This window comes from Diceros bicornis, chromosome 35 (assembly GCF_020826845.1).
Source record: "Diceros bicornis minor isolate mBicDic1 chromosome 35, mDicBic1.mat.cur, whole genome shotgun sequence".
Classification (NCBI taxonomy): domain Eukaryota; kingdom Metazoa; phylum Chordata; class Mammalia; order Perissodactyla; family Rhinocerotidae; genus Diceros; species Diceros bicornis.
The window spans coordinates 19,328,974-19,396,629 of NC_080774.1; the positions used below are offsets into that span (position 1 = coordinate 19,328,974).

A 67,656-nucleotide genomic window follows, 5' to 3' on the forward strand; every position below is an offset into this window, starting at 1 on the left:
GAAAGAGACAGCCAAACAGGTCAAAGACCCCGCAGTCACAGAGAGGCAGGACCATCAGGGAAGGGGCCCAATGGCACTGGGGATGCACAACCCACTTTCAGGCCCCTGGGGGTCCTTGGAGGCCTCTCTTCCTTCATGCCAGGCCTGGGCCTCTGTGGAGAAATGTCCACACCACAAGCTCAGAAGACGGATCCAACCAGAAATCCCAGACCTGGTTTATGAGCTCCTGCCCCAAGCTCATAGAGGTCCCCCCGAGGGTTCTCACCAATGCAGAGGAGGAGGGGTCTGGCGCATCCCTCAACCGGCTGCCCCAGAGGTTCTCCAAAAAACTGAGCGAGGAGGGCCCTGGGTCTCCTTCTGCAGCTCTGGGAGTTTCCAAAAAGAAGACTCGGCATGGAAAGGCTGCAGAGGCAAAAACAGGCCAGACACAAACCCGGAGGAACTGCTCACCCACATCTGACAGTTCCAGAGCCCGAAAACACAGCATTCCCCTGCTGCCACACAGGCGAGGGGACCCTCTGAGGCTGTCACCACTCCCTGACGTGGCTTTTTGAGCCACTGCTGAAGACCTAGACTCCGAGAAGGAAGCAGCGCTCCAGCGCATCCACAGTGCACTGCGGGGTGAGACTGTGCCCATCTGGGACAGCGGCACCACCCAGCCTTCCTGTTCTGTCCCCCTGCCTGCTGAAGGACTGCCCCTCCACCAGCTGTCCCTCCAGCCCCCAGCATGAACGCACACCTGGAGAAACGCAGGAAGATCCAGGACTCCCCAGGCCCAGGGGCCGTCCTAGACTCTGCTGGAGGGGCCACCTCTGGGCATCCTTTGTCTGGGAGGAAGCACAGTTCACCAGGCCCCTCTTCTCGCTGTCAGAGCCCCTTCCAGGCACCTCGTCACACTCACTGCCCTCAGCCCCGTCACCTTGCTGAGCCTCGCTTCCTCCCCAGGATCAGGCAGGGCTGACCTGTCTGCTAGGCCCCCAAACCCCTCCACCCCTGCTCCCTCCCCTGCACCAGGCATGGACTGTGCAGTCAGAAGCCCAACTCCTGACTCGCCCGCCCCAGCAGCTGCTGCACTGTCCCCTCCTGCCTCCACGTGGAAGCCCATCTGGGGGCCCCCTCTGAATGGGGGGAGGAGGCCATCTGCAACCCAAGGCCTCAGTCCCAGCTGCAGCAGATGCCAGCGCTGCCTTCCCTGCAGCTCCCCGCACCCCCAGAGTGGAGACCCCTCACTCACGTGCGTAGACCCTTCTGTCTCCCCCTCACAGAGCCCCCTCCCATCACTGGTCCCAGTGCCCCTCCCTCCACTGGCCTGCCAATCACAGTTCCAGCCCTTCATCCAGCACATCTGCAGGTCTGGCTCCCCAACCAGCTTCTGACACTGCGGTCACCCTCATGGACACCACTCCACCTTCCCAGCCTCTCCTCCTGGGGTTCCCCGTGGCTCCAGTGGGAGCTTCTTCCCATCTCCCCAGGCCCTTCAGATGCTCCCCAGTGACAGCATGGCCTCAGCCACAGTCATCACCAGCCTGCCTGAGCTGAGGTTCTGCAGCCCCACGCCATCTCTGAATCTTCCCATTAACCCTGGAGCCCCTGCCCAGCCCATATCTGGGGCCCCTGATGGGCAGCAGCATGGAGCCACCACCTTTCACATTGTCTCCAGGATGGAACACTGGCTTCTCCAGCTGCAGCCTGGGCCCCAACTCTGCTCCAGGCCAGCTAGCCTGGGGCAGCACCCCAGGTAGCTTTTGGGGGTTCGTTACACACACCTTCCACCCTGAGCACCCATGCCAGCACCTGGCCAGCCTTTGCTGCCACCCCAGCTGTATTCCCCTCTGGCACAGCCACTGCCTCTGGCTTTGCAGCTGCCATCTATGTGCCCAGTGCTGTGACCAATACTGGGCCCCACACGGCAGCACCGCTCAACACTTAGCAGCACAAGCCCAGCCCCCATCAGGATGGGGGTTTCGGCAGCACCTCTGGGCTTTGGGAGCAGAGAGGCTGTGTCAGATCTGAGCTGTTCCTTTGGAGCTCTCAGCATTACAGCACAGACAAATGGGGCTCAGAGCACCACACGCCACTATGGGGGAAGCTTGGGCCTGAACACCTGCGGCCCCCTTGCCAGAGCGCCCTTATGGTGACCATGGGAACCATCACTAGGAAGAACCCTGGGTTTGGAGACTCTACTGCCCCTTCCTTAAGTCACAACCCCTGTGGCCCACCCAGGCAGAGCCCCCTCATTTCCCGCTGAGGGCCCAGCACCACTGCCAGCAAGGCTGCCTTTAGGGACGTGTCTGTCCCAGCCTCTTCTCCTAGCAGCCCTGCCTCTGCGGGGGGCACAGCAAGGAGCAGCCTTGCCGTCGGGGCTGCCCCATCCCGTCCAGGGCTTGGTTGGACAGAAAACCTTTGAACCATCAACCAAGTCGTTTTCCTCCAGGTCGGGGTCCACTCCCCTGGGGTCTCAGAGGCGAATGCTGCCTGAGTGAACTGCTTCCTCGAGTAGCCAGTGTCCATCTTCCCCCCAGGCTGGACCACACCTGCCTGTTGAGATGGGAAACCAAGTCTATCCTCAACCTCGGTGATCCTGGAGCACACAGGGCACCACAGCCACGGCATCCATCCCCACCCCTGCCCTGCTGTTTCCCCCAAAGCTGGGTGGTCTGAGGATCTTGTCCATCCCAGTGGGCAGAATCCTCAGGACAGGAGACAGAGGCTGGTTTCCCTCCAGTCCTGGGGCAGCGGGAGCGCCCCCTGCTGCCTACAGTTGTCCATTCCCCTCTCCCCGTCCTCCTCCCAGAACCCTGTGCCTCTCCATAACTCACACTACAGCCTTGTTCCTGTTCCTGTGCACAGTCTCCTGTGTCTGTGCTCTGAGATCAAGTGTGGATGAGCGCTGACAGTGTGTGTGGTGACACGGGAGGCCAGACTAACTGTTTACAGGTTCCTGAGGCCCAGCTAATGGGTGTGGAGAGGAGCACAACTTGGTGGCTACAAGATCTGACCCCTGAATATTAAAGGTGTGTGCTGAGTTGAAATGATGCAGCCCAAGATCAATGGGGCCCAGGGGAGGGGTCATCCTTGCTGGTTGGAACTGCTGCTTCCCCCGCTCTCTGACCTGGAGCGGCTGGATCATCCCTGGTGGACACCAGGAGCCCACACTCTGCACGGTTAGTCTTTTCCAATGGAGCCATTTCTTTTTTGACTGTTTTGCTTTTAAAGTCCTAGGCAAATCACTTACATACACATCTCACCTGGAGAGTGTGGGCCTGGCATCAAAGCTTCTGGGCCCGGGCAAACAAGGAAAGCTTTACTCCTAGGATGGGACTTATCCCTGAGCAATTTCCCCTGTCCCCTGGTCACTGCTCTCCCCGAATCCCACCTGCCCAAACCTAGGTGCCTTCTCTCCCTCCATCAATGCTTGCCCGGATTATATATGATAAACGATTTATAATGAGAAGCCTAAACACTAATTAGAATCAAGGTTTCTCTCCCAGGAGAATTTGCTTCCCCCCCCCCCCAGGGAATTCAACAGGGAACAGTGGTGACAGAAGAAGGGTCCACGGGGGAACCTGGTCTGGCTGGTGGGATGTGAGTGGGGAACTGGAAGCCCCGAGGGCCTGAGGCTTTCCAAGTGCGCACCATGGTGGGCTGCGCCGACTATGGCCAGACTTTGGCGCTGGAGGGTGGGGGGTCACCTATCCTGCGGCAGCGCCTTACTCCAAGCCCCAACCGTGGCATTGGTATTTCTAGAGTGGCCCCAGGGGTTCTAGTTGGTTCTGGGAGAAGGTTAGAGGCACCTCCATCAATTCAGAGTGCGCAGCTTCCTCCAGGATCCTGGCGCCCACTGTGCGCAGAGCCGGCCCCAGGCCACCCCTCGCCCCCAGCACCGGAATCCCGCCCCCACGTCCGAAGGGCTTGACCCGAACCCTGGGGTCTAAGGGTGGGGACCCCACGGAGGCTGAAAGTCCGCGGCCAGCCGGAGGGCGGCGGGGACCTTGGAGGGCACGGTGGGTGGGGAGCGGGGGTCCCCGAGGCAGGCGCCCGCACCTTGGGACACCGTGGTGTCCCTGGCGTCGGCCGTTCCTCCCACCCCGGCCACCGGGCTCTTCCCTGGCTGCTCGCCCGTCGTGGACTCACCAGACGCCAGAGCTCGGGGTCTTCAGGTGTCGCCACAGCCGGGTCCGCAGAAACCGCAGAGAGCGGGGGCGAGGGGTGCGAACTTGACAGTGGGGTCGGGCCAGGGTCAGGAGCCAACGCCAGGTGGCCCCTAGAGCCCGCCTCCTGGGCGCTGCTGCTGGCCCTGGGGTTCTGCCGGGCGCGCCCTGGGAACGTGCTGCGGATCCTCTGTGAGTGCGCCCCCGCCGACCCGCCAGCACGCCGGGCACCGCCCTCCACGGCTGCCTTAAAATCTCTGAATTTCAGTGCCATGACCACAAATATGGGTCACAGTGCCTGCTCTGCACGTCCCACGGGGCTGATGTGGGGGTCACAGGAGATGACCACAGAAATTCTCCACCAGCTGGAAAGCATCACAGCCATTTCGACCCTCCCTGCCCTGTCGCCCTCTAAGTCTCTGCTCTGGAGGCAGCCACAACCACATTTCTTGCTTATTCTTCAAGACATTTCATATCTGAACACTTAGGTACCGCTTATGAAGTACCAGTCATTGGTCTTCAGGCTCTGTCTGAATTTCCTTATATTGGGCTGCCTAACGCAACGTAGTAAGAAGACGCTATTCACATGTCCCTATCACAGAACGGGGAACTGAGGACGGAGGGGTTAAGTCACTTTCCCAGGTACATGTGGCTTCTGGAATGATTTGATACCAGTCCTTAGACACCAGCTCCCATGCTCTCAGTCACTGTGCTGCCTTTCTAGATTGTCTCTTCTAAATAAAGTGACGTCCCCACGCAATCAGTCTGCTGGGTATGTTAAGTGCGCACCACATTGCAACATCCGTCTTGTGAGCCCGACTCTGATCCACTTGGCTCCCTAGGCAGCTGGTGAACAAGAACAGAAGTGTGACCTGGGAATGAATGAATGCTTTCCCACGGTCTTCTGCCAGCAACATATCAACAGTTCTCTCCATTTTTAGTGTATTTTCCAGGATCAGGGCTCAGGTTACAAAACGAAAAAGATCATAAGAGATTCAAACATAGGATTCACGTGAAAATCCACTGGCCATCCCCAGCAGTGGTTGAGCAGCGTCAAAGGGGGCATCTGGCCAAACGACAGGTAGAACCACAAACATCACCCCCACTAACCCCTCCATGGAAGGTCCTGTGGAAATAAAGTCAGTAAGTAGGTTCAAGAGTAACAACTGTAGTTCGTACAGCAGAGACTGGATTTTGGCGAGGAAGGACTTGGGCAGGAAGGGGCACACTCAGAGCCGGTGCAGCCACTGCCCACTCTCAGCCAGGGCTTAGTCCAGGCTTCTCAGGTGGTTGCTCAGATCAACAGTCCCTGAGACACCAGGGGTTTGTAGATTTCATTCATTAAACCATCTAAGTACCAGCCCAGCAGATCCCTTTCCCAGTTAATTAATACTAACTGCTCACCGAGAGTTTGTCAGTTAAGGTGAAGCTAATTTTTGTGAGTCTGTTGTATAAATGGTTGGTTTAGACTGTCCTGAGTTCTGAGCCGGTTGGGAGTCAAGCAGACTACTGATAATTTAGGGTGGTCATTTGAGTACCAGGAAGGTGCTGAGAGTATGAAGATTCTGGGGAAGGAGGGAAACAGATTGGATACCCCTGATCATTCAGAGGGACTTTGATTGGGGGAAACTGCATAGGTTTTGGGTCAGGGATTTAAGTGTAGAGGCAGGAGGCTGGGTTGGGCATGTACTCTTCTCTTGGCTCAGGCACCTCCTCCAGGATATCAGTTGTCTTCTAGCAGTAACTCTGGGGAAGAGGGCAGGAGGGTATGGGAGAAGGAGTGAGGAGAGCTCTTGGATCAGTGGTTCAGGGTGTGATCTCAGGTCCAGGTATTCAGGGATCGCTATCCCAGGGAACCACATAGATCCCCTGCCTCAGATCCATCACTCCTCAGTGTCGTGACTCTGGGCAAGTCACTGAAATCTCTACATTTCCATGCCCTGACCCATAAGATATGGGTCACAGCGCCTACTCTACCCACCCCACAGTGCTGAGGTGTCATCACAGGAAAGAACAGATTCTATCCCGCATTGAAAGTTGAGTTTTGAAGTCTCCAACTGTTGCTGTTGAGGGCCTGTTTCTCTTTTCAATTGTGTCAGTTTGCTTCATATATTTTGGAGCTCTCTTGTTAATTGAAAAATGTTTATAATTGTTATCTCCATGAAGGATGGACCCTTTTGTCAATATAAAATGTCTTTATTTGTCTCTAGAAAAAATTGTCATAATGGTTTATGTTAACAAAGCAAGTCTAGTTCTCTTTTGGTTAACATTTGTGTGGTATATATTTTCCCACCCTTTTACTTTCAACCTCTTTGTATCTTGAATTTAAAGTGCAACTCTTACAGATAGCGTGTAGATAGATCATAGTTTTTTATCCATTCTGCCAATATCTGTCTCTTAATTGGACTGTATAATCCACATACATTTAATTTAATTGCCAGACAGCATTGAAATCTGTCATTTTGCCATTTGTTTTCTATATCTTTTTGTTCTAATATTCCTCCATTACTGCTTGCTTCTGTGTTATTTTCTAGTGTACCAACTTAATTCCCATGCTATTTCTTTTCCTATATATTCTGGGTTATATTCTTAGTGTTTTCCCTGGAGATTACAATTTGCATCTTAATTTATAACATTCTAATTGGATTCATACCAGATTAATTTCAATGGCATACAGAAACTTTACTCTTATGTAAATCTGTTCCACTTCTCCTCCTTTATCCTGTTATTGTCATACAGATTACATCTTTATACATTATGTGCTCATCAACATAGACTTAGAATATTTACTTCATATAGTGTTCTCTTAAATCAGGTAAAAGAAAATAATATATTGTTCGTGTATTTATACTGTCTACATTTTATTTACTTATACACGTATGCTTTCTTTTATATTTACCCATGTAACTCTTTATTTTTTTTACATAGATTCAAGTTACTCTGTTGTCTTTTCATTTCGGCTTGAAGGACTCCATTAGCATTTCTTGTAGGGCTGGTGATAGCAATGGATTCTCTAAGATTTTGTTTATCTGGCAATGTCTTAATGTCTCCTTCATTATTGAAGGACATCTCTGCTGGATATAAAATTCTTGGTTGACAGTTTTTGTCTTTCAGCACTTTTGATATGTCATCCCACTGCCTTCTGGCCTCCATGGTTTCTGATGAAAATCAGCCATTAAACTTATTGAGGAGCCTTTGTACACGATTTCTCTCTTGTTGCTTTCATGATTCTCTTTATCTTTGGCCTTGGACCATTTCATTATGATGTGAGTTTATCCTATTTGGTGTTCATTAAACTTCTTGACTATTTTGATTAATATTTTTCATCAAATCTGGTGAGATTCTGGCTATTATTGCTTCACATATTCTCACTGTCCCTTTCTCTCTCTTGTGTCTTTCTGGGACTCTCTTGATGTATACGTTGGTATACTTGGTGGCATTACATAGATCTATGAGGCTTTGTTAATTTTTCTCCCCTGTTCTTATTGTTTTAACTTACCGTTCAGCAGACTGGATGTCAATTGACCTGTCTTCAAATTTGTTGATTCTGTCTTCCTCCTGCTCAAATCTGCTGTTCAGCCCTGTTGTGGGTTTAGTTAAATTAGAATTAAATAGAATCACGTGAGGTTAAATTATAATTAGAATTATATATTAAAGCTCTAAGCCCCAGTACCTGTGGCAGTGTCCCTATTTGAAAGTAAGGTCTTTGCAGATATAGTCAAGTTAAGATGAGGTCATCCTGGATTGAGATGGGCCCTAATCCAATGACTGTTGTCCTTATAAGAGCAGGGAAATTTGGACACATAGACACAGAGGGGAGAAGGCCGTGTGATGATGGAGGCGGAGATTGGAGTGATGAAGCTGCAAGCCAAGGAAAGCCAAGAACTTCCAGAAAACACCAAAAGCTAGAAAGAGGCAAGAGAGGATAATTCACCAGATGTTTCATAGGAAGCATAGCCCAGCCTACAGCTTAACTTCAGACTTCCAGCCTCCAGAAGTGTGAAACAATAAATTTACGTTGTATTAAGCCATATAATTTGTAGTAATTTGTTACAGCAGACCTAGGAAACTAATACAAGCACCTCTAGTGATATTTTCAGTTTTTAGTACACTTTTCACCTCCAGAAATTCTCTTTCGTTCTCTTTTATGATTTATATCTTTTTTATTGTTATTCTCTACTTGGAGAGACATAATTCTCATCCTACCATTTAGTTCTTTAAATATGATTTCCTTTAATTCTTTGAACATCCTTAAAATAGCTGATACAAATACTTGTCTAGTAAGTCCAATGTCTAGACTTTTCTCAGGGACAGTGTCTATTGGTTATTTGTTTTTCTTGTGTATCAGCCTCTGTTGGGGGGGCCAAGAGCACCGCCAGGTTCTGTGATTCTCTAGGGGGACTCACTGAACTCAGTATATAGTCATACTGGTTGCTGTGATTTATTACAGTGAAAGCACACTAAGCAAAATAAGCAAAGGAAAAAGGTGCATGGGAGGAGGTCCAGAGAAAACCAGGCACAGGCTTTCAAGAGTCCTGCTCCAATGGAGACACACAGGTACACTTGATTCCTCCAGCAATAGCTCGTGACAACATATGTGAAATGCTGTCTTCCAGGAAAGATCATTCGAGACTGTGTGCCCAGAAGTTTCACCGGGGACTGGTTATTTAGGCATCCTCTGCCTAGAACATACCTAAATTCAAGAATTCCAGAAGGAAAAAGATATTCAGCAGAACTATAGTGTTTGCAAATACAGGTTAGGCACAGCAAGCCACTCTTATCAGAGAACAGTGGGGACTCTCCTGATTCCAAGTTCCCAGACTTCAGCCCAGGGCCCATCTAGCAAGCTGGCCTTTCTAAGGCAAGCAGCCGCAGCCCTGCTATGTCAACTCTATTCTGCTCAATGCCATACTTTCTTTTTTCTTTGCAGGTCTCTCTCTCTCTCTTTGTGTGTGTGTGTGTGTGTGTGTGTGTGTGTGTGTGTGTGTGTGTTTGTAAACTATACATTTAAAATAATATAATATGGCAACTCTGGGAATCAGACTCTTGCCCCGGCCCATGATTTGTTGTTTTGCTATTTTTTGTAGTTGTTTTCTTGTTAGTGACTTCTCTGAACTAATTCTCTAAGGTCTGGATCTTTGTCATGTGTGACCACTATAGTCCCTGCTCAGTTACTTGTTGGTCACTATTGATTTGATAGAGATTTCATTAACAGCCTGGAACCAAGAAGTCAGCTGGTCTTCACCAAGGGCCTCTGTGAGCATGTTGAATCGTGTCTTCAACACTGAGCCAGGCAGCTGAAAACTCTGCCTTAGCCGTCACTTCCTGCTTGTACAGAAGGTCAGGGGCAGCCAGAGGGGAGAACTTAGGGCCTTCTTTGGTCTTTCCTGGGCATATACACAGCCCTGAGTATGCACATGGCCCTCCACTTGTGCACGTTCTTCTAGATTCCCAGGAATAAGTCAGAGCTTTTCAAAGCCCCGTATGAACGTCTTATTTCTCACCTTTCTTTTTAAGCTTCTTGTTAGTCTATTGTTTGTTCCAACAATAGTTTGACCAACAAAGTGGTCATCCACCACTTCAAGCAGCCTTGAGTTTTAAAATTGCCTGTAATTGTTTTCGGGCTTTTTCAACAATTATGCCAGGAAAAAGGCTTTTTGTTCTGGGCAAGCTCCAAGTCAGATTAAACACAGACAGTTGAACAAGGGGGTCTCAGATAGATCCACCAGATAGGTCATTTAGTGATAATTCTCTAGGAATGAGGTTTGGAGGGAGCTCCAGCCCCATTCTGCTCTAAGTGGCTGCCAATTTGCTGATTTTCACTGTGAACGTGGGGTTTCAGTTTTCTGAGCTACTGTGGAACTGCAGAGCAGGGGATGGGACTAGGACAAGTTAAACAGCACAAAACCTGCGGTTCTGAGATTCAGCTGTTTTTTTCTGCAATTGAGATTCCCTCAATTGCTGCAGGTTTTGTTTAATTTCCTGAGTTCTGAAAATGTTGATAGTGGCAGTGTTTACCAGTTTCCTCATTGCTTTTTTGGGGGAGAGAATTTTCAGGGATCTTTAAGCTGACATTTCCATTGAAGTCATTCACTAAGTCATATTCTCTTGAGTATCCTCAGGCCATACTCCATAACTGATTATCCTTGCATGTTTGTAATAGTCACAGTTCAACGTAAATTGTGTCTCAGATGGAAACTCCTTTTTGAGTGTCGTGCATGTTATTAGGTCAAATATGTAAAATTAAACTTAAAAATAGAAGAGAGTGTTATTTTAAGGGGGATTTTCTCAAAATAGTACACTGAATAATATAACTCGGCACCTCTGGCTAATATTGACAACATCTGACAGTTGAATTTAGGTTGTTAGAGTTTTGTTACCTTGTAGTCTTCCTCCAACTCTTAAAAAAAAATTAAAAAGCTTATCATACATGCAATTTTGTAGTGGTAGAGTTTATATATTTAATTTATACATGATTTCTTGCACTTATAAATTTATTTAATTCCTCTTCACAGTCATAAAGAAAGCTATTTTGGAATAAAATTAAATAATTACTTTTGGCCATGTATATTTTATCAAATATTATCTTAATAAGGCTTGTACTTTAGGGAAAAGAAGCATGAACATATCCAGGGATTCCAAGATACTACGTAAAGCTTCTAGTTATTGTAAGTCCACTTTGTATCTTTAAAATACACATAAAATTGCCCATAATGGGGGGCCGGCCCAGTGGTGTAGTGGTTAGGTTCGTGTGCTCTGCTTTGGCGGCCCGGGGTTTGCAGGTTCAGATCCTGGATGGTGGACCTATGTACCACTCATCAAGCCGTGCCATGGCAGGCGTCGCACATATAAAGTAGAGGAAGCGGGGCACAGATCTTAGCCCAGGGCCAATCTTCCTCAGCAAAAAAAAAAAAAAAAAATTGCCCATAATTGCCCAAAGGCTATCTATAGCGGTGAAGAGGGTGTAGCTGACTTTTGTATCCTGTTTTCCCAGAGACCATTGCAAACATATATATCACGCAGATGTGTGTGCAGCAAATAGGTCGAGGGGGACTTGTATTCTCATTGTACCTCATTGTACCTCCATACCTTCCACACTATAGGGATGGAAGTCTGAGCCTCATGACTGCATTATTGTGGCTTTGGGTTGACTCCACATCTTGAGTTGCGTCTAAGGAGCATGCACATCCTGCAGTTTGCTTGATTACAAGTCGTCCTTTGATTGAGAAAAAGCTTCTGTCACCTTGGCCTCCCATCACCTTCTCCTCAAACTTTCCTTGTCACCTCCTGATTCCATCCGTATGCTGCTCCCTCCGCAGGAAACATCCCCTCCCCGACTCTGTTCTCCCCTGGAACAGCCATCACGCAGGCTTCAACCCAGTTACCCTGAATGCATCCTTCAGATGGGCGCTCAGTCAGCACCTCTTCCAGAAAACCTCCCGAGATCTCCCGAACTAGGGCTGTATCCAGGTTGTCTGTTTCATGCATCTCCTATTAGTTGAACTTTTTATTGTGTGGTTATTTTTTGTGCATCTTCCTAATAATAATTAGGATCCATGGAGGCAGAGAATGTGAAGTGCTCACTCACCTGTGCACCTGTAGACACCTCCTTCACCTGGAGAACAGGGCAGAGGTTCTCAGAAGACAGAGCAATGGGGACAGTCCTCTACAGTGGGGAGCATGCAGGATCTGAATCTTCAGTCTGCTCAATGCCCAGCCCTGCCCTTCACACCACGTGACCCAGGGCAGGCTCTCCATCTCTATGAGTTGGTTCTTCATGTCTAAAACAGGAGTAATAGTAATTCCAGTACCACCCTCAAGGGGAATTTGTGTAGAGAGTATTAATCAGGTGAGGTCCTTAGAACGTACCATTCCTTAAATGTTGCTTGGTGGCCTGCTTGTGGATTGGCCCCATATTACCGGGTCACATCCTCTGTGCAAGCCATGACCACTCAGCATAGACCTCTGCACAGCTCTGAGATCCTCCTTGTGGCCACTCTCGTCGTTGCTGTATCCCAACCTCTGTCGTGGGCATTATTTTCTCAGTTCTGTATTGTGTGCCTGCAATTTTTTCTTAAAACACAGATGCCTACAGCTGGATGTGTCTACTGGAATCTGGGAGATATGGAATAAATAGCAACACTGCAGTGTCACTGCCCTCCTTTCCAGGTTAATCGTACAGTCTCTCAGGTTGCTCTATATTGTATACGATACATGTTAGAGATGGATGTCAAAGAAGAAGTTATCCCACAGAGAGGCTTTATGTTAGCCTCTGGCTGATAACAGTGGGGGATTAACAATCCAGATGGGTTTCTGTTCCTGGGAGGTCTTGTCTACTTCAAGCTCCTCCCATGTGTGTCCTTCGGGGTCCCAAACCAACAACAACCCTCCATGCAGGTACTAGGCTCCAGTTTTTCCTCAACATAGGCCCCAAAATTTGTCAGAATGCGTCCTCAACTTCTCAGTTGCCGTTTCTGGAATTTGTGGCACAAAAATCAGTCCCAAATGACCGGTCACCTCTCTAGATTTCCTACGGCCACTTGTTGGTGCTGTTTTCTTCTGTGCCCTGCCATCTCTTCTATAGAGTTGTAACCATCATAGGCCAACTCATACTGGCCCTATTGTATCCTGTTCTATCAATACCAGTGTTGTATCAAAAGTTGTTTTGCAGGGGCAATGAGCAAAAACTTCAAGTCATGTAGCTGGAGCATGCTCAGAAGATGGAAACCTTGTTCTCAGATGACCTCGAGCTGCCTAGGGACCAAAAGTTCCCTAACTTACAGAACTCAATGTGAAGAGAATGGGGAATGGGGAACCTCATGAGAAGCAAGGGGTCCTTTGATTTGTAGCACATCAGACTTATAAGAATGTTACAGTCCCACCCTCCAGTCAGATTCTGCCGGGTTAGCATTTTATATAATGACTCCACTCCCAACTCCTCAAAAGTCTGTCGCCACTTCAGCTCAGGGAGACAGATCTGAGCCTTGCCTCCTGTCTCCTTGTTGGTCGGCCATGCAATAAAGCTCTCTCTTCTCTCAAAAGCTGATGATGTAGTATTGGCTTCTATGCTCTTGGGCAATGAGCCTTCACTCGGTAACACTATTCAACATTCTCTTCTAACATCTTGTCCAGCTTTGAGCTGTACTCAGTGGGAGGTTTGATATATATTATTTATTTACCATTGCCAGAGTCAGGAAGTTCATTTTCCTCAAATTATATATTGTATCACTACTTAGGCCAAATGCATTCCTGAGAGACCTTTAATTAATCCCCCCCCCACACCTACTCAGTAATGTGAAACTTAGGCACTGTGATACATTATAGAAATTCTATCTATAAGCCTTTGGAACTGTAAGGCTTTCTCCCAGAAATATTGAATACCCAGCTTCCTTCATCTAATTTATAATGGACTAGTAGGCTAATGAAATCAGATATCTCACCTAGTCACACTATTTCCATTTCTTAGAAAAGCAACAATTTTTTCTAATCAGTAGATTAAGAAGCCTAAGACCAGCATATATTTTTTAAATAACAAGATCCAATTCAATGATTTTAACATGAATACCTTTATTGACTCACGTTTTAAATTCATAAATCTAGGCGTTATTATATAGTGTTATGAATAAATGATATTTGCATCACATTTATAGGAAACATTCAGTTTTTAACAACTACTTTGAATCTGTTCCTTCCAAATTATTTTTACAGATTTATAGAAATGTATTACCATAAATCAAATTCTAGCTTTGAAAAGAACATGTTGCCTTAACTTTCTTTAATCATGGAGCCATCTCTTGTATTACATTTATCATTATTGGCAGTACTGCTAGGCAGAGGTTACCAGATTACAATATATTTTTTAAATGACTTGTTTTAATTTTATTTCTTATAAGACTGGTTCACATTACAAACCTAAATTGATTAACTAATAATCAAAGGAACTAGATTGTTTTTGAACATACCCCTTCTGGTATATTTGAAGATAATCTATCCTCTCCCCAAAAATACCACTCTATCTAGGAGTATAAGAAAACCAAGTTTCACATATTGTTTCCCGAGTCTATTTAAAGATAGTTTTAACTGGAGAGAAAAAAATGTGTCTGCTTTCAGGAAAAACATAGTAGCTTCACTTAAACAACTTATTCAAGAGTCTTTTCTGATTATGGTACAGCTAATACAATGTTACACTTGAAACATGCACAAGAGAATGAATTAAACAGAAATACCAATAGAGTTCTTAATTTCCCTTCTTTGTGGAAAAAGTAACAAAATCTTTCAATGTTCCTAAGCTGCCAACTTTTAAATCACAAGGCCCTCCTTATTACAGCTCCACCAAAAAATACAATCAAATTGTGACCCCAGTACAAAGAATAAACAATACTTCATATAGGTCATTTTGTTCATACAAAATAGTAAATAACACAAATCACAATTTTGCTATTTTTATGTCTTTGCTGTCCTTTAAATACGAAATATTTCACAAATAAAGTATATATCATTTTCCAAGTACAATTTCTTGCTCATAGATGTACTCTCCATGTGACTAACGCCCATCCTTTATAATTAATAGAGCAGCATTGCTTGGAGTGCAAAGCACGCAGGCACGTTTAATCATTAAGTCATTGTAACACATTTGAAAGGTCAATTCCAAGACCAAACCCTCACTGTCAATTCTCCCACCTAGAAAATAGAAGTCTCATGTCAAGTCAGTGATAGTACTGAAAATAGCCTGCATCACTCTGAATCTCCTCCGCGTCCAATCAAGAATGATAAGAATCTAAAACTCTGCGTCTAGGAAAATATTTCAGATGTACAGCTTCAAAAGGAAAAAAATAAATAAATTTCCAAATTGTGGTTTTCAACATCCCAACAGGCTTCCTTCTGTAGGTCAAAGGTAAAAGAGACGGTTTGTCAGGGAATGATGTGGTTCTTGGTGAATGCTCTGGCCCACAAGGTAAGCTAGTTTGTGGGCGTAGTGGCAAGGAGCCGGAACTCGGATGACACCCTTTAGGAGAAACAATAAAAAAAATTTTTTTAACTTTCTATCTACTTTTCCTAAATTTAAATTTTCATAGATATCAATTCTAAGGTTCAGAAAGTATAGATTCGATTTTGAACAATATACAGATCTGAAGGGAAACCAGTACCAAAAAATACTTACTGGCAAATTATAATACATGTGGCAGAGTCTGTAAGTCAGACCCTGGACGGTATCCGGGCTCAAGCGAACAGTGTCATGGATGACGTTATAATGAGTGGGAGTGACAGTACCCTCCTTCACTGACTGACTCACAATAAAAAAATCGTACCTGAAATTATAGAACATGTGGGTATCAGCTTATTTTAAAAAAAGAATGTAGCAAACCTGGTATCTGAAGTGACGTTAATTTCCAGAAATCCATTCTACAGACAGAGTTTCCTTTACATGTAGAAGCCTGGCTAACTGTCAAGCAATGACTTGATAAAGCAAATCTCCCAGGACAATTATTGACACAAGTAATAACTCTCAGGGGATTTAGACTCACAAGCATATGTACTAGGATAGAGACAGAAACATAAAATTGGCACATTTGATATAGTCATAGGTAACTCGATTCAGAGATCCAGGGGTGGACACTTCCTGAGTCTCCCTGAGAATCAGAATATATTCAAACTCTCTAAATGATACAACTGGTAAAGTTAATCAATTTATTGTAAATATTGAGTTTATTTTTATGTGTATCATCTTAAACATAAGAAGCTTTATGTCTATCATACTTTTCATTTGCTTTTTTCTTTAATCCTTTTCTGCCTTCTACTAGATTGATCAAGTCTTTCTTTAATTTTACTTCATTTCTCACTAATTGGTATGAACGTCATGCTTTATTTCCTACTGTGGTTTGGCATAATTTTCTCATTTGCCTAATTGACTTGACAAGTCTCAAATTAACCAGAAGCTCTACTATTCTTCCTAACAACTGAAGAATCTTAGACTGATACGTATATTTACAGTATATTTTTAAAATTCTAGGAGAAGAAAATGATTGAAGATGGAAAAATCTATAATCCAATGTATCTAGTCATATAATTTTTAACTTCCCTTAGGTCAATTCTTCCTTTCTCCTCCAAATCACACAAACCTTAAAAAATTCTGTTACTATTTGAATAAAAGGGAATCTTCACAATAAATAAATAAAGATGGTTTACCATTCCTTCCTGGTCAATTCTACATCAATGACTGTTCCTGGACGTGGATTTTGAAGTTTTCCTTCAGACTCAATAAAAAATCTGGTGTTTATTCGTTTCTTCACCACAATGACTGTTAGTTTGACACTGAAAAAATTATAATGAGTGTCACTACGTTAGTGGTATCTCGGAAGCATTTGGAGTGTTGAAACACCACATACATAGGATCTGTTCAAAAGAATCTGCAGATTGCAGTTCTCCACACATCATGACTTTACTGTCTTAGTGCCTGATTCAAGCAGCAGAGGAGGAGGTTTCCAGCCACCTATATCCTAGGGGAAGGGTCCCTTCCTCACAAGGTCAAGATCACTTCTACTATCAATGCTGGGCACCAGGCTACATTGACAAACAGCTGAGGCCAGAGGAGGCAGCTGGGAGGGATCCCCAGCCTTGGGAACTCCAAAACTCCAGGATAAAGGAGTTGGACAAGTACAAACCATTGACAGGCTATGTTCATGGATTTTAATGAATATCTGACATTAGCAAGCCCTTCAAGGCTTGAAGAGAGATTAGAAAAAGAGCAATATTCATAGGAGTTCCATAGGGGAAATTTTTCTATTGCAGTGTTCCAATTGTACTCTGTCCTCTGACGTGGGCATGGAGCACTCTGTCCTCTGACGTGGGCATGGAGCACAAAGTGAAAGGGCGAAGGGTCTACTTTCTCCCCACCCATCAACCAAAGCCCTCTGTTCTTCTCAAGCTCTTTCTCTCTCATAATTCACACACCAAAATTGTTCCAGATTTTTTTTCAAAGACTGAAATGCAGAGCTTACAAGATCTGCACTTTACAGTTGATATACCTACGTCTTTGGATGCAAAATACTGTTTAAGTACGAAGAAATCTGTGGTATTTCATAATTAATCAATGCTTCAAGCTGACCATCTCCCACGCCATCCCGATATACAATAACAGAATGTGGCATAAATGGATTATGTTCACGCCAGAGCTTCAGAGCAGCTAAAAGGAAGCCAGAAACACGTGTAAATAAACCGTAACTTGGAACAAACTGGCCACTGCGATTTTTGACAACTTCTAGGTTCATTTTTCAATATTTTAGCTTTCAGGACAATTGCACTGCTTAAGTCCTCAGTCTAGTCCAGCATTTCTCAACAACAGTACTGAAATTTTGAGCCAGGTATTTCTTTGTGGAGGGGGGGTGGGGGGGTTGCTCTCGTATGCATGGTAAGATATTTAGCAGCACCAGGGAACTACTGGTATAGAGTCAAGTGCTCCAGCCTCTACTGGACACTAACCTTGCAAGCAGGCCCTCAGCCCACTCACAAGCTCCTGCCCCGATTCCTGGAAGATACATTGAGAGAACCACCTGTTTGGAGAAAAACAAGCCATCAGTTTGGAACACAAGATTCTCAAAATTTCATCCTTTTGATTCTGAATTAATCTATGACCAAAACATATCACAATCAGTAGCCGAGGATCCGATTAAGGATCCGTTCGTTCATTCTCCTGCAGACATCAAAGTATTCGTCTCTTCTGATATCTTAGGCATTTAAGAAAACTTTGAATGCACACAAATAGTAATATAGAGTGAAAGCATGCGTTAACATTACTACAAATTATACACACTTTCAATATGCGTGACTCCTGTCATTCCACTTACTGAGGAACACCAAAAATGAACACCCAGTGTTCCTCGAGATTCCTGCTTCTAGGCCAATGTCCTAAACGATGGCTCATCTATAATAATCTGCTTTGAGGGAACAGTGTTTTTTGGAACAGTAATAGCTATTGCGACCGCTTCTCAACATACCAAGTAAAATTACATATTTGTCTCAAATTTCTACCCTCTTACTGTGTTTTTATTTGCTTCAGAGCATTATGATGGCCTGACTTGATGTGATGTATGTATTTGCCTGGTTCTTCACCAGAATTTATCCTCCACGGGACAAGGTCAGGCAATTTGGCTCTACATCATCACTGCTGCATTCTCAGCATTTGAACACAGCAAGCGCTCAAACATATCTGTTGAATGAATGAAAGCATAGTTTTTCCCCTATTATCGCAACATTATTTTCTAATTCCCCACCCCCCCAAAAGCAGAGCAAAACCATGTTACTGTATTGAAATAGAGTATCACTAGAAAAATGATGCCATCTGTGAAAATAAAGATGGATCTTCCTTAAAGAATACTCTGGAATTATACCTAGTAGGCCACAGACATCATTCAACAGAGTGGTGATTTGTGACGGTCACGCATAAGGAACTATGAACTGAGGAGTGAGCACACCCATTTGAAGGTGCACTGTGGTTTCTGCTCTAAGCACAGAAAACAAAAAGAGAAGCATTTCTCCTGGAGAAAAGGAGAAGCATTGGATTTAGAAGCATATCATCTCTTGCAGGTGCATTATATATAAATGTATGAAGGCAAGATTATCCCTACAGGCCACTGGTTGCGTTCCCATGTCTGTCTCCACCCAAGTATGTCCTAAGTGCTTCCCACGTGTCAATGATCCTCATGCAGAGACTCACTGATCAGAGCCCGTGGTAGCAGAATTCTCCCTGTCCTGATCCCTGGAAGCTGTGACCGTAGTGAGCTATCACCTCTGTGATTATGTTATATGACAGTTGACTTTAGTAGAGCCTCATCTAATCTCATGAGGACTTTTAAAAGCAGAGAGTTTTCTAGACTTTGTGTGATGAACACGATGCAGTCTATACAGAAGCCAAAATATGATGTACACCGGAAATTTACATAAGGTTATAAACCAAGATGAACTCAAGAAAAGAAATTTTAAAAAAAAAGAATCTATCTTTCTAGAACATGGCAGTTGACTATTAGCTAAGGGGTAAGCTTTTTAAAATTAAAATTTTAACTAGAAATTGAATATGTTACAAAAACGTCAACAAATATCAGTGAGGTCCACCTCTCCTATTCAGTGTGCAGATAGCTACCCAGCAACCAATGTCTTCCAAAGTCTACTCACTGCGTTAACTCATTGTTGATGCTTGACACAAATCCTGCAATTGACTTCTGTCGATTTACAATATCATGGAAACAATCAATACCAATGAACATTGTATTCTGCAACTGAAAGTTTTAAAAAGGTAGTGAATTGAGTTAGGACAGAATACAAGCACAATTTAACAATTACATTTTTAAAATAGTTAAATAGAATCTTAAATTCCACTAAACACAAATGAAATAAAGAAAAGGCAACAAAATCCAACATACTCCTGTTTCCACCTTCCAGAGGGCTCCTCCCATCTTGCAATTCATCTGCTGGGCAATCTTTGTGGCAATGGTCATCAGCGTCTGGGGTTTGTCTAAGGTCCGTGCCACCACACATTGGCTTGGAATGGGGTAATTGACACACAGGAATTTTTTTATGCCATCATACATGTCTTTCCTGTCACTTGACAGCACACAAAGAACCTTGAAAGAAAGAAAACATGAAATTCCCCAAGATGCAATAACACAGTGTTGTGAGAAAGGGACACCACATCAAGGAAGCTATTTGGGGGGGGCACTGACAAAATAGAGTCTGTTTATTAAATAAATAGCTGAATCCATGAGGGTGAAGGGTCTAGAATCACATTCCACAATTTGAGGGTGAGTGTGGAAGAAACTGGCCGTAGGACAGGCATTTGTCATTATGCATCAATCACTCAAACTTGCAAAATCCTTTGGTCCTAGTTATTCAATTTCCAGGAGTTTATCATGAAGTTGACAAGGATGGATTAAAAACGTAGACTGAAATATACTATAATCAGGGCAATCACCATTTACAGGACGATCACAATGTGTGAGGCATTTGCCAAGCATTTTCCTTGACTCAGTTAATTCTTTCATCAACAACCTACTGAGATAAACACTATACTCGCCATTTTACCCCTGAGCAAACAAGCTTGGAAGTTATGGAAACTGTCTGATTTACAAACAGCAGAGCAAGGTTTCAAACATCCCCTAGGACCCCTGGTAGGAGCTGGGGGTTAGGAAGAGAGGTTACTGCTTGACTTATTTCTGGCTATAATGGGAAAATCAACAATATATTATTATACTTTGTGTGTGTGTGTGAGGAGATCAGCCCTGAGCTAACACCTGCCAATCCTCCTCTTTTTGCTGAGGAAGACTGGCCCTGGGCTAACATCCGTGCCCATCTCCCTCCACTTTATATGGCACGCCGCCACAGCATGGGCTGACAAGCGGTGCATCGGTGCGCGCCCAGGATCCGAACCAGCAAACCCCGGACCACCGCAGCGGAGCGCACGCATTTAACTGCTTGCGTCACCGGGCCGGCCCCAAGAATATATTATTTTTGACATGATGATGTTTGTAGGAAGTTTTTGGCAAACATCCTTGATCAGATTAGCGAAAGTCTTTTCTCACGCTAGATTGAGTTTCTCTTTTCCCCTGAAAGGGTGTGGAATTTTATTAAATGCATTACCTTCATTGTTTAAGAGAAATATTTTCCCCTATAATTCAGCAAACTAACCAGTTAGCATTTAATATATTTTTAAAAACTATATTTCAAATTTTTAAATTTACTGGCACACCCTAGTCTATGGTGTTCTCGTAATATTTCTTTAACCTCTAGCGAGTCTGTAATAATGAATGCTACTTGTTCCTAATGTTTTAAGCCTTACCTTTTCCTTCACTCTTGACAATATCAAACTTTAATATTTTCAGCTTTAGATTTGTGGGCTGTTCTCTACTTAGTTTCTGCTTTGTATTTTTTGTTTCATTCTACTTTATTTTGGTTTACTCTGTTCTTGTGCGTTAAAATTCAGACTTCATTCCCAGCGCATCCATTAAGGGCTGTGGGTGCCCTCATTATCAGTTTGCTGTTTCACACAGGTGTTTTTGTTTTGTTTTGTTTTTGTTTATTGCAGTAACATTGGTTTATAACATTGTATAAATTTCAGGTGTACATCATTATACTTCTATTTTTGCATGGATTAGATCATGTTCTCATGTTCACCACCTAAATGCTAATTACAATCCATCACCACACACGTGTGCCTAATTATCCCTTTTAATGATTTCTAATTATAATGTACCGTGATCAATGTGTGTGGTCGATAGGATACTGATTCTTCACTATTTGCCTAGGATTTCTCCAAGCCCATTGTGATCAGTTAAAGACAAAGACAAAACAAAATGACAGATATGCTTTAAAAAAGCACCTAATCTTTTAGGTACAGATTACACACACACACACACACACACACACACACCTCTCTCTCTCTCTCTCTATATATATATACACATATACATACATACATATATATACACATACATACATATATATATACACATACATATATATACGCATACATATATATACACATACATATATATATACACATACATATATATATACATACATATATACATATATATATATGTATGTATTAGTAGTTTAGCAGGTCAAGCTTTTAAATACGAGTTTAAAATCTTCTAGATTCTAATTTTTTTTATCTGCTGATCTCTGAGTTTCCTGACAGTGGTCAGCTACCATTGCCTCCTAAAATGTCAGCTTCCAGAATAGCACGGGCCTGTCTCCTCCTGAGAAGAGCTATTCGGGCTGATGAAAATATGGGGGCATGCCTGTTTAAGGCTCAGCCAGTTTAACAAGGCAATAAAGAATTATAGGGTTGAGACAGGAGAGAAGTAGGGACCCTGAGAAATGATCCCAGCAATTGAGGCTGCATTCTCCCACGGTCCGCCCATCTTGGTAGACACGGCTGAAAAGCTAGGAGGCTATGAAAAGACTGACAGCCTCAGAGAGGGAGAAAGACAGAAACTGAAGATCAGATTCTGCCAAGGAAAGGGTACTTGAGTTAAATTGAGTGTCTAGCACTCAAAACTAATGAGATTAGATTTATAACACTAAGTGTTAAGGAAGACAGGAAGCTACAGGAAAGCTCAGGCTGATGGAGGATGTGTACATTGGAACAACTATTTTGGGAAACTTATTAGTAGCATCTAATGACATGGAACATTCCACTCCCAGGTAAATCCCCAACAGAAATACATATATATGTGCACAAAAGACACGTACAAAAGTATCCATACAGTACTATAAGTAATAGCAAAACTAGAAACATCCCAAATGTTCATCAATAGAGTGAATTAAGTTAAAAACAATGGGACACTATATAGAACAAGAGAACAAATAAACTACAGCTATACTCAACAAAGATGAACCTGAAGGTTGAGCAAAAGAAAACAGATGCAAAAGACTATGTAATGTATGACTCTTTTTAGGTAAAGTTCAAAAACAGGCAACACTAAACTATGGTGATAGAAGTTAGGGTAGTAGTTGTATTTGCAGGACAATGAGTGTGAAGGAGACAAAGTGAGCATCAAATGACAGTAAAAGATAATAATCCATTAAATAAGAATCCATGAGTCCATGTTTACATAAGTACATAAATAGAGAAGAATTAAAATGTCTTCCTTACAATAGAATACCAACTAATAAACATAGAAGCAATGTTGAAAGCATAAAAATCACCACTTAGTGAGCACCATAATAATAACTATTTCAGGCTAGAATCATCAATGGATGCTAAAATTAGTGAGTGAAACTTCAATGAGTGAAACTTCAATGAGAAACAGGAAAATTGCATGTCTCAAAGTGTCTTCCCACTATAAATTTATCAATTACAAAGGGGAAAAAACAGTAACTTTAAAATGGTGAAACCTACCAGACCTCGCCTTAATCAAATGATCAAACCTAAAATCACCAGTTAAATCAACATCATGTGCTTCCGGATATGATGGACTGAGAACATGGCATTACTTTTGTGGTATTCTGCAAGAATGTGTGACCTGAATCTAACCATGAGGGAACGGGCAAACCCATAGTGAGGATTGTTCTATGAAATAATTGGCCAGAGCACTTCCAAAATGTCAAGGTCATAAAACACAAAGAAAGACTGAAGAAATTTTCCAGATTAAAAGACTTAAAAAAGTGTCTATTAGATGCCTTAGGTGACCCTAGATTGAGCAGACAAATAGTTTATTTTGTTATAAAGGAGATGATTGGTAGAATTTGAATTAGGTGTATAGATTAGATAAATGGCTCAGGAAAATACACACACTATAACTATTGTGAATAATGGCACACATATATATGTACATATGGACACACATATATAAGGAGAGGGAAAGAATAATTATGCAGATAGATATATATAGATACGTAGCTAGATAGATGGAAAGAAGAAAGAGAATGATTATATGAATGTAGTAAAATTTAATATTTGGGAAATCTTGATGATGGTTATAGATAGATTTATACTATCTTTGCAACTCTTCCTATAAGTCTGAAATTATATTAAAATATAAAGTTAAAAGAAATAAAAGTTTTAAATATTCAGGAAAACATAAATTGGAAGTTTTGGATTGGATTGATGTGTAATCATTATTTAAAAAAGAAAAACTGAGATTCTCTATTTAAAATAATGGGGACCACGTTCCCAGTTGGCATTTTTACTGCAAATGTCTGATTTTCAGGAATTAATATTATTTGTGAGATGACTGTATTTCATTTTTTATTCTTTTTAGCCTTAAACTATTAACACAATACTAGATTTGTTTTCCTTTCTGTAAAAAAAAAAAAAAGACAAAACAAAACCTATAGCTTGAATATATTTTTATTTCTTCTACTTCTGCCTTACTCCTCTAACTCATACATTTATAGGATTTTAATTCTTTATTATTCAAACACTTGTGCTATCTCATCATGACGTGTTTAAAATAGTCATCTACAAGCTGTTGTCTGCATACACCATAAGGAAAATATATTCCCAAACTATATGAGTACTTATGAATTACTGGTAGTGTTACCATCAGTTTGGATTACATATTAGTGAAGTTAACATTTTATTTTAGATATCATATAAATGTGGCTTGATGTCTTCTTATCACATTCAATGGATTATCTTATACAGCCTGGTTCTGGTCTCCCACCAATGCCACACAGCCTTTGAAATTTGTGAGCCACATTGCTTCACCCCTACTTACATACATGAATCCCCCTCTGTGAAAATCTGTGGAGATTTCCATTTGTACTTAAAGACAATTTTGCACATAATTTTCAGTCCCTATTTTATTGGTCATTCCCAGTTGTTTGGGGTGCATAAGAAGATTGTAGGCATGCTCCCTCCACCATGTGACATAACACCACCACCATCTGACAAAATATTTAAGGGTAAAAGAAGATATTGTTCCAAAAAGCAAAACTAGGATAAATGAGTAAAAGGGAGACAAGTTCCCACCCAAGAGATAAAGGTCTTCTTTTTTTCAAGAAATTCCCACAATTAAAAAGGCAATCTTTAGCTTTTCAGGCAGATGCTAAATGAGCAAAGAGATTCCTTTTATGAGAATGAGTTGGGATTCAAACAATTACCAAGGCTCCTTCAACTCGGATTCTAACATACTATAACGTGATGCTTTGCTGATTCCCAATGGATACTTCCCTGATCTAGCTGAGCATTTAAGGCCGCAACACCGGAGAAGAATGAAACATAGTACTCAATAAAGTAACAGGAAGCAAGACACAAAATTTAAGTACAATAGGCTTTCAAAAGTAAGATGTTTCATTTGAGATGGAGTATGGCTCATACAAAGTATCCTTCAGAGCAGCCTAAAAGGCTCCTTAGTGGAAACTAAAAAGCAAGAAAAGTCTAGCCTTTATGTAAAAGACAATAGGAGAAACATCCTGGTTTCATGATCAAGAAACAAAGATCCTTTTAAAGATCATCCCGGAGGAAGAAGGGAAGAATGCAAGATGAATTAGGAGAAAGAATCCAAAGAAAGAAGAAAAAGTAAGTCGCTTTAGTAATTCAGATACAACATAACGACAATTTAGTCTAAGACATTAGATGGGAGAAATGAAAGGAAAAATCCTAAGAAAAATACCGAGCGAAGGGAAGAACATGTGCTGAAAGAGACAGATCAGAGATTTTGCAGGTTACAACTCTGAGAGAAATGATGAATGCGATGATTACCATAATCCGTATTACTTTACATTTGTATGGTGTTTCAGTTTATGAGACTTTAAAAAAAAAATAATTCCAAGTCCTCAAGCCTGAAAGAATTAGCATAACAAGGTGATATTAAGTAGTACCTAAAACCCAAAAGTCTGTATTCAGCTCCATGATAGGGGTAAATTTGTATTTGTTGGCTAGTTTAGGAGACCAGTGGCAACATTCCAAATTCTAAGATACACACAAATGCAGTTTTAGAACAATCACTAAAGATTGTGCACATATCAAATAGACTTACCATCTGTGTTTTTGAGGAAGCGTGTTTTTCTAAGACATTTATATAGGATTTGACTGTATCATTTACTTCAAGCCTAGAAAATAAGCATATCATCTATATTCAAAAGGTAATGTACAGTGAAACATAACATTTTATACAGTCTATGAAACCTGATATAAAACAAGTCAAGATAAAATGCCAAGATGGGCATTTCAGTTGCAATTTTGTTTTTAAAACAAAAAAAGTTCATATTTTGGAAAAACGTCTTGGAACTAGTTCTTAATACCCCCCCATCCACTCATATCAAGTTGCCAATTCACATGTCTTCCTCAACACGTATCCTAATAGCCACAAACCATATATCACAAAAGTCGATTTTAATATCTATTGACTGGAGATTAGACTTCTTTTTTTGTTTACAAACTTTCAGAGTTTTGATAAAGTGACTGATTTCTACAATTTAATATTTTCAGTTATTCCACTTTCAGATCGCTAACAACTGATTTTAAATCGGAAGTAATTTCTGCTCTACTTACATTTTTGCATCTCTCATCGCTATGCCCATGGTGGGTGTGACTTTCCGTAGACACTGCATTAATGAAGAGGCTGCTCCGTAATTTCTCTTAGTATAAAGTATTAGCCAATGATCTAGTGACTTCACCTTAAGTAAGGGTCCCTTTCTTGTTTCTTTTGACCATTCTGCAAATAGTGGATGGGAGTTAAACTGGAAAAGAATTCCAAGACATGGTATAAAACCTCATTAAAAAAAAAATCACCTAAGATCCTTTCCAATGTAAATCTGTGCTATTTCCTGTTGAAATATTACAATTTTAAACTTTAATCATGACTGAACTAGATATTTTTCCTGAAGATATAGGTTAGTAACACTGGAATTCTATCATGGGTTACTCTGGATCATTTTGATTTTAGGTATTTGACCCTTAAGGGTACATTTGGAAGATCATTTTGCCATGAGAAAATGTCCACAATACTAATAGACAAAGATATGGGACAGAATTTACTGTATGCCAAGAACTTTCCATGCATTCTTTTTGAATATTTGCTTGTTCTCCCATATAAAGAACAAGGACACTGAGAAGAGAGAGTAGCTACAGTTATTGACATGACTAAGTTAGTTCCCCTTTGTGTTATTATGCATTTGACCCCACTAGGACCTGACAGTTTTGAAACTGTCTTACCATTCTTCTTCCTTGGAAAATTCTGACTTCTTTCAAAAGTCTTCCTGAGAAGGACAAAAAGTTGGTATCAAATGTCAAATCCCAGAGTTGAAGCTCCTTTTGTGCAGACTTATCTCTAAAAGTTAAAATATTTCCATGTGATCAAACCAAAGAAAATAAGTGAAAACAACTATTCATTTGCAAAACACAGGGCAAGTTTCCTCTCATGTAAGTTTCCTTATTGCTTGTCCTCAGTTAGGATGCTACAGACAAACTCCCTAAAACTCTGAAATAACCTTGTCTTTGCTCTCACATTTGTGTGGGCACTAGAGTCTTTCCATTTCATTCTTCTCCCTCTAGGCCTCCCCTACCACTGCAATGACAGAAAAAATAGAATTGTCCCCCCAAATCTCATTTTCTTCCCAACTGTCATTTTTTAATTGAAGAATCTGAGATGCCAAGGGATGGATCTATCTGCACAGGTCTCAAATTCAGTTCACATACACAGAGCCAGAAAAGTAGCACTTACTTTTGTACAGTATTCATGAATTTTTGCAATTCGTGCTGCCTTTTTTCTGGATCCAACCTCATGTGAACAGCCAAGTCTCTCATCACCCTGTAGTCTTGACGCATTGCATCTGTTAGACCTTGAACAGAAATCCAAAAGACATAGCTGAACAAGCAAGAATAGCCTTCTACTAGAAAAGACTTAACTGCTGTATCTGGAAGAGGAATAACGCACAGAGAGGACGCGGCTCTGGGTCATATGGAGTGTTGTGAAAATCCCGCACTTCCACATCATAACATCTGTGATGTTAAAGAGGCGTTGTCTTCTGTGAAGATGGCATAAATCCACCCTACCTGTCAGGCTGCAGAGCTCAGGAACCAGCAGCACAGGTTCATGGGGTGTGTCCTGTTGGCTCTTTTTCCATTTTCCCTTGCTGATCAAAAGTGGCTGAGTTAGGTCAGTGACCTGTGTGTCATATTGCTGCTCAACAGAAGCAAGAAGGAACATTGGCATGATTACCAGCAAAACCTTAGTAACAACGCATAAGGAGGCACAAATGTGCATTTTTGGATCATAAATGGAGGCCCAGGGGTGTGCTGGCAATATTGCTTCCCCAAGCTTAAAAGCACATTAAAATACTCTTAATATTCTCTTAATTTAGATGTCCCAGGGACCACATCCCACCCACCCCTCCCCCAGCTGAGGGAGATTTGCCCTAAGCTAACATCTGTTGCCAATCTTCCTCTATTTTGTATGTGGGTCACGGCCACAGCATGGCCACTGATGAGTGATGTAGGTCCGGGTCCAGGAACTGAACCTGGGCCACCAAAGCAGAGCACGCCAAACTTCACCACTAGGCCACTGGGGCTGCCCCCACATCTTTTTGCCTATAAACATACATGGCCAAGGAAAGAAGGACTCCCACAAATGTTAAATTGGAGTCACTGGATTCCCAGACTAATGGGGGACAATAAGACCTAGCCACTTTCTAAAGCTGCAATTTCAGATCTATTCTCATCCTCCTCCTGCTGTTTTCCCTAAGCTCTTAGCCCCTGCTTCCAGTGGAAAAAGGCATTTTTCAAAGACATCATATGCAGAAGTTCCAACCCCTATGCTGTAATTCTTGTACAACAAAGTGCCTTTACCCTCCACCACAAACTGGTTCCTTCATAGATCCTCCTATGCTGCTTATTAGCAAGGTCCTCGCCAATAGTTTAGCCACATGAATCCTGGTATCAACTGTCTTTTAAACATCTTGGGAACCTCAAAGGAGTTCCAACCTTAGACAAGAAGACTTCAAATCCAGTGTTCACAGCTCTTTTCTTCTTGGGCTGGGCTACTCCTTTCAATTCCCATGAAGTTATTGCAGATGACACATTTTTTTTCCTTCAAGTGGTCTGTAGCTATTTGAAAGGCAGCTGGGATTCACCCCCATTCCCCTGGATATACATGCATGTAGAATCGTGGCATCATATGAGGCCTCATCAACCACTCCTACCACCCAATTTATCAAAGCTTTGGAGGTGTTAATCTTTCCGTAGAGAAGTTTAGAAATCACACTTCCTATCTCTTATAGCTTTTATGAAATATCCTAGAAGGATCTTTTGTAACACCTACTTCTGCATCTAAAAATCAGTTCTGTTGTTCCTATTTGCATTATTATTAAACTTCTTTTGAAAGCCATTGTAATTCCCTTCCAATGGCTCATCTATGAATTCAGTGATTTTTTCCAGATCTCATGACAACACTAAAACTAAATTGTCATCTCTTATTAGACTGAGTTCCCACCACGGCATCCCGAGACTACCCTAGTCATTTCAAATATTTCAGCCCATCTGTTTTACTCAAGTAAATCTGCTGAGAACATTTCCTTATATTTCATTTACATCCCAAACTACCAACATATGCCAAAAAGGTAGCTTGCCTTAACGCATCAAATTCTCTCTCAAATTATTCCTAAACCCACCACTCTGATGACAGGCATGAATTAACTATTACAACCTATATGTGCCAGTTGGGATATAAGACACAAGAGATATTACAAAGAGCAAAACCAACACTGTCCTGTCCCCATGAAACTCACAGTCTATTGGGAGGGGAGAGATTAACAAAATTATCACCCAAATATATAATTACAACTTGGGATAAATGTTATGAAATACAAATGCATAACAGAATAGGGTGACCTCACAGAGGCCTGAGGTTACAGGATGGTGTGTGTTGTGGGGGGGGGGGCTGTTGTTGGGATATCCAGAATGGCTCTTCTTAATCAATGACCTTTGAGATGAAATTTGTAGGACGAACAAGCAAATATCAGCCTAGGCAGAGGAATCGGCACATGTAATTTAGGAGGAAGGAGGTCTTTATCTCCCTCATATCCTCATCACCGTCACTTCCCCATCTTACATTCCACAGCCTCACGATCACTCCCTCATAAATGCCATTGACTCCTTCACTATGTTATGCCTTCATCATACTATGTTGGCAAGCTCTAACCGTGGTAAAACCCAGCTGTCTGTTCTGTGCACATAACCAACAACTGAACCCTGCTGATTGCTTCTACAGTTAGTCTTTGCCACAATCTAAAAGGGCACTCTATTCAAATTCCCTAGCTATGTTCCTTACCCATTCAAAAACCAACATCTCATACTTTCTCATCTCTTCTCAAACACACAGCCCCAACCAACACAGCCAACGGTCTTGCTTCCTACTTCAATGAGAGATATGAAGATTCAGACAGGAATCCACTAACATTCTGCCCACCATTTGCTTTCCTCCTTGTATACATAGGCTCTGCTTGCCCTGATTTCTGTGGAGGGTATGTCCTGCTCCAGAGAAAAGTCAGTCCCTCTACCTGAGCTCTGGATTCTAACCTTTTCTCACCTTCAGGGATTTTGTTCCTATTATCAGCTCTTGTCTCTCTTACATTCTATATTATCAGCTTCTCGCTCTCTACTGGATGATTTCCATTGAGATAAAAACATATTATTGTCTAATTTTAAAAAACCATCTTCCATCTACTATACCATTTCTCCTCTCTTCTTTTGTAGCAAATATTGCTACATTTTTTTATTCAGTGCCTTCCACTTGGACTTTGATTCCCACCATTACACAATTTGTTCTTGGCGATGAACTCCATGCTATCAAACCCAACACTCTCTTCACGGTATATCTTTTTTCCTCCAGCCTCATTGGGGTACAATTGGTATGCAAAAATCTGCACATAATTAATGCATATAACTTGGTGAGCTTGGACATATGTATACAGTCTTATTTAACCTCATTATTCTATGGAGATGCATATCCTTCCTCTTTTTTGAAATACTTTATTCTCTTGTTTATCTGCATACTCCGCCCAGGTGACTGCAGATCAAAATCCAAGGACCAGAGAATTGCTAATGACTCCCAGAACTAAATCTCCAGGCTTCCTATCCCCCTGGAACTCCAGATTCATTGACATGCCAAAACAGCATGCTTTATTTGCCCCTTTGGGCAGAGAAAATGCTGTGAACTCCCCACATCGGTTCTACCTCGCTCTACACGAAAGAGGAGAGCCTTCTTCTTAGCTTTTACTTAGCCAGGGTCAGCCTGCAGGACTGAATTTTGACAAATAGAAGTGCGAGTGGAAGTGGTGCACCAGCCTATCACTTCCAATCCAAGGGCCCTAAGAGCCATTGTGTTTCTTCCACTTTTTTCCTCCAACTCAACTTAAACCTTGGAGTCCACTTGTTGAGATAGTAGAGCCACGAAATGGTAACAGACTGGATCACTGAGTCATCCCATGGAAGAGAGCTTCCTGGAGAGTTGCTTGACTCTCATTAGTCTTTATTCAAGCCAGAAATAAGTCTTTGATTTATGAACTTACTGATATTTCAGCTTGCAACTCCATCAGAGCCGATCTCATCCCCAAACATTCCCCCAACCAGCCCCTCCCATAGAGTGCACCATTGCAGTAAATGACGTCATCATCCACACACTTCCTCAGATAAAGCCAAAGGGTTATGCTGCAGGTACCTCTCTCCATCACCCACCACAACCAAGCCATCAATAAGTCCTGCCCATTTTCAACTACTTCTCCCCCTCTAATCCAGGCCACCGTCATCATTTACCTCAACCGATTTAATAACCTCCTCGTTGGTCTCCCTGCCTCCATTTTTACCCCCATACAGCCCATTCTCTGTACATCAGACAAAATAATCTTTAAAATGAAACAGTACATCACTTCATTCATCTACATAATACCATTTGACAATAAAATCCAGTTGACTTCTCTAGAGAACCACTAGCCTCGTTTGGGATCTGGATACATCGTGCCCATCCTGAAAATGGTGCCTTTGCACTGTCTCTTCTCTTCTCCCGGATCTGCACACAGCTTGCTCCTTTCTGACATTCACATTTCAGCTTCTCAGAGAAGATTCCATGACTACCCAGTCTAAGTAGCCACCAGAGACTCTCCATAATAACCCTCAATTTTAATTATCTGCATATCCCTTACAACTATCAGAATAGTTTTCCTCCTGTTTGCCATCTCTCTGCCTCCCATGAGAACACAAATTCCTTGAGAGCAGAGAACTCAATCGTCTTACCAATGTTTACCCAAGATATATAACAGGAACTCACTAACTGCCTTTTGGATTGAATGAACAAGCACTATGTATGAAGCACAAATGAGGTTAATGTCAGAATAGAACCATCCCCTTGAAGGGATGTCAGAGGGCTGTGTACCCTCAATGGTTCCAAGTAGCTATGTTTTGGGTTTTCGTATAAAAACACAAGCTGTTTTTTAAAAACCACCCATTTTTAAGTTCTTTCCATTTGCTACAAATATCTGCAATTCCTTTAATTATCTTTCTATCATCTGCCAAAGCTAGAAAACCTACCTGATCAACTGGTGTATCTTAGTTGGCTAAGCTAAGTTTACTTATGTCTTTGTGAACACTCAAATTAAAGATTGAGGAATCCATGAATTATGAGATTTAGCATATAACTGACAACATTTCAGGTAGTAATTGGCCATTTTTTTCTTCCTTTTGAATTAAGTTCTATAGGGCTGCAACTTCTACGTAAGTAAAGTTTTCATATCTGAAGTCTTACCATATTTTTTTTCTGCCTAACAATCCATCTACGTGTTTAAAACTACCATAGCCACTTCTATGACTGACAGGAGGGGCCATATTGGAGCATCCTAATAATGTGACATTATGCTATACACAAGGCACTTAAATACATGGATAATAGACATAAGGCAAGCTATAATACCCCAAGGGAGAATATAAATATATATATATATATATATATATATATATGTCTTAAGAGAAATATTTAACTACATAGTATGAAAAAATTTTAAGATTTAAATATATTTAAAGAAATAAAATTTCATACCTGCTTGTAATATTCTACAAAGGTGATTCTCTTGCCATCTGATTTTTTAAACGTAGCTTTAGGAGTCTCCTCCCAATTAATAGCATCCACTCTGTAGGTTCTGTTGTTGTGCCTGTGGAATAATCGCAATATATGGTATTATTCCTGATTTATTTGCTGCATGTAACTATGCAAGAAATAAGGAGTTTTAAATCCTACAAGTAATTGCAGGATCTATCAGCTTCATCAAGTTTAATTCACATAACATACAATTCACCCACTTAAGTGTACAATCCAATGGTTTTTAGTATATTCACAGAGTTGTGCAACCATCAACACAATCAATTCTAGAATATTTTCATCACCCAAAAAAGAAACACCATAACCATGAGCGTCACTCGCCATTTTCACCCAACTCCCCCAGCCCTTAGGCAACCACTAGTTTACTTTCTGTCCCTACACATTTGCCTACCTGTCACACTTTACATAAATTAAATCATACAATATGAGGTCTTTCCTGACTGGCTTCTTTCACTTAGCACAATGTTTTCAAGGTTCATCCATGCTGTAGCATGTTTTGGTACTTAATTCCTTTTTATTGCTAAATGATATTCCATTGTATAGATATACTATATTTTTGTTTATCCATTTACCAGTTGATGAACATATGGGTTGTTTACACTTTTGAGCTATTATGAATAACGATGTTATAGACATTCATGTACCAATATTGGTGGACATATGTTTTCATATCTCTTAGGTATATAACTAAGAGGGGAAATGCTGGGTCACAGGGTAACTTTATATTTAGCACATTGAGGAAATGCCAGACTATTTTGCAAAGAGGCCATACCATTTTACATTCACATCAGTAGTGTAGGACGGTTGGTCCCAATTTTTCCACATCCTTGCTAACGCTTGTTAATATCTGCCTTTTTCATTTTAACCATTCTAGTGGGTATCAAGTGGTATTTCATGATGGTTTTAACTTGCATTTCCCTGATGGCTGAAGATGTTGTGCATCTTTTCATGTGATTATTGGCCATTGGCATATTTTCTTTGGAGAAATGTCTATTCAGATCCTTTGCCCATTTTTTAAAGTTGGGTCTCTTTTAATTGAGTTGTACATGTTCTTTATATATCTAGATACAAGTTATTTACTAGATATGTGATTTGCAAATATTTTCCCCCATTATGTCAGTTGTCTTTTCACTTTTTTGACCGTGTACTTAAAAAACAAAAGTTTTTAATTTGGTGAAGTCCCATTTATCTACATTTTTCTTTTGTCATCACGTGTCCTTTTGGTGGCTTATCTAATAAGGTTTTGCTAACAAAGTCAAGAAGATTTACTCCTATGTTTCCTTCTAAGAATTTTATACTTTTAACTCTTATATTTAGGTCTATTTGAGTTAATTTTTTAGTTATATTTTAGCTAACTTTGTGTCTTGTGTGAGGAAGGGGCAGGTGGATATTCAGCTGTCCCAGAAATATTTGTTAAAAAGACGATTCTTTCCCCAGTTGAATTGTCTTGACATCCTTGTTGAAAGTCAACTGACTACAAATATGAGGGTTAACTTCTGGATTCTCAATTCTATTCCATTGATCTATATGTCTACCTTTATGCCAGTACCACACTGTCTTGATTCCTGCAGCTTTGTAGTAAGTATTGAAATTGGGAAGTGTGAGTTCTCCAACTTTGCTTTTCTTAAGATTGTTTTGCAAACTGGTGCAGCCACTATGGAAAACGGTATGGAGACTTCTCAAAAAATTAAAAATAGAAATACCATATGATCCAGCTATCGCACTACTGAGTATTTATCCAAAGAACACAAAATCAACAATTCAAAGAGATTTATGCACCTCTATGTTCATCGCAGCATTGTTCACAATGGCCAAGATGTGCAAACAACCCAAGTGCCCATCAATGGAAGAATGGGTAAGGAAGATGTGGTGTATATATATATATATACAATGGAATACTACTGAGCCATAAAAAAAAGACAAACCGTGCCATTTGCGACAATACAGACAGAACTTGAGGGTATTTTGCTAAGCAAAATAAGCCAGACAGAGAAAGACAAAACTCTGTATGATTTCACTCATATGTGATAGACAAACAAACACACGGATAAAGAGAACAGATTTGTGGTTACCAGAGGGGAAGAGGATGGGGAGGGCAAAAGGGGTAAAGGGGCAAATACATATGGTGACTGATAAAATCTAGACTATCAGTGGTGAACACGATGCAATCTATATAGAAACTGATATATAATAATGTACACCTGAAATCTACACAATGTTATAAACCAATATGACCTCAATAAAATAGTTTAAAAAAAAAGATTGTTTTGGCTGAGTAACTTTAAACCCGTTCTCTTATCAACAAGATTTCTGGTGTAGAGGGAAATTAAAAATAAAAACTTCCTTCAAATGGAAATTTGCTAATGGATTATAATTAAGCACTGATTTTTAAAACAGACACAGAAAGAGAGAAAGGAAAGAAGAAATTTGGAAGGAACATACTCTATTATGTGCAAGTGAGGGTTCAAATGAAAGTGTTAGCATTAGGAATTGCAAAAACAGAGAGAGGTCAAGATGGCGGCGTAGGCAGACTCTAACTCACCTCCTCCCGCAGATGCAGCCAATTTACAACTACTCGTGGAAAAATTATCCCTGAGACAGAACTGAAAACTGGATAAGAGGAACTCCTGCAACAACGGACAATCCTAACTGAGGTGGAAGAGGCAGAGACTCCCTTCTGGAGAGAAAAAATGCCGCCTTCACAAGCCGCCAGCCTCACGGCCGCCGGGAGCAGCCCACAGGTCTGCAGCCCTCCCTAGAGGCGCGGGGCCCTGAGCCCGGGAGGGCCCCTGCTGTGGGCATTTTGTGGACCCAGCACCACTGAGGTGAGTGGCATAATATCTGACTTTGCCTGCTACTAAAGCATTGGGGAGTACCCCCAGAAAATCTGATTCACAAAGAAATTAAAACTGGCTCTTAAAGGGCCCACAGGCAAACTCACCCGTTTCAGAAAGCATCCTAAAATCACCAGAAAGAAAGGTGCACAGTGCTTTGGTGAAAAGAGACTCACCTAATAGGCCCTCAGTGCATCTCGGTGAGGGGTGAGACCTCTCCAGGGACTGGGACATTGGCGGCGGCCATTGTTGTGGCCTGGTGTGGGCGTGCTGACACAGACACCATTGGAGTTCTCCCTGGGGCCTGCTAGCCCAGGGTCTGCCCCAATTTAATCCAGCTCAGCCAGGGCAGGCAGCCCACCCTAGAGACTGGCCCCACCCAACAACAAGCCCTCAGGCAACTTGTGGGCCTAGATAGATTGGTGACTGGATTTTCTGCAGCCTGGCAACTGAGCTGACTTCAGTGGGGTAGGGCGTGAACAAGGAGCAGGTGGAGAGTGTGGGGGGGTGGTGGAGTATGTGGGGCTCCCGCCATGGAGAGATTGGGTCCGCTCGGGAGGTCAGAGCACGCACACGGGGCAGGACTGTGTTGACTGTGTGTGTGGACCTGTGGGTGGTAGGGCTTGTCAGCTGCAGAAGACTTGTGCTTCTCAAAGACCCACATAGGGGGTTTGCCCCACCTTCCAAAGCCTGAAACAATTGGGTGCTCCCGTGCCTGAGGCCAGCCCCACCCAGCTGCAATCCTCAGAGAGCCAACAAGAGACCTAAAGGCTGGAGGCTTATAGCAATTGTAAGGCCCTGAGCCCAACCACCTGTCACGCTGGGGGCCTACTCACTTAAAAGAAATACTGCAACACAAATGTGGTATTGCAGCCAACTGTGCTGGGGCTACCCATACCTGATAAAGAGACTGAAGGGCCCACAACAACTACAAGCAGCTGAGCATTACAACAGCTGGCCAGGAGCATAACTCGGCCTCCCTGGGTGCTTACAGGGCGAGCAAACAGGCCACAACAGAAGGACACACGTAGCCCACACAGGGCTGGAACATTGAGAACTGAGGGAAGCACACTGCAGGCCCCCTAAGGCATCACTTACACAAGGTCACCTATCCAAGAGCAGGAGACGTAGCTGACCTACCTAATACATAGACAAAAGCACGGGGAAAGAGGCAAAATGAGGAGGCAAAGGAATACATTCCAAGTAAGGGAACAGGAAAAACCCCAGAAAAGGAACTAAGTGAAACAGAAATGAGCAACCTACTCGACAGAGAGTTCAAACAAAGAGTGTTAAGGATGCTCACTGATCTGGGGAGAAGAACAGATGAACTCAGTGAGAATGTCAACAAAGAAATGGAAGATATAAAAAAGAACCAATCAGAAATGAAGAATACAGTACTGGAAATGAAAAATTCACTAGAGGGACTCAAAAGCAGAGTAGAGGATACAGAAGAACGGATCTGTGAGCTGGACTAAAGACTAGAAGAAATTACCCAAGGTGAACAGGTAAAAGAGAAAAGAATTAAAAAGACTGAGGACAGTCTAAGGGACCTCTGGGACAACATCAAGTGCACTAACATACGTGTTATAGGTATCCCAGAAGGAGAAGAGCGAGACAAAGGGGCGGAGAATCTATTTCAAGAAATAATAGATGAAAACTTCCCTAACCTAAGGAAGGAAACAGACATCCAGGTACAGGAAGCACAGAGAGCCCCAAACAAGATAAATGCAAAGAGGCCCACACCAAGACACATCATAATCAAAATGTCCAGAATTAAAGATAAAGAGAGAATCCTAAAAGCCGCAAGAGAATGTCAAGTTACATACAAAGGAAACTCCATAAGGCTATCAGCTGACTTCTCAGCAGAAACCTTGCAAGCTAGAAGAGAATGGCATGATACATTTAAAGTGCTAAAAGGAAAAAACTTACAGCCAAGAATACTCTACCCAGCAAGGTTATCATTCAAAACGGAAAGAGAGATCAAAAATTTCCCAGACAAGCAAAAATTAAAGGAGTTTGTCACCAAGAAACCAGTGCTACAAGAAATGTTAAAGGGACTGATTTAAGGGGAGAAGAGAAGACCACAAATAGGAAAAATTATCTATTTCCATGATAAGAGGGTAATGGATACAAATGCACAAAAAAGAGTTTAGATATGATATCAAAAACATGAAAGGAGGGAGGAGGGGTGTTAAAGAGTAGAGCTTTCAAACAGAGGTCAAACTAAAGACACCATCAATTCTGTATAGAAGAAGAAAGGAACAGAGAAGGACTACTAAAACACTGAGAAAAAAACAGTTAAAAAATGGCAGTAAGTACATACTTATCAATAGCTACTTTAAACATCAATGGACTAAATGCCCCAATTAAAAGGCATAGGGTGGCTGATTGGATAAAAAAAACAAGACCCATATATACGCTGCATACAAGAGACGCACTTCAGACCTAAAGACACTCACAAACTGAAACTGAAGGGATGGAAAAAGATACTCCATGCAAATGGCAATGAAAAGAAAGCTGGGGTAGCAATACTCATATCAGACAAAATAGACTTTAAAACAAAAACTGTTAAAAGAGACAAAGAAGGGCATTACATAATGATCAAGGGAACAATCCAACAAGAGGATATAACACTTGTAAATATCTACGCACCCAATGTAGGTGCACCTAAATATATAAATTATTAACAGACATAAAAACAGAAATAGACAGTAACACAATGATAGTAGGGGACTTTAACACTCCACTTACACCAACAGATAGATCATCCAAACAGAAGATCAATAAGGAAACATTGGCCTTAAATGATACACTAGAACAGATGGACCTAGTAGATATATACAGAACATTCCATCCAAAAACCAAAGAATACACGTTCTTTTCAAATGCACATGGAACATTCTCCAGGATTGATCACATATTAGGCCACAAAACAAGTCTCCACAAATTTAAGAAGATTGAAATAATACCAAGCCTCTTTTCTGACCACAATGGTATGAAACTAGAAATCAACTATAGGAAGAAAATCAGAAAAGCCACAAATACGTGGAGATTAAACAAAATGCTACTGAACAATGACTGAGTCAACGAAGAAATCAAAGAAGAAATCAAAAAAATACCTGGAGACAAATGAAAACGAAAATACGACATGCCAGAATTTATGGGATACAGCAAAAGCGGTTCTAAGAGGGAAGTTTATAGCGATACAGGCCTATCTCAACAAACAAGAAAAATCTCAAATAAACAATCTCACAATGCACCTAAAGGAACTGGAAAAAGAAGAACAAACAAAGCCCAAAATCAGTAGAAGAAGGGAAATAATAAAAATCAGAGCAGAAATAAATGAAATAGAGACCAAAAAAAAATAGAAAAAATTAATAAAACCAAGAGCTGGTTCTTTGAAAAGATAAACAAAATTGACAAACCTTTAGCTAGACTCACCAAGAAAAAAAGAGAGAAGGCACAAATAAGTAAAATCAGAAATGAAAGAGGAGAAATTACAACAGACACCTCAAATACAAAAGATTATAAGAGAATACTATGAAAAGCTATATGCCAACAAATTCGACAATCTGGAAGAAATGGATAAATTCTTAGAATCATACAACCTTCCAAAACTGGATCAAGAAGAAGTAGAGAATTTGAATAGACCAATCACCAGTAAGGATATCGAAACAGTAATCACAAACCTCCCCAAAAATAAAACTCCAGGACCAGACGGCTTCCCTGGTGAATTCTACCAAACATTCAAAGAAGACTTAATACCTATCCTTCTCAAACTCTTCCAAAAAATTGAGGAGGGGGGTAAGCTCCCTAATTCATTCTACGAAGCCAACATTACCCTGATACCAAAACCAGACAAGGATAACACAAAAAAATAAAATTACAGGCCAATATCACTGATGAACATCGACGCAAAAATCCTCAACAAAATACTAGCAAATCACATACAACAATACGTTAAAATTATACACCATGATCGAGTGGGATTTATTCCAGGTATGCAGGGATGGTTCAACATTCGCAAATCAATCAACGTGATACACCACATTAATAAAATGAAGAATAAAAATCACATGATCATCTCAGTAGATGCAGAGAAAGCATTTGACAAAATACAGCATCCATTTATGATAAAAACTCTCAATAAAATGGGCATAGAAGCAAAGTACCTCAACATAATAAAGACCATATTTGAGAAACCCACAGCTAATATCATCCTCAATGGTGAAAAACTGAAAGCTATCCCTCTAAGAACGGGAACCAGACAAGGATGCCCACTCTCACCACTCCTATTTAACATAGTACTGGAAGTCCTAGCCGGAGCAATCAGGCAAGAGAAAGAAATAAAAGGGATCCAAATGGGAAAGGAAGAAGTGAAACTGTCACTATTTGCAGATGACATGATTTTATATATAGAAAACCCTAAAGAATCCACCGGAAAACTTTTAGAAGTAATAAACGAATATGGTAAAGTTGCAGGATACAAAATCAACATACAAAAATCAGTTGCATTTCTATACACTAACAACGAAGTAGCAGAAAGAGAAATTAAGAATACCATCCCATTTACAATTGCAACAAAAAGAATAAAATACCTAGGAATAAACTTAACCAAAGAGGTGAAAGAGCTGTACACCGAAAACTATAAAACATTGCTGAAAGAAATTGAAGACACAAAGAAATGGAAAGATATTCCATGCTCTTGGATTGGAAGAACTAACACAGTTAAGATGTCCATACTTCCTAAAGCAATCTATAGATTCAATGCAATCCCTATCAAAGTTCCAACAACATTTTTCACAGAAATAGAACAAAGAATCCTAAAATTTATATGGAACAACAAAAGACCCCGAATAGCTAAAGGAATCCTGAGAAAAAAGAACAAAGCTGGAGGTATCACACTCCCTGATTTCAAAATATACTACAAAGCTATAGAAACCAAAACAGCATGGTACTGGCGCAAAAACAGACACACAGATCAATGGAATAGAATCGAAAGCCCAGAAATAACCCCACACGTCTATGGACAGCTAATCTTTGACAAAGGAGCCAAGAACATACAATGGAGAAAAGAAAGTCTCTTCAACAAATGGTGTTGGGAAAACTGGACAGCCACATGCAAAAAAATGAAAGTAGACCCTTACCTTACACCATACACAAAAATTAACTCCAAATGGATTAAAGACTTGAATGTAAGACCTGAAACTATGAAACTTCTAGAAGAAAACATAGGCAGTACACTCGTCGACATCGGGCTTGGCAACACATTTTCAAGCACCATGTCTGACCGGGCAAGGGAAACAGTAGGAATTACAAAAACAGCAAAGTCGACAATTGACATAGTCCCCTCCCCTGCTGTATAACCAGATGAGAAAAGTATCCAATGATTCTTGCCATTTTCATGCTATTTCTACTTCTGAACTTCAGCATTTAGTAATTAGAAAAAATAGGAACATCTCTTATGAAAAAAAAGTTTTCAAAGTGATTGGATGGGTTTTTAACAAGCAGACTTACTTGGTGAGAACAATTAATCCAACTAATGCTTTAGAAACTTGCTTTTTGGCATCTTCCCCTCTGTTACTGTCACAAATCCTCATTATTAAATCATAAGCAGTTTCCATTCGGAGCAGTTTATGGTTCACGTCAGCACAGAGGGTAATACTGTTTTCATACTCGAGAATGGACGTGAAATAACCAGGCCAGATTTCCAACCTGTAAACAGAATATGTTAGATGTGGGTGTTGAAGCCCAAGCTCTGATCATAAAGCCAAGTGTTATGGGCCTGAACTCAGGGTCTAAAATAAATGTTTAGGAGTTGGTTTCAATTTCTTATTTTTAGTAATAACCGGTGTTTTGAAGGACCTTCCAATAGAGATTTACCAGATGTGCTGGTTATAAGTAATATGTCATCTCTGTTAACCCATTTTTATTATTACCCACAGGCTTAAAGTATCATATATACTTATGTATGTGAGAATATAATATATATATATACACTCCTAAGTAATATATATGCATAGATACATATAGATACAACTGCTATGATTGAAAGCATTTTCAGAGAGAAATTACCCAAGTTCAGGATGAATACTTAGGTTTCTTATGTGGCTTACACAACAAATGAATGTCTTAAGGTTTATGCTTAAGATGCTAGGATTTTTAGAGTGAATCTTTTCACTTCATTTTAAGTTTACAGTAAACTTAAACTTAATTGTTCATAGCCATTGGGTACCATTTACAAGACCATCACTTGTAAACCATATGACTTCAAACGACAGTAACTTTCTCAAAAGCTTCTATATTTTTGTCTGCAGAATTTGGAACTTTCCACTTTATACAAACCTATGATTCAAGATCTGAGTGGCCTCACTTTTATTGTAATAGTTGCGACCAACTTGTTTCAAATTCATCAACTTCAAAATTCTAGAAATTGAAAGAATAGGTTGCATTAAAAGTGCGGTGAATATTAAGCATTTGGTAACATACACCAAGATACATGAGGAAAAAAATCTGTCACTGACTTTGTTTATACTAACAATGAACATAAAGTGCTGATATAGCAAGTAAGTTACATTATGAGGTGGATATTAAAGTTCCTTTAACCTCAGTTTTTGTCTCCTTTGCATAAAACAAAATATCATGGAAAGGCCATCAGAATGTCCTTCATTCCCAGAAGTGAACCAAAACATGTTTCCCAGACTGTGTCTCAAATTTTAATTTTGAATATTTGTTCATCACAGTGAGGATAGAATAGAAAACGAGTGTGTTTGCTCCAGAGGGAAATATGCATGGATGTGCACAGCTGAAGGCTGTTACTCCTTCTAGACAGGAGCCGGACATGGGAAGTGGGGGTGGGCAGGGAGAATAATATTGAGGAAGGCCACTGAATTTGCACGTGCCCAGATGAGGCTCAAGCATCATTTCATTTCATCTCAAGAACACAAAGTGCTAGAAGCAAATGGCTTTGTTCAACACCACTGACCCTCAGTAAAACACAACTAAATCTCGAGGAAACACAATCGCACACACTTTCTAAAGAGGATGTTGTAATAGCGCAGGCAATCTGGTGAGGAGGGCTTGAGTTCTCTGCAGAACTCGAAGATAATCTTCACAGGCTGTCCTTTGTACAGGCTGACCACTTCTGTTTTCTGAGACGAAGAACAAAAAAGGATTAGAGGTTCTTCCAAGGAAGCTAAGCTGCATTGCATCGCAAATCCATGTCACTTGGCCGTCGACACACCACATGGCAGGGGCCATCTTCCCACCAAGACACTTGTGGGTAGAAAACGTGATGTACGAGAAAAAAATGAAGAGTCAGAATTAGATGCTTAAATCTAAACTATTTTTTACTTAAGCTCCTGTAAATGACTTGGTTAATATAGAAATTTATAAAAGAAAATAGTGAGTCCTTCTTCCAATGCTTTGTTTTGTGAGGAAGATTCGCCCTGAGCTAACGTCCGATGCCAATCCTTCTCTTTTTGCTGAGGAAGACGGGTCCTGGGCTAACATCCGTGCCCATCTTCCTCTACTTTATATGGGACACCGCCACAGCATGGTCTGACAAGCAGCGCGTGGGTGCAGGCCCAGGATCCGAACCCACGAACCCCGGGCCGCTGAAGCAGATTGCAGGCACTTAACCGCTGTGCCACCGGGCAGGCCCCCAATGTTTTTTTTTCTGCTGAAGTTTTGGAGGGAATAAGAAATAAAATAAAACTATTCAAAACTTCATGATCAGCATTTTTGAGACATATTGTGCCGTTAAAAAGGTAAAAATATATATTTTACCCTATATTAAATTTGGTTTAAACACTGAAATGAGTCATTAGAGAATATCCATGATAATCAAACATGACACATGGGTTTTGTTACAAGTCCGACTGGCAAGAGATTAGGACATCTCTACAAACGGTTGTTCAGAAACAACAGGAGCTCAGCTAGAATAAAGTCAAAATGCAAGAGAAAGAGAACAATGTTAGGAAAATGTCAATAACGTTACTTAACCCGTTTACGTAGTACACGAGGTAATAATAAAGAGTTTCCATCAAATATACAACACTTTCCAAGTAGTGATTCATGCTGCTTAAGTAACTCTGCACGGAGATTCCCATCCTCTATGTCTGGCATATAGTCAACGTTGTACTGATACGTGACGCACTGGGGATGAGACGTCACCCGGAAATGGTTCGCGAAGAGCCTTACAGCTATACCTTTCGAGCCTGAAAAATGGAGCCACATGTCAATAATGAAACAAAAAACTGGCTGATTGGACCCAAGACAATTTGGACTGCACAACATTGAGAGCCAAAGTTAGGGCAAACAAAGAGATTAACAACATGACGTAAACATTTATCTACACCTGTCGTCCAGAATACCTAACATCATTATTTCGGTGAATCCTTATACCAGCATACATTTAGAAAGTTAATACATGATTAACATATTTAACAGCAATAGAAATATCAAAATAAAACAAACCTTTTGGAGCATAAGGCTTCCAAAAGGGGGGAAAAGCCACTGTATGTAATAGTGTTTAGTTTAAAAAAAAAAATCTCAGTGCAAACAAAGAACTGGATCATTCTATCTAAGCAGCTATAAAAAAAGAAAAATAAAGAATATATCACTAAAATAAGTCTTCTAAATAGTAAGGACTGTAAAATAAGTCTTCATTTCTGGAAAAGTGAATGTTATTTCAAAAACGTGAGAGGGTACCTCCACTTACACGGTGGCATGAAGCTTTACAGGACTCTCTTAAGCACCAACATTGTCTTATCAAAAGTTTAAAAGGAACGACTCCATCAAATTGGATTGTTAACAGCCAGCGTACCTGTTTTCGACTCTCTGACATGGTCCAGGTTCTGCCGAGTATTCACTACGAGATCTCGAAAAACTCCACCATAAGGCCTCTTCTCCCTCAGCGATGCCGCCCGCAATCCAGCCAAGAGCTGAAGTTCCCCTGTGGATAAACATAAAAGCCATGAGTTTATACAATAAAAAGGGAAATGCAAATGGAAAGGACAATATGAAACCCCACCTATTCAGTAAAATGGTCAAGGTTGTTTGAGGTAGAAAAGATGATGTTAAGGGGTCCAAACAACATTATTTCAGTAGTGGGTCAACAGGTCAGGGGAATGTCCCTAAGAAGCCTTTCCGGGCCACCCTATGGTTTAGCGGTTAAGCGCGGGCTCTCCGCTGCTGGTGGCCCGGGTTCGGATCCCGGGCGCGCACTGACGCACTGCTTCTCTGGCCATGCTGAGGCCACGTCCCACATACAGCAACTAGAAGGATGTGCAGCTATGACATACAACTACCTACTGGGGCTTCAGGGAAAAAAAAATAAATAAAATTAAGAAGCCTTTCCCAACAAGTCTCCAGTGCCCATCAGTGGTTGCCATAGCACTTCATGCATCACTGCTGTTTCATCAGATATGTGTTCCAGAGTACAAGATTCTGCAAAGCAGAAACTTTGAGATCTCTCTACATCCTTATAGGCTTATCAGCTGGCACCGCACTGCCCTCTCGTGGGCATCAGAAAATGCTGGCTGAATGAACAACCCATCAGCAAGTCGTGTAACTAGCTTTTGATACAGAACCACTGATCTATTGTTTTTACTAACAGCGACTGGGAAAGGGTCTCATGCTATTTTCATTTCATTCTAAGATTCATACAGATTTAAATATTTATTTTACAAGGTCACTATTTGAATGGCAGTGCCCAGCTGTCTTTCAGTGAGTGGTGGTGCATTGTGAAAGAAATATGCACACATTATCCGTAAACCCTGTACCCCTGAAGGGCCAGTACGGTCCATGCCTTGGGTTATAAAAAAAATGGCTTTCTTCAAGATGTTACTTCTGGAAGCTATTATTCCTAGTTTATGATGATCTTACAAAATATTAAGAAGATGAATTTCTATAATAGAAAAACTATTTCATTTTACACACAAAATTTTTAAATGATTTTATCAAACTCTCAGTTTCTGACACATCCAGCAATCAAAATAATATTCAAATTTCAGTGAAAGAAAACAGCAGCCATCATTCCTTAGCACTTGCTGCATACAATGTATTTTACATATAATATTTAACCACAACCATCAGAGATGTGATACAGGTGATAAAAAATAGGTATTTTAATTTTGTGTATTTAAATTTATAACTTCATTTTATGGAGTCTGGATTTTGTCTCAGTTTGTTATAAAAATATCTATATTTCTTACTGTTTTAGTGTTTCAAGCTTTGACCCATCACAATTTATTTTGCTGTAAGAAGCAAGGTGAAGGAGAGTGGCATCGGCAAGATAGCGGAACAGGAAGCCCTGGACACTCCTTCTCCCAGTGAACACACCAATCCAACAGCAATACACGGATCATTCCCTTTGCGAGAAATCCAGAGATTCATTGAGAGGCTCCTGCTCCCTGGGCAAGTGTGAAACCAGCCACATAGAAACCGGTAGAAAAATTGGAGACACCTTCTCACCATAATCCCCAACCCCAGCACAGTACTATACGATCAGGAGGAAATATCCAGCAAACAGCTTCTTTGTGCCGAGGAAAAGAGTTGGACCCCACATCCGACGTCCCAACTTTTCTGGGTGCTGCCTGAAGGACTGGCTTCTATCTTGCCTGCCTCAGAGTGATGATGGACCCAGCATATGCTGGACCCCTGAGGGATACAGAAAATAAAGGCAGTGGTTTGAACTAGCATGTGGGTACTCACCATAGTTCCTCCCCACTGCCTCAGTGAAGAGAGAATGGGATCATAAGAGACTACTATAGAAAATTATATGTTAACAAACAAGATAACCTAGAAGAAATGGATAGATTCTTAGAAACATACAACCTACCAAGAATGAATTATGAAGTAATAGGAAATCTTAATAGACCTATAACTATTAAGAATATTGAATCAGCAATCAAAAACCTCCCAACAAAGAAAAACCCAGGACCAGATGGATTCATTGGTGAATTCTATTATTTAAAGAATGAATGCCAATCCTTCTCAAACTCTTGCCAAGAATTGAAGCAGAGAGAATACTCTCAAATTCATTCTATGAGGTCAGCATTATCCTGATTCTAAAGCCAGAAAAAGACACTATAAGAAAAGAAAACTATGGGCTGATATCCCTGATGAATACAGATGCAAGAATTCTCAACAAAATACTAGCAAACTGAATTCAACAGCACATTAAAAGGATCATATTCCATGACGAAGTAGGATTAGTCCTTGGGATGCAAGGATGATTCAACGTATGAAAGTCAATTGACATGATATACCAACATTAACAGAATGAAAGATGAAAATCACAACCATCTCAATAGAAGCAGAAAAGGCATTTGATAAAATTCAACACCCTTTCATGATAAAAACTTGATAAATAAAGGAAAATTACATCAACATAATAAAGACCATATATGAAAAGCCCAAAGCTAAATTCATATTTGGAAGTGAAAAATTGAACACTTTTCGTCTAAGATCAGGAACAATGCAAGGATTCCCATTCTCACTACTTCTATTCATCATAGAAGTGGAAGTTCCAGCCAGAGGAATTAGGCAAGAAAAAGAAATAAAAGGCATCCAAATGGAAAGGAAGAAGTAAAATTGTCCTTGTTTGCAAACAAGATCATCTTATATATAGAAAACCCTAAAGACTCCACGAAAAACTGTTAGAAGTAATAAATGAATTCAGTAAAGTTGCAGAATACAAAAATCAACATACAAAAATCAGTTTTGTTTCTATGTACTAACAATGAACTATCTGAAATTAGGAAAACAATCCCATTTACAGTAGCATCAAAAAGTACAAAATACCTAGGAATAAACTTCACTAAAGAAGTGAATGACTTGTACAGTGAAAACTACAAAACATTGAGACATAAATTAAACAAGACATGGGCCCAGCTCGGTGGTATAGTGGTTAAGTTTGCGGGCACTCCACTGAGGCGGCCCAGGTTTGCAGGTTTGGATTCCAGGTGCACACTGATGCACCACTTATCGAGCCATACTGTGGTGGCATCCCATATAAAGTAGAGGAAGATGGGCACAGATGTTAGCCCAGTGCCAGTCTTCCTCAGAAAAAAGAGGAGGATTGGCAACAGATGTTAGCTCAGGGCTGATCTTCCTCAAAAAAAAAAAAAGAAAGAAATTAAAGAAGACACAAATGAAAAGACATCCCATGTTCATGGATTGGAAAAATTAACATTGTTAAAATGTCCATACTACCCAAAGCAATCTACAGATTCAATACAATCTCTATCAAAATCTCAATGGCTTTTTTTTTTTTTGTAACAGAAATAGAAATAAACAGTTCTAAAATTTGTACAGAACCATGAAAGACCCCAAATAGCCAAAACAATCATGAGAAAGAACAAAGCTGGAGGCATAATCCCTGATTTCAAAATATATTACAAAGCTATAGTAATTAAAACAGTATGGTACTGGCCTAATGACAGCAATGGAACAAAATACAGAGTCCAGAAATAAATGCATATAATCAACCCACATTCAACTATGGTGCCAAGAATACACAATGGAGAAAGGATGTATCTTCAACAAATGGTGATGGGAAAATTGAATATCCACATGCAAAAGAATGAAATTGGACTCTCATCTTACACTACACACAACAATCAACTCAAAATGGATTAAAGACTTAAACATAAGACCCAAAACTGTAAAACTCCTAGAAGTAAACATAGGAAAAAAGCTTCACGACATTGGTCTTGGGAATCACTTCATGGATATGATACCAAAAGCACAGGCAACGTAAGCAAAAATAGACAAATGGGAACTCATTAAACTGAAAAGCTTCTGCACAGCAAGGGAAACAATCAACAGAGTGAAAAGGCAACATATGAAATGGAAGAAAATATTTGCAAACTATGTATCTGATAAGGGGTTAATTTCTAAAATATGTGAGGAACTTCTACAACTCAATAGCAAAAAAACTAATGACTCAATTTAAAAAATGGGGAAAGGATCTGAACAGACATTTCTCCAAAGACATACAAATGGCCAACAGGTATATGAAAAGATGTTCAAGGTCAGAGTCATCAGAAAATGCAATCATCAGAAAAGTGCAAATCAAACCCACAATGAGATATCACTTCACGTCTGTAAGCATGGCTATTATCAAAAACCAAGCAAACAAAAGGCAACGAGTGTTAACAAAGATTTGGAGAAATTTGATCTCTTGTATACTCTGATGGGAATGCAAAATGGTGCAGCTGCTATGGAAAACAGTATGGAGATTCCTCAAAAAATTAAAAACAGAACCACCACATGATCCATGCAATCCCACTTCTGGGTATTTATCCAAAAGAATTGAAATCAGGATCTCGAAGAGATATTAGCACTCTCATGTCCACTGAAGCACTAGTCAAAATAGCCAAGCCACGGAAACAACCTAAATGCCCATCGACAGATGAATGGATAAAGTTAATGTGGTATATGCACACAATGGAATATTATTCAGCCTTCAAAAAAGAAGAAAATCCTGCCATACGCAACAACATGGATGAACCATGATGACACTAGGCTAAGTGAAATAAGCCAATCACAGAAAGACAAATATTGCATAATTCCACTTACATATCTAAAATAATCAAACTCATAGATGCAGAGAGCAGAATAGCAATTTTCAGAGAGTTGGGGAGGGGGAAATGGGGAGTTGCTACTCAAGAGGTATAAAATTTCAGTTATGCAGGGTAAGTTCTAGAAAGCTGCCGTACAACACTCTGCCTATAGTTAATAATACTGTATTGAACACTTAAAAATATGTTGAGGGTAGATCTTATGTTCACTGTTCTTACCACAATAAACAAAATTTTAAGAATTAAAAAGAAGCTGTTTGGAGAATCAGATCTAAGGTTTCATTGCATTAGCTGAATCCTTGGCAAATGACCACACCTGGGCCTGTGTGCTCATCTGTATAATGATGATAATCTTTCACCTTTGAGGATAAGACAACGTAGGTGGACACTGAGATGTTCAAGGGCTGCTCAACCTTTCAGGGCAGCAATTTACAAACCCAAGAAAATAATGTTCCTAGAATTCCTAGTTAACTTAGACTTTATGTATAAAAATGCATGGTCTAAATTTGAAAAGCAGTTACATTGAATTGGCTAATGAATAATAATCACCATTTCTTCTCCATAAGCCTTAAAATATAGGGGGAATAAAAAATTGACAGTCAGATAATTCATTGCAGGGAAGGAAATAGTTGCAAGATGTACATTCTTCCCATCCTGCAAACCTCATGGGAATACTGGGGCTATCTGTCCAGAATTTTATCGCTGTGGTGCACCTTCATGTATTAAGCATCCCCTTCCCGCCACCATTTCCCTCTTCCCTCTTTTCACCTGAAGGCTGAGATGTTCCTTCTGCGCCTCTTGGCTGTCCAGGCTCAACCACTTGGCCCTCTGCTGGCAGTGGCTGGAGTCTAGGCTGAATTTGACCAGGTTGCTGGGTCTGCATGTTTTTGGAGATAGAAATAATGAGTAGAGTTATCTCCTCTTTAGAAATAAGAGTATCCACTCTTTGTAAATAAGAAATAAGAGTAGTTCATTCATCATCCAAAAATTACTGTACGCCTGCCGTGTGCCAGGCACTAGCAGGACACAAAGCAAAGGAGCCTCCTTTTAAAAGCTCACATTCCAGTGACAGAAAATAAAAATAACAATTTCTATAGCATAAGTTTGGGAATTGCTAGGGAAATAAATAAAAAGACAGAAGAAAGCCAAGTAAGGAAAACTGGGAGTTACTGGGGAGGTGGGGTGTGAAGGGGCTGGTTGCATGAATTAACAGAGGACAAAGCAGAGCCTCAGTAAGAAGCTGACACGGAATGAAAGACTTAAAGGAGGCGAGTGAGTTAACAAGGTTACACAAGCCGCAGGTGGAGGAAGGAGAGGGCAAAGTTCCTAAGGTAGAAACGGTCAAGGAAGAACGAGGTGGCTAGTGTGGCTGGAGCAAGGCTAAGAACCTGGAGAGAAGAGAGAGAGAGAAGTCAGACAGGTAGCAGGAGGGAGGCCACCTTAAGGAATTGCCTCTGACTCTGAGAAAATGGGACCCCTTAGAGGGTGTTGGGAAGAGGAGCAACATGAACCGATTTCTCTGGTTCTGTGTTGGAAACAGACTAAGGGTGAGATCAGAGCAAAAGCAAGAAGACCAGTTGGGAGGCCACTGGCAGTGTCCAGTAAGGGACGCTGGTGGTTTGAACCAGAGGGTAATAACAGAGATGCTGAGAAATTGTCAGATACTGGACACTTCTTTGAAAAGCAGAGAACAGTATTTCCTGGTTGTTTAAGTGAAGGGTTTGAGGTAGAGAGGAGTCTAGGACAAAGCCAGACTTTGGCCTGAGCAACTGGAATGAGGCTTCTTCAGAGGAAGTGAGTGGGGCAGATCAGGAGTGTGACATGTGTGGACATCTGTGGGGTGTGAGGTAGTGCAGGAGAGGGGGCTGGCCGGAGATAGAAATAGGGGGCCCTGTCCACACACCAGAGAGCACTGAAAGCCATGACAATGAGATGACCAAGGGAGTGAGTCCATGTAGCAAGGAGAAAGGCCCAAGGATTAGGTGCCGGGCATATCAACAGGGCAGGACAAGAACCCAGCTGAGGAAGCTAACAGCAGTGGGCTGGGAGGTAGGAAGGGAACCAAGGATGCGCAGTGACCTGAACACCACACGGAGGGAGTTTATCAAGGAGAAAAGAGGGCTCAATTATTCCACAGCCAAGTGATAGAGCAAGTACAAGGAGGACCGAGAACCGACCTGCAGATTTGACAAAGTGAAGGATCCTGGGGAAGCCAGACAAGAGCCCATTCAGTGGAGCGATGGGGAGAGAGCCTGAGTGGAGTGGAGAGAGAAGAGGGAAGAAGATCTGGAGTTCAGAGTAGAGAGATTTCTGCAATGTGAAGCAAAGAGAAAGGAGCTGTGAGGGGACTGGGATCCAGGAGAGGTTTCTTACTGGATGGGAGTAAACTCAGCCATTGTAAGCAGACAGGAACGATCTAGGAGAACAAAAGCCTGCTGACTCAGGAGATAGAGGGGAGAGTTGCCTGGGGATAGAGAAACCGTAAAGGGGCCCAGGGTGTAAGTGGACATAGTTTTTTGTAGGTGGGAGCAGAGCTGGTACCCTGGGGTGTCAGGTGAGGGGGAGGCCTGGGTGTGGAGATGCAGTGGGGAAGATACTGAAGTTCTGCTCTGATGTTCTATGTCTCAGTGACACAGGAGTTGCTGTGAAAGGCTGAGAATTAGGATGGAGGAGGAGGAGTTGAGGTTTGAGGGAAGAAAAAAAAGGAGAGAGAAGCAACAACCACAGAGGAGAATGAATGGACCCAGATGGCGTCATGTGACCGTCAGGCCAGCACCGGGACCCATAGGAGGGCGTCAAAGCAAGACGGGGACAAGAGAAGACAGAAATGCAGATGGACAGCAGGTATGACAAGTCTCAAACAATATTGCAGACTCTTCCAACTCAGGCTGTGCAAGTATTTTAATTTTTGAAGTCACCCCTGAGAAATTGAGAGGCTACAGAATTTGGAAGCCTTTCCATCCACTCAGGGTTGAAAGTCAGTCTGTTTGCACATGTGAAAATAACGCAAGAGGGAAGCGGAAGAGAGGCTCCCCACGCAGGTAAAGCCTGCCACACCGGCATCTGTGAAATCTGACTCTGCTTCTGAAAAGTATTCGTTGTCTCTCAGCAGGAGAGAACTCGATACCTAAACAGGGGAGAACAGGGGCTCAACAACCGGTTCTCTCTCTTGTCAGCAGAGGCAGTGTGTTTTGCATAAAGGAAACAATAAACATTACAGCGCTCACGGCCGCAGCGGCTCCAGGTGTGGCGGCGGCTGCAGGTGCGGCGGCGGCGGCTCCAGGTGCGGCAGGTTGCGGGGACGCCCGACCACGCGCTCTGCCGCGGGCTCGAGTCCTGGCCCTGCCGGTCATTGCTGTCCTGAAGGGGATAAGCCCTTAAAGAACACGGTTATATTAGGCATCTCTGTGCAGTTGCCTGGTAACATTTTTTAAACCATGACTTCAAATAACGCAGCCAGTTATTAACTACACACATTTTCCAATCACACCAGGAAGGATTGCTCCGAAGTTGTCAGTGTCCTGTAGTAAAAGATAGGGGACCTGGTAAAATAGTCATAGAAATGTAAGAAAATTGTTGATTACGATTTTTTTCCCCACGCAGACTCACAAGACACTGTGGGTTACAGTGTTGGCGCGTACGGGTCGGGTGCGTCCTAGTTTCTTCTCACCTACAGGCATCCCCATCGCACAGTAAGGGGCCCGGGTGCCCCCTGGATTCCCACACACACACATCTGAGCTACTGCAACCTGAACCGGCCCTCTGCCCCCCATCTCTGGTCTTGGTCCTCTAGACTTGGCTCGCACAGCTCACCTACCTTCCCTCCTCCTCGGGAATTAGGCTGATCTCTGCGCGCTGCACCCGGAGCTCTGCGGCCTCGCGTCCCTCTCCTCCCAGCCTCACAGCGTCTGAGCGCTGGTCTCTGCGGGGTTAGAGGCGCCAAGCTCCTTTCCAAGAGAGTTGGCCTTTCCCGGAACACAGCCCTGTGCCCCGCAGCGGTCACTAGGTAGGGTTTGGGGTGGAGGTAGGACCAGCCTGGCCGCCTTGCGGGATGCGTCCTACACTCAGCAGTGCAGGTGCCGGGCTGCGCCCACCCCAATTTCAATTTCAATCCTGCCGCCCGGCCTCCTCCGGCGCCGCCTCCATCCTGGCCTAAGTGAGGCCGACCTTGAGCTGCACGTGGCGGATTCAGAGATGCTCCAGAGTCTTAATGGGATGGGAGCGGGGGCGGCTCTGCCGGCTCTCCTGCCCCACCTTATCTCGCCGATCAAGCATCGCCGGATTAACCTGTGAAGTGGCTTTCCATAACGACGTGCACTTGGAACTCCGGAAACTTACGCCAAATCCCTGCTGTTGCCAATATGACGAAATTCTAGCTGCTGTGACTGTCTTCGGATTCAAACCTAGGCTTATCCGTAATCGTCTCCTTGGCACAGATCCCTAAGAGCGGATTCGCAGTGATTTGTAAGCTTTTAAGTATTTGGGTCATTTCTTAAAAATGATATTTGTTGTATCAGTCTTTTTGTTAATTTCTTCCAGGTTTCTGTCATCCTTTGACCTTGCCAATTAAAATAATTTTTTAAATCACCAATTCTTTTTTTTGATATTTTTATAGTTGCATTGTTTTGCATTTAAATCCCTGATACACACACTGAATACCTATTTTAAGTAAGAAAGAGATAGTTATCTGGCACTTTTTCCTGAAGAATCCTAACCTTACTCAGTACTTTGAAATGCCACCATCATCCTATAGAAACCTGTGTGCACCGTCAGCTCTAATTCTAAACTCAATTCTGCGCTGTCCATGGTGCACCAGTAACACAAGGTTTTCCTTGCTGTATCTTGAAAATAGCCCAAAGACTAGAAAAGCCTAAATCTGCTAAGCACTCAAAAATTCCTGGCTATTCTTTCAAATGAACTTTAGAATCATTGCATTGAGTTCCAGAGCACAGCAAATTCTATTATCCTGTTAATTTGGGGTTGTATTGAACTTAGACATTGATTTAGTTCTTCCAAGTTGCAGAGTCTTTGCTAAGATTTTCCTGGAAAATCTTTGTGCTCATAAGTGCTTCCGAGGAAGATGCCCGTGGGTGTCCAGGTTACTGCTTAGATTTCGCTGTAGAAATGGGCCCTGAGTGCATTCTGGGTAGTGGCCGTGCCTATTGTGTGTGGTTTGTTTAAGATTCTGGTTTGTCTGGTGGAGGGTAACCCACGAGAGAGGCTGTGGGAGCAAAGGGGATCAGAGGAGACAACTCTGGAGCACTGGATTCGATGAGACACTCCCAGACATCGCTTATAGACTCAACGTCCTGTCCCGGGTCCAGCCCAGTCCTCAGGTGTAACAGATTCCAAGTAAATATTTCCTGAACCTGCATTCAGCACAGCTGGACTGCATCTTTCAGTGGGTACCTACCTCTTCATGGTCCTTGGGACTCCTTCCAGTAGGTCTTCTTTAATGCCTCCAGAAAACTCGTAGTTTTTCTGCCCACTGGTATTATGGGTCATGTGATAGGTTTATTCTTGATCACCAAATGGTTTACATGTCTGTTTATTGTTGGTCCTTCACCAGTAGAATGTAAGGGCCATAAAGGAAGGGACTCAGCCTGTTCTTTCTCTGATCCTTCTCTAATAGATATAATAGTACCTGGCAAAGAATAGGTGCTCAATTAATGTGTCAAGAGAGACTAAGTGGATGGATGAATGATGAAATTTACTAATGAATTCAACGGGAAATATGACTACCTTATAACTCTTATAAGTGACCCCAAAGGCCACAGAGTTCTGATTATCATTAGTTCTGAAGGGATGACATGTAAAAAATTGCTGGTGTTCTTTCCGGGGGGAAAAAAAAGGCAGGGAAAGCAGTGGGAGAGAAAGTGGTATTTAAGCCGGAAAAATGGAGATACATAGGCAAAAAAGCAGTAGATAACTAAATACAATTTGTATACGTATATTGTAAATATATTGGATATACACACCTTTATTCTTGTATTTATTTGTTTATACCTACAATGAGAAAACACATACACCAAAATAAGATAAATAAAAGCCAACCAATGGAAAAAGATGATGAAATTAAAGGTGAAAAAATACACAGAACTAGTAAAGAAAATGAAGAGGTGGTTCTTTAAGAAACCGATATAATAGCTAAACTACCATGCAGCCTAATTAAGACAAAAAGGAGAAATCACAGAGAATCTTTGAAAAGAGAATAAAGAAATGATCCAAGGGAGGGGAGATGGAAAGAATTCTAAGAGAATAATTAGCACACCCCTGCAAATTGATGGAGAAACCTGGGCAAAATGAACAGTATTCTACAAAAACAGGCTACAAAGAGGCCTGCCTTGACCACCCTACATACAATCACAGTGGTCAACCTCTCCCTCCCTGCTTCATGCTCCCCCTCCCCCATGTACCCCCACCTCTCCGCTTCCATGAGTTTGAGGATAAATCTCATGTTAAATGGTCTTACAAAAAAAAAAAAACACAAAAGACTACAAGGACATTTTTGGAGGTGACGGATATGTTTGGTACCTTGGTTGTAATGATGGTATCACAGGTGTATGTGTCAAGGAGGGGGAAATCTCCTTTCTACCCTTCTTGTGTTCTTATGGCTGGACTAATAATAAAATTGACACAAGACCAGATTAACAAGAGAAAAACCTAGTTTAATATGTCCGTACTGGAGATCATAGACAACTGGTGCTCAGAGAGTGAATAAAGCAGGCAGTATATATATCTTTTACAAGAAGAAACAATAAATTTGTGAGGAATAACAAGACAAAGAAACTTAGATTTGAGGTATTTAATTAGTGAGGAATTTCAACAGAGTTTAGGTTTGAGATAGTAAATGAACAAGGTTTGTTTATGTAGGCTTCTCGGCCCTGAATTTCCTAGCTCTTGTGATAAGGATGCAGGGAGAGCACTTTTCAATCAGGAGATTTATTTTCTGCTTTTGGGAGAAAAAGAGACAGGAGGGTTAGAATGCCCTTTTTCCTTCTCGAGTACCTTTAGTTCAAAATAATCCGTATGCTATTGTGGGATATTTTGGAGTGGCCTGCCCTGGGCCCCAACATATGTTTCTGTCCAAACTCATCAAGATGTCTACATGAAATGTGTGCAATCTGTTTTTTTAAAAAAAGAGAGAGAATAAATTAATACAGTAAATGTTAACAGTTGATGAATCTCAGTGAAGGATATACTGGGATACTTGTGTTACACTTGAAACTTTCCTGCAAGCTTGAAATTGTATCAAAATTAAGTTAGTTAAAATTTTTAAATGGCCTGGGAGGGGTGAGTGAGGCTTTTGTGTATTACTGGATAGCAATGCACAATACATTACAATATACTGAAGAAGATAATATTAAACAGGCCAAAAGGGAAGTCTGGGCTTATGTCAAAGTTCTGTTCAAAAGCACCAAAGTCACATTAAACCTCCAAAGAGGAAAGTGAGAAGAGATATATTCACCAGTGCCATCACCTGGACCTCAAAGTGTAAATGAAATTCACATGATTCATAAATGGAGAACCTGTTATCGCTGCCTTACAGCTGAATGCTGGGCAAGCCCATCCTTTGCCCAGTCTAGTCGCCCATACTAAATGCGAGCTCTTTGAATTGCCTGAACCCACCTTTGCAGTAAATATTAAAGAGTTCTCTATTCTGAGAGGACAATGGAAAACCCCAGCCCTGAATCAAATGCTGTGGATGTGTCTGCAACTAAAACACAGGCAGGCTGAAGTTTCTGAGAGAATTCTATGCAGCCACCTAGAGATGACCACTGGGATTTTAGACTAGAGCACTCTCTGATTCCAAGGCTAGATTCAACCTCTTAGACATGCATGCTGTTGGGATGAAGGACCTCAGATTATACTGAGGCCTAAAGAAACCATTATGTCTTGAGTGAGATCAAAAGGCCATTCTAATAAAGAAAGACCTGTGCAACAAAATTACTCTATAACATGACATACGCTAGGAGTGGGGGTACTTGAGGGGGAGAGCAAGCAGGTCACGTCTCTGCCTCCAGGGCTGGTGGTAGAGCAACCTGAGGAGCTGCCCACTGTAGAGCTGAATGTTCTGAACATTGTCTCTCTCCCCACTGAATTGAAGCAAGCTGCTTAGTTCTCTCTGGGGAGTTCTCATATCGAGTGGCAGGATGCCATATCCCAGTTCACTGCTGTTTGCCCTGTGGATGGTAAAATTAGTTGATGAACATTAAGATGAGTCCTCACAATGGGCTAAATGAAGAGCAGTATATATGGAAGTACAGGGAGAGGAAGAGCTTGGTTCTCCCTCAAAGGGTAACATCTGGGTATTCAAAGACTCCTCATCCATAACTAAGGGCCACACCATATGGGCTCTTGATAAATGTACAATTAAGAATACCCTGGTGTGGTGTCGGGAATTCAATTACGAAAGGCCCCGTGAGAGTTATGAAGGACAATGAATGTGGGCTGTGTAATTGCCCACCAAAATAATCCAACTGCTGGAGACTAGCATGCCAAGGTGGACACCTTTGCTCAGCCCCTGGAGGTGACCACTTGGGTACCTGAGATGAGTGGGCAGAATGGGGTCCAAGTCATGACGAGATCTCTAAGATGGAGGGGGTCTACCCTGAGAACTGGAAAATAAGTATTGGCAAGGACGTGGAGAAATTGGCACCCTTACATGCTGTTGGTGGGGACGTGAAGTGGTGCAGCCACTATGGAAAATAGTATGGAGGTTCCCCAAGAAATTAAAAATAGAATTATCCTATGATCTAGCAATCCCACTTATGGGTATATATCCAAAAGAATTGAAACCAGGATCCCAAAGAGATAGTTGCACAACCATGTTCATTGCAACATTATTCATAATAGTCAAGAGGTGGAAGCAACCTAAATGTCCATCAACAGGTGAATGTATAAAAAAAGTGGTATATACATGCAATATGGCCATCCTGATGGTTATGAGGTGATATCTCATTCTGGTTTTGATTTGCATTTCCCCTGATTCTTAGAGATGTTAGCCATCTTTTCACATGATTATTGGTCATTTGTACATGTTCTTTGGTTCTGCAAGCAAGGCTGGGGATGGGGCAGGGTCAGAGGTTTTGACAATGAGTGAATCAATCTGAAAGCATGTGATAGTGATTCTCACAACTGAGGGCCCATGACCTCCGGACTTTTGCTCTTTAAAGTAGAAGCCTGAAAAGAGGAGTATTTACCCAAAAAGAGAGGGACTGAGGTACCAGCCTCAGGCCAGTGGGGAATTAGATAATTTTGATCCCAGAGGATTTAAGACATTCTTCAAAAACTACATTACGAGTTTCCTGTGTTTGGGATTCACCCATTTTGGCATTCCCAATACCAGCAATGTTTTAGGCACTCAGTAACATTGGTTGATTGAATGAAAGATGGAATTATAGTTCATAATTACCTTCTCTTCTTCTACTTATGTGGCCTTTTCCTTGCATTTTATTCCTCCCATTTGAATTCTGACTCTCATAGTGTGACTACAGGAGCTACATCATGACTAGTGGAAAAGAACCAAATCGGGAATGTACTTGTCAAGGCCACCCTTCCTCACAGTGTTGACTTCCACCCCCAGCCACAGAATTTGATTGTCTCGTGGTGGGAGAAAAGGTGTCTCCTGGGGGGTGTCCTTCATCTCAAATCAGCAGCCCTCTACATAAACATTGTAAGAATTAGCCTGAGATCTACCGCCCCATGAGGTCATGTGACCACACACCTTAAATTTTTAGGCATCTTGATTGGGGATCATTAATTCATAAAGATAAGGGTAGAGTGGGTTGTCACCATCCAGGAGTGCATTGCTGCCTCCACTGACAGATGAAAAATGTAAGATTCAGGGGGTGGTAATGGTCTTGCTCTAGGTGAGTTCTGCACTAGAATAGAGGTCCTTTCTTTGTGAGGAAATGGAGGACAAGACTGTCTTGCCTGCCGCTCTGTCTTGCCTTCTCTTCCAAGTAGGCTATCTGAGGACTCCTAGCACTTAGTTAATGAGGTATCTTGGCTCTGGTGTACTCTCAGGCTGAGCAAGAAGCCTCCAGAATGACCCTGGACCCCTGGGCATTCTCCAAGACCAAATGGTTAACATAAACACCAGATAATTCAGATTGGCCACAAGTGCAAATCAAGTGTGTCCAGGGTTTACTTCTAAATTCTTGTAGGCTGTGGTTTAAGGGTCATGGGCCCTGAGTCATCAGAATCACCATCACACACTTTTAGGTTGTGTCACTCATTGTCAAAACCTCTGACCCAGGCTCCTGAAAGCCCCGCTTGTAGAGCCATTTCCCTTACAGGAGCCACCATGGTCCTGATGTGTCACATGAAGCTCAAATTAGATTACTTGTTCCAGAGAAATATGGAGCTTTGGAATCTATGAAATGCATAATTAATTTCGTTTTCAATGGATATAGTTCCTTGGTCAAGAATATTATCTGTTCTATGAGGTACCCTCACCCCTGTCCTTCCCGACTCTTTTCTGGCCCCTTCACTTCTGACCTTCTCTCCTATTTACCCCCCCAATTCTCCCTAATCCTCGTTTGAGCTGGGCAAATCTTAAAGACCCTGTCTTTTCACTCAGAACTCTCCACTCTCCACTTCCAATTCTCATCCCATTTCTGGCCTCTTAGCCCTCACTTTCACACTCTGCTTTGGCCAACACTGACCACTGGAGGACCAGGGTCTCAAAGCTTGTGTTCAGAGGAGGGGTTTAAAGGTCCTCACACTCAGGAGCTGGTTCTGATATAGCCCCACCTGCCTCAGGCTGATCACTAACCCAGAGCTTATATAAAGTCAGAGCCATCCTGGGATGGGGAAGGCACCGTCTGCAGCCGTAGCCAGCACGTTAAGCCTCAGCACCACGACTGGGACCCCAGAGCCACCTGTGATGTCAGAGCGCATCCAAAATGCTGCTGTCATCTCTGTCACTGTCATCTATATTGTGATGGTGATAGCTGTCAGGCTGTGGGTATGTGGAAGCCCAAGGGGGCTTTCAGGATAGGCACAAGGCTTGTGGGGGAATGTGTCGTAGGGAGGGAGAAGTGTGGTGTGACAAAGCTGAGAACAAATTACAACTTTCACAAAATTCATTGTCCATCAGAATGATTTTCTTGTGTGTGACATAAATAATGCTTATAGTGATTTAATTGATTCTCCTAACAACCCCATCGTGTGCACAGAGCCAGCAGTGGGAACTTCACTTCCTCTGCTCCACATCTCCAGCACCGGCATGAATGAAAAGACTTTAGTTCTATTGTCTCATTTCTTTTACATTCCTTTGTTGTTTGCTCACTTTCTGACTTAGTGAGTTGGACGCTTAATCTATTACATTAATTCTTTCTTTTAGTAACGAGTTTGAGGCTGCAAATTCTCTTCTAAGCACAGCTTTACCCATACCTCAGATTTTTTGAGTCAATTAAAATAAACAGAGCAGTTAGGACAGAGGTTGAAGAACATGATTTCTCAAGTTCCTTCTAGCTCCTGTTTGTATGAAACTATGATTTTTGAAGTCTTTTTTAAAAAGATGCTACAGTTTCTAGGAAAATATTCCTCTCAGCAGTAGTGTTGAAAACGTCCCCAATGTCAGCACCCTGGCTAGATCCTCTGGGGCATCTTAGGCACATCTGCTGTGGCTTGACTCTCACATCTTCCCTTCTGCTCAGCGATGCTGAGGACCAACCAGGGCACTGTTGGAGGCTTCTTCCTGGCTGGTGGAGATCTGGCCTGGTGGCCAGTGAGTGGGTCAGAGTTTCCTGGAAATATATTTCCTCTGTGTGTTTAAGAGTGAATAAAGTAAATAGAGAATGATAACAATTTCTGATGTACATTGGGATTTGATGTTTTGCTTCCTCCCGGCCTCCCGTAGCATCAGGGCCACCCATACAGCGGCAGCATTGGGTGGGGTATGCAGTGATGCTTCAAAAGGGCTTCATTAACAGATCCACTGACTCATGGCTGTCGACTTAAAAAGCAAATTCACCTCTATTTTATCTCTAAATGAGTTTATTGGGGAATAGCCAAAAGAATTGCAATTTGGGATGTGCCTCCTATGGAGGAGGGGAGCCGCCTCTATAGAGAAAAAGGGGGAGTAGGGAGAGGCTGTTCTAAGTGGAAATCCATTGGGGGAAAGTAACAGTTCAGGGCAGGAACAGCTTCTCATTGGCTGAGCTGTGGCATTTCTCATTGGCTGAGCTGTGGCATTCCTCATTGGCTGAGCTGTGGCATTTCTCATTGGCTAAGCTGTGGCATTTCTCATTGGCTGAGCTGTGGCGTATCTCATTGGCTGAGCTGTGGCATTTCTCATTGGCTGAGCTGTGGCATTTCTCATTGGCAGGGCTGTTGCAGGGTGGGGAGAGAAATCTTCCTTCAATAGTAAAGTAGTTTTACTTCCTGTGGAAGCTGCAAGTGTCCATCTGTTACTGTTTGGTGTAATTGATGACCTGTGATAGAGTGTGAGAGCTCCCCCTACAGGCCTTCCCGACTCCAATTTAGTTAAGATTTCTTTTATTAATAAATTTCCACAAGGTCATAATGGAGTAGGGCGGGGCCCTACTCCAATATGACTGGTGTCCTTATAAGAAGAGGGAAATTTGGACACAGAGGCACAGGGAGAACCCCACATGACAACGGCAGCAGAGACTGAAGTGCTGTAGCCATAAGCCGCCAAGGACCACCAATAAAACACCAGAAGCTAGAGAGAGATAAGGAAGGATTTCAGATTTCAGAGATTTCAGAAGGAGCATGGCCCTGCCGACACCCTGATTTCAGACTTCTAGCCTCCAGAATGTGAGAGAATAAATTTCTGTTGTCTCAAGCCACTCAATTTGTAGTACTTTGTTATGGCAGCCCTAGCAGCTAATACAGATTTTGGTGTTGGAAAATGGGGTGTATCTGTAACAAATACCTAAAAATGTGAAAGTGGCTTTGGAATAGGGTGATGGAAAAAGGCTAGAAGAGATTTGAAGCACTTGATAGAAAAAGTCTGGATTGCGATGAAGAGACTGTTGTTAGAAAAATGTACATTAAAGGAGATTCCAGTGAGAGCTCAGAAAGAAGCGAGAGAGCTACACAGAAAACTTCTATCATCTTAGAGAATACATGTATTGTCATGGTGAAGCCTCCAACAGGAATGAGGAACAGACTATTGGATCCTGGAGGAAAGGCAATACTTATTATAAAATGGCAGAGAACTTGGAAGAATTGTGCTCTGTTGGGTGGAAAATAGGACTTGAAAGCAATGAACTTGGGTATTTAGCTGAGGTGATTTCCAAGTGTTGAAGACATGGCCAGTTTCTTCCTGCTGCTCATAGTAAAATGTGAGAGCAAGGAGATAAACTGAAGCAGGAATTGCTAAGCAACAAGAAACCAGCACTGGTTGATTTGGAAAATTCTCCTACTACCAAGATAGCATCCTCTGAAAACAGGCCAGGGGTGTGGCTGGACACCCATTTCCTAAAGATATTAGGCCTCTGATTCATAGATCCAATCAGTCCTGTCTGCAGCAATAGAGATGTGGTTATCCAGGGAGAATCCTGGACAATCTGTAGAGAAGCCTCAAATCTAATGGATGGATCCCCTTGACATATACATGGAATACTGAGAAGGTTTTTGAGAATATTATACCAGCAAAATCACTAACAGCCTGGACTGAAAGGGACAGAAATGGGACAAAATGAAGGAATAATGACTCCCAGGGCAGAGCCACAGATGCAGAGGTCTGGGATAATGGGACCTTCTCAGTTCCAGAGGGCAGGACCACTACCCACAAGGCCAAGGGGGTGAGGGTCCAGAGGACAGAGCACTGAGCCACAGATAATTATTGTCAAGCCCTAAAACCTAATGGAGAGTGACATCAGGGAAGACAGGGGAGTAGGGAACCCTTCAGCACATCCGCAGTGCTCCCAGCAGATGCACTTGCCCTAGGCCGGGGCTACCGCCTACTTTTCCCTGGAGTCTCCCAGGTATGCCAAGGAGAAGGCAGTGGCTGTGCCACCCTGGAGTGGAGCCCGAGGACTGTGCCCCCCAGATCTGGTGCCCAGAGGTTTTCACTGTTATGGACGAGATTTTGGTGCATTTCTTCTAAAGCTTCCATGATGCACCATGATGGCACCAACTTTCCTGCAAGAGATAAGAGCAGTGTCTGGGAGTGACATCAGCATGTCATGACTGCATAAGATGTTCCTCCTTTTTATCCTCCTTTTTAATGACTAATTAGACATCCATCCGTGAACAAAAATGCCTTTGTGGGTGTTGTGGGATATAGCACCATATGCTAAGGGACCCGGGAGGATCTCGCCCACCTGTGCATCCGGTAATAGATAGACCTCGGCACTGGCTGCAGAACCAGCAGGGCAACGAAGCTGTCAAACTCCTCTCACCCTGGTCAAGCAAAAGTCCTGGAGAATGCTGCCCTGGGCAGATTTCCACACAAGAGACAGAATTTGCAGAAGTCCAGCCTTCCCTAGGGGAGATTCCAGCAAGCCACTGGAGGGAAAAAAAGAAAAGAAAAGAAATAAAGTTTGGTCACGTGGAGGATGCAGTAAGAGAAACTTTCCCAGCATGTCTCGCCCTCCAAAAAACACTGCAAGAGGCTCATCTACCCAGCAGGGGCGACCTCTCCCATGGAGCAAAGCAGAGGGGTGAGTGTCTGACTACCCCGGTTGTGTGGAATGAGGCTGGAGAGACCGGCTTCTCTCTACCTTCATCTCAATTTTGCCTAAAATGGCTCAAAAAAAACAGTCTTTAAAAAGAGACCACAGGGGCTGGCCCAGTGGCGTAGTGGTTAAGTTCGTGTGCTCCACTTCGGCAGCCCGGGGTTCACCGGTTCGGAACCTGGGAGCGGACACAGGCACCGCTTGTCAGGCCATGCTGTGGCGGTGTCCCGTATAAAGTGGAGGAAGATGGGCACGGATGTTAGCCCAGGGCCAGTCTTCCTCAGCAAAAAAGAGGAGGATTGGCAACAGATGTTAGCACAGGGCTAGTCCTCCTCACAAAGAAAAAAAAAAAACACTGCAAATAGCCTCTAAATTGGCTACAAATAGCCAATAAGCACACGAAAAGATGCTCAATATCACTAATCATTAAGGAAATGCATATCAAAACCATAATGAGATAAGACGTCACATTTGTTAGGATGGCTACTATCAAAAAACAACGAAAATAACAAGTGTTGGTGAGAATATGAAGAAATTGGAATTCTTGGGCACTATCGGTAGGATCGTAAAATGGTGCAACCACGATGGAAAACAGTGTGGCAGTTCCTCAAAAAATCAAAATTAGAATCACCATATAATCTAGCAACTCCACTTCTAGAAAAGAAGAGTGGTCTCAAAGAGATATTTGTACACCCATGTTCACAGCAATGTTGTCACAATAGCCAAAGGGTGGAAGCAACCCAAGTGTCCATTGATGGATGGATGGATAAGCAAAATGTTGTATATACGTACAATGGAATATTATTCAGCCTTAAAAGAGAAGAAAATTCTGACAAATGCTACAACATGGATGAACCTTGAGGACATTAAGATAAGTGAAATAAGCCAGTCACAAAAAGACCCCAATATGGTATGATTCCACTTATCTGAGGTACCTAGAGTAGTCAAATCCATAGAGACAGAAAGTAGATGGTGGTGGCCAGAGGCAATTATGATCATTTAAATTTATACCCAGATGTATAATCGCTTTTGTTTGATTATTGATTTATATCACCATAATTATGATTCATATTTACAAGTATTTTTAGACTGCAAATTTATCGGTAAAAATAACAAAAATTATCTGTTGAGTATTACCAGGCATTGAGTGTTGTTGTAAGTACTTACATCCACTTGCATATTAACTCCCCATTTTACAGATGAGAACATGAAGATTCAGAGATTGTCATTTACCAAAAGTCGCACTTCTAGTACATGTTGGAGCTGGGAACAGATCCCCAGATTGTCTGACGCAACGCCTGTTCCATCCAGCCTTGCTGCCCTCCCAGGGGACTGTGTCTTTCTCCCCTTCGTATTCCCTAGGGGCCGTGCACAGTGCTTAATTCATGTAAGTGCTTAGTAAATGCGAAGGACCTGAGAGTGACGGGTCTGCAGGGGAATCCCTGTTGATGTCAGTCTGCAGATGATGACCAGGCTGGAGTATCTGAGGAAACAGTTCGATGAGAAGTGACTCCGGATCTACCCCTGTCCTCTTCCTCTTTGTCTGTGTGGCTGCGAGAATCTCAGTGCAAAGGGGCCTGTCCTATCCATCTCTGTATCTCCAAGCCCCGCCCAGGGCCCAGCACACAGCAGGAGCTCAATAATTAGCAACTTGGGCAGCAGGACAGTGTGGTGGTCACGTCTCTGGCATTTGGAATCTGGGTTCGAATCATGGCTTGTCCACTGCTGTGCTGTGTGACTCTGGGCAGGTCACATCCCCTCTCTGAGACTCAGTTTCCTCGTGTGCAGGACGGGAACTCACATCACAGGGGCCTGTGGGGTTTCAGGAGCTAATCCACGAAAACAGCCTGGCACATGCTGAGTGCTCGACAAGTCACAGCTGTTGGAGTTAATATTGTCACCATGATGTCAACGAGCCTGGTAAACACGCCAGTCTCCACTCACCTTCTGGAAAGTGAGGAGGACTGACCAGATCACCTGTCTCTTCCACACTAGGACTCTAGGAATCAGAAATGGTGGTTGTGTTGGTGGGTGTAGAGCAGCCCCTCGCAGAGGAGAAGGAAAATGGACAAAGTGTCATATGAAGTTTGAAGGAGAAAGCTTTAAAGGTGGGACAAAGGTTAGCAGAGAAGTCAGGAAGGTGACCTGCATGTGCTGGTGTCCCCAGCAGGGGAGGTCAGACAAGGTCCCTTACCAGGACCAAGACTCCCGTGTGCCTGAGCCCCAGTGCTACTGGAGGAGGAGGCCCCTCCCTCCCCCAGGCTCCCGGGGTGCTGGGTCTCCGGGTCCTTGGACTCAGAGGCACATCTTCCGTGTTCTGCTCCATCTCCTCTGTGTCAGCTAAGGGCACTGCCTCCACAGCTCCCAAGTCCCCAGTGCTCAGGATGCCAGGGCAGTGGACGGCTCTGTGCCAGGGCATAGCCAAGGTGTCCTCCCCGGCTCTGGACCACAGGTCAGCAGCCGGGCCTGCATCCCTCTGACATCAGGACCGTGGGTTTCTGGCTCTGTCGGTCTCTGTTCTGAGGCTCCAACCCCAGCATATGGCTGGGGAGGGACAGTCACCACACTGTCCCCTACCCCTCTCCCATCCTCCTGCCTTCTCTCACGTCCCTACCCACTGCCCTCCTCCCTCCTCCTTCTGTCCAAAAGATTCAGAAGAAACCGGGTCTTCTCCCCTGTCCTTGTCTGCAGTGGAGATTCGGGCGGGACCACCTCCTAGGGCTGTGGGGGTGACTGAGAGAAGTCGTGTGGAGCAGGAAGCACGCGCGCAGGCCCAGCGAGTCCTCGAGAACTGGAAGCCATGACCGCATCTTCATCATCTGATGGGAGAAGCAAGAGCCCACACTTTCTAAGAGCAGCATTGGCATGTTCATGGAAATGCCTTTGCTGTATTTATCATTTCCAGTCAATTTTAAGGATCTAGGTGGAAATAAACGTAATACCTTTAAAATATATGAAGTAAAAAATAGTAGATTATTAAAGGGTGTGTACGAGATACTCGAGATTTTTTTAATGTCCAAATGTAAGCTGCACCCAATTCTAGGACAATTTTCTAACGCTGTCATAAAATATGTTTTCCAGTGAGAGAATAAAAATTTGGGAGTTTTCTCGATGATATAAATTTTTAGGGAAATCAAATGTGTACTTAGGATATTTGTTAGTTTAGATGCAATTATATGATCACATTACATGTTGTGTAAGTAATATATAAGTATTGCTGTATTACTTGCTGAAAGTATTTCCCCTTTCACCTTTAGAAAACAATTCCATTTACTCAAATTCTTTACAGGTATCTCTAACATCAGTGTTTTTCTTTCTCATCTTCAAAGCAATTTTTTAATCTTTTAATCCAGTTTTCCAGGGACCATCACCTTTTCTTCCATCTATGTGGGATGAGAGACAGGCCTTTCTGAATTGAGTTCTTAACTAACCACAGCGAGGCATTCATGTGGCATTAGGACATTTTAAAAATTAATCCTGTAGGTGTATAACTGTGACCTCCACATTGTCACCATGGGATTCCTCTTTTAAATAACTGTAAAACCTCTTGTGTATACCACCCATATGTGCGAGAATAATTGCTCAATCTGAGTTTAATTTCTTTACCATGTGTTTTCCTGATTTCATGAGGTCACTTCTTTAAGCCTCCAAAATTCCCATTAATTGAGATCTTTTTTTTTTTTTTTTTGGTCAGGAACATTGGCCCTGAGCTAACATCTGTGCCAGTCTTCCTCTAGTTTGTATGTGGGTTGTGACCACAGCATGGCTGACGAGTGGTGTAGGTCTGCACCTGGGAACCAAACCCGGGCCGCCGAAGCAGAGCGCACTGAATTTAA

The 67,656-nt window shown here is 42.2% G+C and overlaps 1 protein-coding gene across 1 annotated transcript; it reads right to left on the minus strand.

Moving 5' to 3' along the window:
* Positions 1-13,760: 13,760 nt before the first annotated feature.
* Positions 13,761-52,554, minus strand: PIWIL3 (piwi like RNA-mediated gene silencing 3). The gene is made up of 20 exons (XM_058531659.1): positions 52,391-52,554; positions 49,932-50,040; positions 44,402-44,530; positions 43,579-43,793; positions 42,607-42,725; positions 41,920-42,000; positions 41,092-41,289; positions 32,681-32,792; positions 27,649-27,775; positions 27,317-27,434; positions 26,809-26,923; positions 26,146-26,333; positions 25,631-25,703; positions 19,568-19,768; positions 19,320-19,423; positions 17,631-17,701; positions 17,181-17,334; positions 16,338-16,463; positions 15,313-15,460; positions 13,761-15,156 (listed from the first exon to the last, which is right to left on the minus strand). The coding sequence occupies exons 1-20, from the start codon at positions 52,514-52,516 to the stop codon at positions 15,040-15,042; spliced, it is 2,631 nt and encodes an 876-aa protein (XP_058387642.1). The 5' UTR covers positions 52,517-52,554; the 3' UTR covers positions 13,761-15,039.
* Positions 52,555-67,656: the final 15,102 nt, after the last annotated feature.

Excerpts from the sequence above, each read along its gene's own strand:
- PIWIL3 (XM_058531659.1), bottom strand. The coding sequence starts at position 52,516 with ATGACCGGCAGGGCCAGGACTCGAGCCCGCGGCAGAGCGCGTGGTCGG. Across the intron at positions 32,793-41,091 it reads GGATTAATTGTTCTCACCAA|GCACAACAACAGAACCTACA; the intron begins GTAAGTCTGCTT and ends ATTATTCCACAG. Across the intron at positions 19,424-19,567 it reads TCTGGAAGGTGGAAACAGGA|TTGCAGAATACAATGTTCAT; the intron begins GTATGTTGGATT and ends TAAAACTTTCAG.